Source organism: Daphnia magna, unplaced genomic scaffold (assembly GCF_020631705.1).
Source record: "Daphnia magna isolate NIES unplaced genomic scaffold, ASM2063170v1.1 Dm_contigs179, whole genome shotgun sequence".
Classification (NCBI taxonomy): Eukaryota; Metazoa; Arthropoda; class Branchiopoda; order Diplostraca; family Daphniidae; genus Daphnia; species Daphnia magna.
In genome coordinates this window covers 1,042-73,130 of record NW_025533156.1, presented here as the reverse complement: position 1 = coordinate 73,130, position 72,089 = coordinate 1,042, and the positions used below count along the sequence as shown (strand labels likewise).

Sequence of the window (72,089 nt, the reverse complement as noted above, 5' to 3'; positions counted from 1 at the left end):
TTGAACCCCATACTAAACACCCGCCTCCCCCCCCCCAGCGACAGGGATAGGACGATCGCGTACCTTTCCTATTATATCGTGGTGATGGTATCCGGCCTAAACCACCTGTAGAACCAATCGAGTCCATAATAGAAGTAAGATTCAATTAGTAACTTATTAAAACTACTTTTTATCTAATTTTTTTCCTTCTTCCAGAAATCTTCATTTGAAGCACCAACGCAGCCGGACTTTAAGATTCACAAGGAAGGTTCAAAGAAGGGAAAGTTTAAACGGATAAATGGATTAGGTAATATAATTTTTAAATACTTAACCCTTTTTCATTCAAAGAATAATGCTTTACGAAGAAAAAGGTCAGCGGTAAACTTTGATTTGGCGCTGTAGTTCACGCTCTGCTAAAGACCCTTGCAAAGCAATCATGACCCAAAAAATTTCCATTGCCGTTGATTTCTTTGATCACTATAACCAGCAAGACTTCCAGGAAAAGCCACACAACCCCACCGGAGTAAACCACAATCATCCACCAGACTATGGAAACCATAGAACAGTAAGCATAAATTTTAAAATAAAAATTCATACTCAATTTTCTAATTAAAAACCAATTGTATTAGGTTTCCATCTTCAAAATTGCAAAAAAACCTGTGTAACGGAAAAATTCAAAGTGCCTGGGCGAATCATTATTGAAGCGATAAAAAAAGCGAAAATTTCTGGGAGTAATATGCCGGACATCGACAATGCTACTCGACGCTTAATGTGTTTAAATATTTTTTAACGAAATAATTTGCCATAATACTTTTTTTCATTCGCCCAGATACCAACGTTCAAAATTTTTGCCGTCTAACCCTAGAAAGGATGAACCCGTTTTTTTTATGTAGAAGAGGCTTTCTTTCCTCCCGATTTCTATCGAGGAGCTGTTTATGCTAGTACTGGAAACCAGCAAACACGCCACCTCCTATTTTTTACCCCTGTCATGAAACGGTAGTTTGAGGATTGCAAGACGTGGTTTTTAGACGCTATACCTTCCACTTCATCCAAGATCCTATTAAACAAGTAAAATCTATATTAAGAGCTTTCTATTTCGCATTCGTACAAATATTTATTTTACCTAGCTTTTCTCCATAAACGGCTTCATAGACAACGATAAATGTGATCTAAAGCAAGTGCCACTGCAATTCTGCTGCATGACCAGACGACGGGTGGTTGATTACGTTGCTGTCTTTGAAAAGATTAAGGTATTACAAACAATTAGAAAATATGTTTAAGTTCTGTTTCTGACAATTTTCAAATTCTGCGAACCTTACTTTTAGGACATCACCCCTCTCCCCAGGATCCAAAGAATGGTCAGCGACTTCGAAAATGCAGTTTTTGTCGCGGTCTGGAAGCTTTATGGAAATTGCATTCATGAAAGATATGAAAGAGGCAATTTTCATTGGTGCCAAGTCAGATTCATATCGTTAAGAAGCTTCACTATATGGAGCTTTCGGCAGCGTATAACAAAAAGGAGCCATATCAGATGATAATGGGCGGATGATAATAGATCTCCGGTGGATGCCTCGTCATCCGCTGTGGGATCCGCCTTCGGTGACCGGGATAGCGCGTCCGGGATCGCGTGCTCCTTGCCCTTTCGCCATACGGTTTTGAAGACGTAGGGCGATAAACGTTCTTTTAACCTTTGAAATTTGGGGTTTTCGATGGCGCCCAACGTATAAACATCGAGGATGGACACGAGCGCCTGATGATCGATCATAAGGGTGAACGACGACAGGCCTAATAAATACAATTTGCATTTTCGGATGGCCCACTCCGCCGCCGCCAGCTCCAGCTCTACTATGGCTTAGCGCAAGTCTGTTGGGGTGCACCACCTGGAGTTGGCGTCTATCAACTTCCAATGGTCGTCGTGTTTATGTAGTAAGGCATATCCCATACCTTTTGATCGGGACGCATCGACTTGAATGACGGTCCCACGGCCGGGATCAAAATGGGCCAATATGGGAGGGCGACAAAAGCGCTGTTTTCACCGCCTCGAACGAACGTTCGTGATCTTCCGTCCATTCTTAAGCGTTTTGGGCGCTAAAAAGTGGGTGGAGGGGTCCTTTTGCAGCCGCAATTCCCGTTGAAAAACCCGCCAACTGCTCCACCAATCCTAAAAAGGCAAGGCCTAATTTGCTGGGGTCAACTGTCACGCCCCCATGTTGCATTTCATAGCCGGCCCATACCAGCTTCTTCTGAGCAAACTTGAACTTATCCACGTTGAGGGTGATTTTTGCTGCGCGACCGGCCTGTAAAATCGCGCACACGCCCTCGACATGCAACGGAATTAACGATCGAAACGCAGGATGTCGTCCACTACTCTGACCGTGTTTTGTATTGTACCAAAAGCGGCATCCGCCCACCGATTATATTCGTCACCCGACGAACATAGACCCATTGAAGCACGCAGGAACTTATAACGCCCCCAAGGTGTCATGAACGTGGTTAGATGCTGGCTCGCTGCGTTGAGGGGAATTTGGAAATATAGATTTGTGGCGTCAAAACTGCTATTTAAAACGACTTCGCCGTCGATCTCCGCCACTGCGTCCCTTGGCGTGCGGGTTGGGTGGGTGGGATGAGCAACATGTCTATTAAGCCTGGTGTGATCGACGCAAATACGGAGCTTAACGTTTGGTTTTCGGAGCACCACCAACGGCGCCGACCAATCTGTGACCTCCGTTACGGGTGCTATAATGCCAGCGGCCTCCATGCCATCGAGTGTTTGCTTCACTTCAGCCCGGTCTGCAAATGCTATCGGGCGGGTGCCATTCACATAATATGGAATGGCGTCGCCTTCAGCTGGATAATCATCTCCGGGGCCTCCATGCACCGTAACCCAGCCGATTGATCGAACACATCGATAAATGGTTAGTGATGGTCGATTTAATAGACGCGCATTGTTCCTCACTGAGGCCGTTCGGAATATAGACCCCACGTAGGAAGTCACACGCCGAGGACGTTACCGGTGGTTCGTGATCTGTAGTGAGCTGCGATACGTTCGGTCGGGAGTGGGAGTGAGGTTGCAGATATTGCTCGTGCAATATATCGAGGGCGATACAGTTGAGCCAGCTGACTAACATGCCCGTAATTTCAGGACATATGACCACCGTTACGGTGGCGACGCGGGTGCCGTATCGCAAGGCGACATCTGTTGGCCAATGGATAAGAAGGGTGTGGACTTGTTGACCATTACCAAGTCGAATGCCGAAGACGACAAATCCGACTCTGTCAGACCAAGGGCCAACAATACGTCAGAGCCGCCGACCATGACCTCCGCACCGGGATCGGGCGTAACATCGGCGTATGGTGGCGAGAACTTAGCGGTTGGCGTTCAAAATGTCCACTGAGATCGTAGGGGTTCGTCGGTCTCGGAAGAGCAACTGCACGCTGCCGATAGTGATGCGCACCATTTTCGTTTTGCCCCCGGATCCGGATGAGCCACTGCCACCAAAGCCACCGCCACTGGAGTTGCCGGGCTTAAATTTGTCCCGTTTCGGGCATCGCTGAGAAAAATGGTTTGGGCCCCCACACGCCCGGTTGAATGAGTGGTTCGGCCGCAAGCGCTACATGAAGGACCGCTGTCCGGGCGGAAAATTGATCGGTGTTTAATGAAAGAGATGCCGGATTGGCCGCTTAGAGAGTGTTCGTTTGATTTGGCCGATTCCTCACTGCGGCAGATATTTACGATGTCTTGGGCAGTAGGAAACGGGCTGATAGCCAAAAGTTTCTTCTTGGTATCCGCGTCGAGAATTCCTGCCATGATCCGTGTCGCCATGCGGGCGTCGGCACATGTGCCGCAAAGGTCTGCATCATCCGCCAAACGCTTGAGGGAGATATAAAACTCGTCGAATGTTTCCGCCTTCGTTCTTCGAAGGCCACACGATCCAATGCAATGTTCCGCTTTGCTCGGACATAACCGAGGATTTGGTCCAGTACCTGATCCGGGGTAGTGGGGTGTTTTGGAAGGACTCCCAGTGCTACCTCGACCACCTGCTGCATGGACGGGTCTAGGGCCATGCGGAAAGCTGCCATTTGCTCGGTAACCTGGTAGGTCGCCAATTCGTTGAGGTCAGCAAAATCGTTCCATCTGTTCCGCCAAGTATAAGGTAATGAGATGGAAACGTTACCATGTAGTTTCTCAACACCAGATGGATCCAAGCGGCGTCATTTAGGATTTAATGGCGCTGCAAGGGGTACAAAGCCACCTACACCACCACCTGTGCCACCGCCACCACCACCACCTAAGCCGCCACCACCCGCACCACCGCCTAAGCCGCCACCACCCGCACCAATGCCGGCCGCCACTAATGCTGCCAGTTGCTGGGTGTTGGTCGTTAATTGAGCCGTCTGATTGGTAAGGGATTGTTCCATAGCGTCGATTCTAGCAGCCTCCGCCGTAGTGGTAGCCGATGCGGCGTTGGCCGCGTCCAACGCATCAGCCACCGATGTCATCGTATGGGATGTTCCGGGTCGATCCGCGGGAAAATACTGACCGGTGCGTAATTTGGTGTGACACGTTGCCGATCGTAAAGAGTATTTAGGGTTCGGGGACATGAATCACACGACCAGAGAAAAACACAGATGGCACTGACGTGCAGAAAAGCCGAGACAATGGCCGCCACCATGCGATAGAAGAAACCAGAAGTGATAAGCACGTTGTCCACGCGACGAGAGAACAAAAGTAAAATGGCCGCCTGTGGCGTGTTCGTCACGATCATGTGCTCCAACGACCCTGGGTGTAAGCACAAATCACCTACACTGTCCCGATCAGATGTGGTCCGGAAAGTTAATGTTAGGGGATTGCAGATAATGACACGGTCATAAAAATCACAAGGAGAGCGTTAATGGCGTGGGCGAGAGAAAAAAAATGGCCGTCCTACCACGAGAAACGGCGGTCAAAACTTTCGGTGCCCGCAGGCCGAGATTAAGTTGCAATAATTGAAACGCGTCACACAGAATAAAATAGAAACAATTACATCACCGTAGGTTCAGTATGTAGAGACAACTGCGCCATGTTACGTATCTGTGTGTATTTCTCGGTTTAGCCACTCTCAGTTGTTGTACACGCCGTTACTCGACACTCACTGACTTCCTCAGCCCCCCACTCTACTAGCGTGGGCGGGCTCTAGCGGTCAACATAGGAGACCAAGATCTAACAGAATACATTGAGAAGAACTGCATTCGTGGTCGAATTTTGGCCTCCGAAGAACTGTTCGTGCTTTAATCTGCTCCTGCGAACCAACAATGATTGTGAAGGGTTACACAACGCGTGGAATAAGGTACTAAAAATATTACAAAATACGAATTACTAAGACATACTTTCCCACCGTTCTTTTTTTCTCAGTTAGCCGGTGGCCCTAACCTCCCCTTCTACAAGCAGTGTTCTGTCGAATACGGAAAAACTTGATTCGTTTTGTAAACGAATACGAATAAGCAGTACAAACGAATACGAATAATGAAACAAATAAAAAGGACGTTTTATTCGCGAATACGAATAATATTAGAATAACGAATAAATTTTCGATTAAAATATCCAAAATCATAGACCCCTGGATGCTCCACTATGGCTTTCAGAAAAAAGGTACCCTCTTGCGAGGAACACTATACGAAAAACCGAGGATTTTAGGGCGGATCGTAAGAGTAATTTTCCGCCTGGTGCGAGCGCCATCTGACTACAAATGAGTCTCTGCGTGGAGTGAACACCAACACATCCACAAGAGGCGTTCTCGTCGGGTGGAAAACGTTTAGTGTTCCCCCAGAAGGGTACCGTCGATTGAGGCTACTTTACACGCAACGCAAGAAAAAGTGTTTTGGCGCGCAACGTTTGCCCGAGAATCGCAACTGGCAGGAAAAGGGGTCATTTTTCTCAACAGAAGATCTAGTTTGTGACAGTGTGTGGGAAAATTACATAGACGCAGGTTGAAGTGTAAATTTCTCGTCAACAGTTTGAGCAGAAAAACTCGATCAAAATTTGTTAAAAGTAAGTTTGCGGTTTTTAGCTCTTAAGTTCACATATTTCCATTTTTTTTACATTCGTGTGAAAACATCTACTAAATAACAGTGTGTAAGAAAATATGGGGTGTAGTGTTTTTCTGTGGCTGGCAAACTACGTGTGTAAAGTAGCTCCTGGGTTTTCAACGTTTTCGGGGCTACTTTATACAAAATGAACAGGCGTGTAAAGTTACCCCACGCTTTTTTTGTTAGTCGATGTACACTTTGTTTCAAGGTCTTTGGTTTCCTTACACATTTTAGGAATGGTAAGGCTTTACCGGAGAAAAGAAGGAAGCAGAAAATATCAATACTTTACAAAAGAACAGCTAGAAGCCGCTTTAATTGAAATCAGAAAAGGAAATAGCTTACAAAAAGTTGCTGAAATTTATGGAATTCCGTTCAGCACTTTAGGAAAAAAATTTGATGGCTGCATCCCGGGAGTGTGGGCCATCCAACACTGATGACAACAGATGAGGAAAAGGGGATTGTTGAAGGGATCGTTACAATGGCTGAATGGGGGTTTCTTGTAGATGCAACAACACTGAGAGTCATCGTACGAAAATTCTTTATGGAAATTAAGACAGATGTCTTAAAAGGCAAGCTTCCAGGTCAAGATTTTATATATTCATTTTTGAATCACCATCGCGACATTCTCAGCCTGCATTTGTTCCTAACTACTCGAGAAAGAGAGCTTCTGTGTTCGCTGAGGTGTTAAATCAGTATTTCGACCATCTTGAAAATACTTTGATTGATGTCCCTGATGAAAATATGATTAATTTCGATGAAACTAATCTCAGCGATGACCCTGGGAAAAAGAAATGCGTTTTCAGAAGAGGGACTAAGTATCGATATCAAATAAAGGACTTCAGCAAGTCCAACATTTCCTTGATGATTGCGGGCACAGCAACCGGGGAGCTGTTGCCTCCTTTCATTTGTTATAAAGCAAAAGGAATATTTAATACATGACGGATTGGAGGAGCAAAAGGGGCACGCTTTACTTCGTCAAAGTCTGGTTCGTTCGATGCCACGACTTTCGAAGAATGGTTTTTTTCAATTGCTTTGCCTTATTTAAAGAACAAAATTGGAAAAAAAGCTCTTATCGGCGACAATCTATCAAGTCACTTTTTTTTGAAAGTTTTAAATGCATGCAAGGAAAACCACATTAAATTCGTGTGCCTTCCTCCCAATGCAACGGATTACTTACAACCTTTGGATGTTGCCTTTTTTGGGCCAATGAAACGGAAATGGATAGAGATCCTCGACAATTACAAGGCTGATTATCCTAACGTTTCCGCCGTGAAAAAAGATTTTTTCCCGCAACTACTGAAAAAACTTTGGCAAGAGATCGAGCAAACTGCTAGTACCAATTTAAAGAGTGGTTTCACGCGATGTCTATCTCGCCAGGCAATTCTATCTCAAAGACGATTTGAAACACTGCCAACTTCGGAAGTGCAAACCACAATCACTTCAGTGCTAGTCGATGTTTTGAAAAGTAAGAGATACAGTGAGAAACCAAAAATGATTCGGAGGCAACGAGTGGCCGTGGAAGCTGGTAAAAGTCTTACGAATGAAAGTTCTGAAGATGACATCGACGAAGAGGGTGACTCATTGCTCGATGAAGAAATGGAATATTCGTCTGCAGATGAAGATACTGGGTCGGCGGAAGAAGAAGAAGACAGTGGCCTTGCTAACGTCTCAGATGATGCACAAAGCTGTGAATCCGAAAGTGAAACGATTTCTCCTGATTTTGAAAACACCGTTTCGGGAAAATGGATCATAGCTTTCTTTTCCGTTGGGAGGGCTCGAAAACCTTATGTTGCAAATGTAATTAGATATCGTAACAGCAATTCCCTCGAAGTTATGTGTCTACGGAAGAGGGCAAAGGCCAGTGGTTGTGTTCGACTAACACAACAAAAAACACATTGAGAGGTTCCACGAAAGAAGAACATATTTCTCTCATAAGTGAGCCAGGATTGTGTACCAAGGTCACGTCCCTCCGAAAAGTGGAAAAGCTTCTGATATTGCCTTTGAACTCTACCGTTTCTTAAAACAAAGGAAGTCTGAACAGAACGAACATTCAGAACGACAACATTGTCGTTATCTGAGCCGATGGGACAAATGTCAACACTGGTAAAAATAACAGTGCTATCAGATTGCTAGAATTGAAACTCGGTAGACCACTGCAAGGGGCAATTTGTCAGCTTCATCTCAATGAACTTCCCTTTCGGCATCTGATTATGCACTTGGATGGAGGAACTAGTGGTCCAAACAGCTATAAAGGGCCCATTGGATTGGCAATTATTAATGATTTGAGACAACTGCCTATTGTCAAATTCAAAAGAATTAAAGGACGTATTCATAAACTCCCGAAAGAAATCGTTCAGAATTTTACTGGTGTCCAAAGATATTTTTAAGACACGTGTCTTGCCATAAGAAAAGGATTTCCTCTTTCTGAATCTATCTCAAATCGAAGCCCTGGTAAACTTTGTGAGTCAAGATGGTTGACGAAATTCAATAGAATTATGAGGCTATATGTCAGTACCCTGAATCCAACTGATAGTCTTCGAAGGTATTCCCGTTAATATTTTTTCTTACTCTTATGCATTTTAAAAATTATCTTTTTTCGTTCAGACTAGCGTTTATTGTAATGTATATATACTGTTGCGCACGTTCACGTGCAATGGGAACGTGACAACTGAGATGAGGGATGAAGGGTGAATAAATGACAATGAAAAAAAAGACTAAATAATTGGCTTGTAGCTCTTGATGTTGATTCTTCAGTTCCGTTAGAGCCTGGCGAAGTTCCTGTTCTCCAGCGACGAGATTGGTACCATTATCACTGTAAACTACTTTCGGCTTTCCACGTAGACCTGAAAATCGGGTAAAACAAGGAAGAAATTCCTCGAGACTGAGACCTTCGGATACTTCCAAGTGGACGGCTCTTGTTGTTAGGCACGTGAACAGACAGACCCAACGTTTTTCATATCTAAGTCCTCTTCCACCAACTCGCACCATAAGGGGGCCGTAGTAATCGACTCCCGTGTAGCTGAAAGGTGGAAGATAGGGAGTAAGCCGGTGAACTGGTAACGATGCCATGAGTGGCGGAATGGGTTTCGATGATCTCCGCTTGCAAGGCCAGCAGGTGTTGACAACCGATTTGATGACGTTACGTCCAGAGATTATCCAGTAACGTATACGTTAATCCGCCAGCAATCTTTCAGATTTGATGTGGAGAATCCGCGTATGATAATCCCATACAATCCGCTGCGTCATGAGTTGATCGACTGGAAGCAGGATGGGATGCTTTTGGAATAATCAGCTGGAGCCTGCAGTATACGTCCGCCTACACGTAGCTGTCCTGTTTCATCCAGGAAAGGGCTGGACGTTCGTAGTTTCGACTTCAGAGGCAACTCTAAGCTCTTTCTCAAAGCGTAGATTTCTTCCGCCAGTTCTTGAGTACGTTTAATGCAGAGTGTGAGGGCCGTTCAGTGTAGTTGTTGGCTTGCAAATTCTCATCTTTGCTCTGACGTTGGTCGCGAACCTCCTGCACCAAGCGGTAACTCTTTGGATCTTCAGTAAGCTGGAATATCTTTTTACACAGTCATCAATCGGGTGATTTTCGTCCTCCGTTTTGACGATGAAGACTCGAATTACGTTTACGTCACTTTCCTCCGGCTCTGCGATCTCTTCCCAAATATCCCACTCCAACTCGTCGATGTTCTTCGGGTCGACGCCATGACTACACAGGTCCGCGGACTTTTTAATTCCGGAAACGTGACGCCATTGTCTTCGATTTGTGTTCCAGAAGATCTTGCCAATCCGATTGTTCATGAAGGTTTCAAATCGGCAAGTGCGGTAATGGATCTAACGTAAAACGGTTTGAGAGTCGATGTGGAAAGTAACTTCACGTAAATCATATTCGAGCTCCCGACAGATTATTAGGGCGATATTTAAGCCTTCTACAGCAGCCTGCAACTCCAATCTTGGGATCGTGAGTCCTTTCACTGGTGTTACGTTAGTTTTAGCCATGACGAAGGACACTTTGATCGACTGGTCCTCGAAGATGAAACGAAGATACGAAGATACGCCACAGCTTCAAATCCTTTTGTGCTTGCATCCGTGAATACATACAGGTGTTGTTGCGTCCAACGTTCACGATGATGTCGAAAACATCTTGGCACCGTCAGCAACTCCAGGTTCTCCAGATGGTCGTACCAGTAATGGAAGCGTTGACCCCATTCTTCGGGGATAAGGTCATCCCAGCCGATTCTTTTCTCGTTCGTCCAGATGTCTTGCAGAATTGACTTCATTAGGAAAACAACAGGAGCGACGAGTCCCAACGGGTCGTAGACACTGGAGATAATACTAAGGAAGTTCTTTTTAGTGAGATCGTCATGGCTGGGCTGCTTCCGTATCTTTGTATTGTATATATATACTCACCACGTTCGCCACGCCGGAGGGTCTCCATCAGTATACGCGCCTTCCAATGGGAATATGCCACGCCGGCGATGACTACTGCCGCCGATTTTCCGACATTTTTGGACACAACCCCAACACCACCCGCTGCATGGAAGACCTGGTGATCTTTTCGCGCACCTATGAAGAACACGTCACCCTGCTACGCATCCTTTTTAAAACGGCTAGCGACAACAATGTGTCGTTCAACAAGAAAAAGACGGCCTACGCCAAACCAACAGCTATTTTTGCCGGCTATGAAGTCTCAGCGGACGGATTCCGGCCCAACCCGGAACTTACACGAGCCATCCGGGAATTCCCCCGGCCGTCCAACATCACTGACCTGCGTTCGTTCTACGGCTTCTGCCAACAAGTGGGGAATTACAGCGACAAAATCGCCGCAGCTTTGGCCACCTTATCCCCACTTTTAAAGAAAAATTTCGTCTTGGATTGGTCCGCAGATCATGAAGAGGCATTCCGCGCCGCTCGTAGTAAGCTATCCATCGTTCCAGACCTCGCCTTTTACGAACCGGGCCGTCCAACATCTTTAGCAGTCGACGCATTACTATTAAACGGCCTCGGATTTATCTTAAAGCAACAGAGCGAATCCGGCACGTGGCACGTCGTGCAAGCTGGCCCCAGATTCCTCCGACCAGCTGAAACAAGATATACCATGATAGAACTAGAAGTTTGGCCGCATCTTGGGGCAAGAAACAAAGCCGTCAATTCCTAGAAGGACTCCCCAATTTCGACTTGGTTTCAGATCACCGCCCATTGGTGCCTATCTTAAACGATTAAGCCTTAGACAAACTCGACATCCCGCGGCTCCTTCGTTTGCGTCTTCAGATGGCACGATACAATTTTTCCGCTCGGTGGGTACCGGGAAACCGCAATATCGAAGCCGACGCCCTCTCGCGTTCACCAATTTCTCCAGGCACACCCGCGGATGAGCTCGGGGAGGGACCTCCAACATTCATAGCCAGGATCGCTATGGTCGGGAAAATTGCCGAAGCTCCCGCCACAACCATGGACATTACGCTTGAAAAAGTGAAACTAGCAGCCGCAGCAGACCCAGTATTAGTGGCGCTGCGCACCACCATACGTTAAGGTTTCCCAGACGAAAAAAGCAATATGCCTGTTGCCCTTCGCCCGTACTGGGACGCCCGCCACCAACTCGCCATAGACGATACCGGCGACATGCTCGTTTTTGGCGCACGCATCGTCCTCCCAAGATCCATGGTTAAAGAAACGATCCAGACACTTCTTGGCATGCACCAGGGCGCCTCGAAAATGCGCCATCGAGCCCGACTATCGCTCTACTGGCCCCATATGGACGTAGATATTTCCAACGCCGCAGCTTCATGCGACGAGTGTGTCAGCCAACTTCCTTCTTTGCCGGCGGAACCTCTACAACCCCACGAACCAGCAACCAGGCCGTTCAAATTTCTCCATGCGAATCTCGGCGAGGTAGACGGCCGCCACTTTTTGGTCATAGTTGACCAGTTCAGTGGTTGGCCGGCAATCACTATGTTCTCATACAAAAATACAACCGCACGGCGCCTTATCAACTCTTACCGTAAATTCTTCGTGGACACCGGGGGTGCCCCAGTAAAGATTTACTCCATTAACACCCCATTTGGAGCAGCCGAACTCCAATTTTTCCTACGAGACTGGGGCGTGGCGTTCGGATCTTCCTCCCCCCACTATCATCAATCCAACGGCAGGGCGAAAGCGGCTATCAAATCCATGAAAAAGTTTGTCATCGGCTCCAGGACCGGTGGCCAACCGGACCCGGACAAACTAGCAAAGGCCATTCTACTTTTTCGAAACGCCCCACGTTATGGAGGGGCCTCCCCTGCCCAGCCAATGTTCAACAGGCCTATCCGAGACAGCTTGCCCGCCCACCAAAGATCTTTCGCCCCCGAGTGGCAAAGAGCGGTCGAAGTTTTGGAACAACGGATGCATCGCGCCAACAACCCGATATAACGCGTCCGCTCATCATTTAGCCGCATTCCCGCTGGGCGCTCACGTGCTCATGCAGCATCACACGACAGAGCGAAGGGACACCCCCACCGTCGTCGTAGAAACGGGTGGCAACAGAGACTACATCGTTAAAACGTTATTAGGACGCTTGTACCGCCGAAACCGCCGCCTACTCCGCCAACGGGTGGTGGTCATGCCGGGAACCGCTGTACCGGCGGATGTCGCAGCCCAAATCGCCCCACCCCCATCCCTGGACATCGAGCCGCGTCAGAGACGGCAGCGCCGGACAAGGAACTACGGTCCGGCGACTCGAGGTTCAGCCAGAATGCACAACGCCCCGTCTCGCTACCCGGCCTAGCGCCGGAACATGCAAGTCGAGGCACGGATTTCAATCTCCCCCGCTGTATCCCACCTCGTCTTAACAAACCAGAATTCTCATTTTTCTCTTTTTCGTCATTCATGCTCCACCGCCTCAAAACTTTTAAGGCTACCAAGTATCGTATGTACCCAAATGCTATTTGTCCCTCAAAAGCCATGCTCACCCTCTTCCCTTGTCAATTTAGCCCCGGAAACAAGACAAACACGGAAAGAAAGGGCATGTATTGACTCCGCAGACGGGGGGTCAAGAAGACGACGCACAGGAGGGCAGGGGAGTTAGTCTTGGCTAGCTAGCTTCTTCGCAACGTTGTGCTCTCGTCCCTCCCAGAACAATCTAAGGCAATACACTGTTTAACCCAAAAACCTCGGTCTAAACAATCTTGAACGTCAGCATATCCGTTTTCCCGTTCGACATTACTCCAAGTGTTTGCACGATGGGTAACTTTTCCAAATCAAGGTCCAGTGTTGGTGAGGCCAGACAGAACTCACGTAGAGCCGATATCACCTTCCTTGATGAGGACGTCCACTTTGTTAGGTTGAAACCGCCAAGTTGTAAGAATTTCTTCATTTGGCGGGTCCATTTTACTGCCCCGTCTTCGGAATCGAAGGAGTCGAGGTAGTTGTCAACGTAGAAGTTTCATCGGACGCTATCTGCTGCCTCTGGATACTGGTCACGATGATCGTCTTCGTAGAGAACAGGCTGTTCCATGTCAACGTCTTTCGCCTCCAGCTACCAGAATTTTTGACTAACTCGTTGAGGTCTTCGGAAGATTCCTCTGATACTATGTGGGCGATGAACGTACGTCCATCTTGTGGCGGGCCCGTTTGACCACCCAGGCACCATCCAAACGGTGTTTTGAAAGCGATAGGCCCAATTGTTCCAGCCGGTGGCTTGACGGAATCCATGTGGTCGTGGGCCTCTGCTACGTCGAGTCATCAATCAATACACCAACGTCTTCGGGTTGTACATTCGGAACATCAAGACCACGTAGGTGTGTCCAGGACTCCATTTGACGAGGGTTGATTGGGGGGTTCGGCGTCACCTTCAAATTGTCGACGGCTTAGGCGTGTTTAACTTCAAACCGGCTTGTTCCGTCGACGGACGAGAGGGAGAAATCCACAACGGCAGCTTGGACGTTCGATGTGGCTCCATCATAGGAGACAACGTTGGTGCGTTTAGGCTGGCCAACGACTCCCAACTTCTTTACTATATCGCTCCTGATCAGTGAAGTGTCGACCCATCTTGCACCAACGCTAATACGAACGGACACGGTCTTGAAACGTACACGTCGCTTTACCGTTTCCCTTTGGGTTAGTGTCCCAAGGAATGCTGTGCATGTAGACGCTGATGGAGGTGGTGGATCCGTTTGTCTCCTCAGTAAGATGAATTCGGATCCGTGTTGCAGGGGATGGTGTCTTGATCTAGCACATCTACCAATGGTACACTTGATGTCTCTGGAACACTCCCTGCGTTCGTGCTTGCCGGTGAGGCATAGTAGACACCTTCCGGACTTAAATACGTCTTCAGCCCGTTTCGTGGGCGTGAAAGGCTTGAACACGTTACAGCTGGCCAAGTTGTGAGCCCTGCCGTTACAAGTGAGGCACCTCTACTGGTCAGTCTTTTCGGCTGCTTTCTCCTCCGTCTTCGGTCGCCTCCCCGTGGGAGCAGCTAGCGGAGGTGATGATGCCGTTACTTTAGAGCCTTCCTCTGTCGAAACGTGTCCAATGGTTGACGTGTGAGAAGCGTTCGGTCTCTTGACTGGCTTCTTCTCATCAAACCGTACTGATTTGGATGTCGACGTCTTCAGAGACTCAAATACTTTTTTACCATGTTGTTTACTCATGGATTTTACTGTTACCCAGTCGTCCTGGTCTAGAACGTTCAATTCTGCACCTGCCTTTTTTCTCTTCTCGTTCCACTTCTCCTGCAGGTATGTCGTCAGCTTTGCTTCTATGGCCATCAGGGTAGTACGGCTGTGAAGTTCATGCACGTATCTCGATTGAGAAAGAGTCGCCACTGCTCCGTGCAACCGGTTGGCGAAGGTCTTGAGGCTCGCAGCATCTTGGCTCATCAAAGGTGGAATCTGCAGCAGGTCGTTGAGATAGGTCTGGTCCATGACCTCGGTGCGGCTGTAGACTGCGTCAAGACGATCCCACACCACGGAGTACATGGTTCCATCAGCAAGGCACTCGCCGATCTCGTTCCGTATTTCTTTCGACAGCAGCTCTTCCAACATGAACAATAGGGCAGGAGAACCGTTGAATTCGTTTTCGTATAAGGCTCGAAATTTGGCCTTAAGCCGAGTGTAATTCTTCGGATTTCCATCGAATGGCTGGATCGTGAAGTTCGGGGTACGTGGACGACTACAGCAGCCACCATGAGGATGGTTGGAGCTGCCATTAGCAGGCTGGTGCTCAGAGGACGTGTCCGAATACGTGTCGTCCCCAATGGAAGGGCCGCAGGCTGCATGCATGATAGGCAGTGGTGTTGAAGGCTGCTCTTGTGAAGAGGTGTCGGCGTCAAGCAGAGTTCTGCGATGCAGTACCGTGGCTTCGAGTGACTTCAAGGTAGACCGGGCGGAAACGTCTTTTCTAGCTGATGGAGTCTGTGGTCGGCTAGGTATGCGTGCTCCTTGGTCGATGACTTGCTCCTGAATCGTTCTCAGGTGCACCTTGCTGACGCCAATCTCCGTTCGAAGGCCCTCGATTTTTGCGTTTAAGTCTAACTTAACCGTTTCAATCTTCTGATCCATGTCGTGCAACGTCTTACGTGAGTCTTTAACCAACTGAGTGTTGGCGGCAATTTCAGTGGACGTGACATGGGAGCTGTCTATGAGTTTGCCTAGCTGCTCACCCATACCCTTTAAAGCCTTTCTCAACGTTTCCGTGACTGACGATGCGTTGGCTTCCATCTGGATCTTTGATTGTCCCAACTTTAATTCCAGCTCCAGCATTTGCTTCTGGATATACAGGTCTAGCTGACTAGTTTTTCTGGGAAGATCGGTTGGCACTGAGCGAGTAGACCTCTTCTGTGATTGCATGGTACTAATTGTGACGTCTGAAGTTGACGTACCAATAGAAATAGCTGACTGACGTGACGACGTGGTGTACCTAATGGTGAAGTTGAAGATTTCCACGTGGTCGGTGTCGAATTGAACCTCCCATTTTTCACATGCTTGACGTTGTGGATCCGTAATATCGGGCAGACTGTCCATATACTTGTGATGAAAATCTTTGACGTCTCCGTAGATACGAATTAATTCGTCTCGCCATGCTGCAATATGCAACTTCTTCAGTCTGATGGCTCCCATCTTGTGATCTGCCACTGCTTTTCTGAGCTGATTTGACGATACAGTCAGATACGCAACGCGTGGTAGACCGGGCTCCGCCTTCAGGATGGCGTGGACGTATGCCAAAGTCTTACAACAGGAAATACCCGACAATTTTAATGAATCTTAACACGTTTTTACTAGGGATGACAAGAGAAATGCACGTGTTTGTTAAATTCCGGGTTTCGGCACCATTTGCTGCGTACGTTCACGTGCAATTGGAACGTGACAACAGAGATTAGGGATGGAGGGTGAATAAATGAAGATGAAAAAATTACTAAGGGAAAAACGATCGGCTTTATTCTTGTTTGAAAAAAGAGGGGAAACAATGAGAGAGACCTGGGTACTGTCTACTTCGTTGCTTGATTACTACTTGATTACGGGGGAGGTAGACGAGATGTCCTCGTCTACGACTGTTACAATTTACACTCAACAAAAGGGGGCAAGGGCCACTTCACACGTAAACACAAATAAGAAGGCCCTTGCCACCTACAATCCTGCCCGTGAGGGCAGCACTGTAACTGACATATACGCTCCTTCGTGGTTCCATATTAAATGTCATCCGAAGCTTCAAGATGCGGCTAGAAACTTTCACAACCTCATCAAACTTTCTTCTATACTGAGATTGAAGGAGAAATGTATTGTCCATCGCATTTTATCAATTAATTCATTTTCTTGTCACCCAGAAAGTATTTTGCTATCGATGGTATCTGACTCCAATCGGTCAATTAGAAGCAGTGCATTAAAGCGTATTTTAGCAATAAGAAAACAGTCAAAAAATTCCAGTTCCCCTTTAAGGAAATTCGTCCGTCCAACATCGATTAATTTTAATGCCTCTGAGTATTATCAAATGGTCGATTTAAAGTCCATGGATGTTCCTAAACCTCCATTAACTTTTGCTTTCACAAATAATCAAATAAGAAGTGCAATTAAAACCGAATAAAGCCTAAACTTGGGCAATTTTCCAAACAACACTCTGGCAGTGGAACGAACGGTTAAACTCGTAACTGAAGCTTCGTCAAAGGTTATTGGGTACGAAAGACGTTACTATTACATTCTAAATGCGTTAAAGTCATGTGCTGAAGCAAATGCTAGCCTGTAACTAAAGATGTCCATGCTCAGAATCATTTCAATCAACCAAGTCAAAAATACACTAATTTAACATTCAAAACTCGCGCGCAGTCGATGCGGCTAAATGGCGTCTTCTTTGGGATAGTTTGGTTGTCATTTCCCTTGCAAAAAATTAAAACTTACACACATGAAAATGTAGTCTGTACAATAACAATTCTGAATATGTGAAGGTTAACTCATTTTTTGAAAAATTTTTTGTTTAAAACGAAATTTTCCCATGAGTCCGGCATCGCCACCGTGTAAATTTCGATAAGATAGACAGAAAGTAGGAAATTTTCATAAATTTTTTGTGTACAGACTACAGTTTTCATTATTTTGTCGTTATTCGAAAACAGCATGATAGACAAATATGATTTCTATAATTCCTCCATTTTTCAGAAATTTCAATGGAAATTTGAAAAAGTTACACTGCCTTAAACGGTTACTAGTAAGAAAAAAGATGGTTTTTGTGCTATAAAAATCACTCACGGGGGAAAATATTTCGACGGATTTTATTTAAAAATTAGCAATACATTATTTATAGCCTAATGCATTTTTGACCCGAAAGACTTTATCAGAGTTCAAAAAAAAAAAAACGGTCCGGTCTACTAAGATAACAAGCTTAGAAGGCTATGGACGAATTGACGCATTTTTTATTTTTTATTTAGGGGGAACACAAAGGGAAAATATATTCCAATGTTTCAATGTTCCAAATACTCTCCCCTATTTGTTCTCTGCTGCGCCCGGGTCGTCTGCTGTTGGGGATACGGGCGGGGGATACGGGCGTATCCCCAACAGGAAAAAAAACGCCCGTAACAGCAGACGACCCGGTCTGGGCGTCGAACGCGTATACCACAACGTTTTTCTTTGTATGATTGGGGTGGCCCTCGGTCAGGGTTCCCGATTGGTAAAAATCATGCAATTCAAATATTATTAAAAGAATTCAATGACCAGTTTTGACGATTTTCACAGACAAAAACGGCAGTCTATGTTATTTGAGATCTTAGTAACACATACGATATCGGAATATCTAGAAAGAAAACGAGACGAATGGCTAAATAACTTTGGACGACACTGAAACCCAGGGACTTAACATTTCAATCAATGTTAGAAAACATGGTTGGAGCATTATCTGACTATGATTTTGCAAGTTGGGTGTCTATTTCGCGAAGTCGCTCTGCAGAAACTAAGGCTACTGAATTATTGTCAGCTGTGAAACGTGCTAAATTTCGCTTGACAGCCTGAGCCTCCGCTTCTAACTTCCTTTTAAACGACCGTCGCTTTTTCTGTTCTTCTTGGTGACTTCTTTTCTTTGCTAAGGACAGTTTGTACCTATTACAAGCTAGACGTGCCTCTCTAAGCATCTGCCGATTAATAGTGACTTTATTTGAACTTCCTGCCTTCATGGCATAGTCATAGACTAACTTAAAATTAGAATTCAAGAAAATATTTTTAGTACAGAGGAAGTGGACAAAGTTTACTCCCTTAAACAAATCAATGGATTAGAAATTAAACATAAAGAAAAGATAAATGTTAAAATAATATACTTTCGATTCCCAATACTCTCTTTTACCATATTTTCTTCTAGCATGTTTTCATTTATTGAAAAACCCATTTCTACGGGAGCATTCGCTGGGCAAAAAATGAAAGAATAAAAAGCATTTAGCCTGAACTTCTTTTCCTCAGTATTGCGACCTGGATCTGGATAAAAAGCTTCAAAATCCAGTTTCAACTTGGAAGCAACTAATATAAGAAGTCTGTGAGTGAGTGAGACGATTTGCTGCAACAAAGAGTTTGCGCAAAAGCTCATTCCTCTTCAGTGTAATCTCGGGCTGTACCAGAAGAACCTCAGGGTCAAAACAAGATATTGCCCTAACGATTGAATAACGAAGCGGGGAACGTTCAATGAGCTTTGAGCACATTTTATTGAGAAATTTTCCTGCCAGAAAGTAAAAAAAAAATAAAAAATAGAAACAGATAAACAAAGTCATCACCAAAAGCTTCTAAAGAGCTTTTGAATTTGAATTTGGTAGGAATCTTACTACATTCTTTTCTGAAGACTTTAATGTCCAAATAAGACACACTAACTTTCTTTTTATTTTGCAACTCGACAAGTTTCGAAAGTTCAGTTGTAGCTCCACTTCCTATTTTAATTTTTTTTTCTAGGGAGAAAAAATTCTTCGTCTTTGAAATCGGCAGTGACAAGTTCATGGGGCCGTCCAGCAAATTGATAAAAAAATTTTGATTTAAAAAAAAGTCACAAATATTGAGTTAAAAATTGCAATAGATCTTCAAATAATAATGGAGCCATTGGGTTTAGCGATTGAAATTTGCGAAGGAATGGTTCCATTTCCTGCCCAACTGAAGTAAAAAACTGTAGCATGGCTTTGTAGAAAGGGTCGTTAAAGAAAGCCACTAGTGTTTTCCAGCTGTGCAAGCTTTCCTTCTTACTTTGCTTGGCTTCTTTAAAATACTCTTCCAAATGTGGAGCAATTGCAAGTATAGTTTTAGCTGGTGCAACGTTCTCCACCCAGCGAGTAGAACAAAATTTCCTCGGCAAACAAGTTGACTTAGTGATTTCTTTAAACTCTGCTTTCCTCAGAGTACTTTCTTTAAACAGCCAGAAGCTGCACGTGAGAGCCTGTTGATTTTTCCAATCAACTACAGTACCCACCAAACGATTCGGTATACCCTCGTTTTTTTAATGCATTCTTATGGTGATCTCAGGAAAACTTAAATATCTTTTTACTGGTAACAACTACATTTTTTTCCTTTTTTCCTCTATCAGAAGATAAAGTGCTCTAAAAGTTATCTTGACATGAAAAAATTGTAGGAGCTACATCCAGGGAACTAAAGTATCGTTCACATGATTAGGTGCACCACTTTTCCCCCCATAAACGCCATGTTAATACCGGCGTTTCCAAAAATATAAATAAAATTCTTCAAAACATTCTTAAATTAATTTTTTTATGCCCAACGACGCGTTTTTCTTTACTCTATTAGAATATAGTGCATGTTTTTGAATTATTTGAACTTAAAAAATGCTTCCCTATACCCCAAAGTTGTTACACTCAAATGTTTTACAGAGAAAATTATGATTTTTGCTTGCGCCACCAGGGGCGCTAGAATCAATTTCAAGTGCTCAGATTTTTTTCTTTAAACACAGCTAGATTTTTCGTATTTAAAAAAATTAATTAATAATTGTTTTTTTTATCATAAGAAGAATAAATTTAATCTGTTTTGATGGTTGCTGTAATGTATAACAACAATTAAAAGAACAGAATAACAGTGGTGTACCTAGTCATGTGAACGATACTTTAGCGCCCTGGGTGTAACTCCTACAATGTTTTCATGTAAAGATAACTTCTAGAGCACTTTGTCTTCTGATAGAGGAAAAAAGAAAAAAAATATTTCTTATCAGTAAAAAGATATTCAAGTTTTCCTAAGAACCGTAGCGCCATAAGAATGCACTAAAAAACGGGGGTGTACCTAATCGTTTGGTGGGTACTGATGTACATCTTGAGCACTCCTGAATGCACCGTGAACTACGTGCAGGCCACATGATCCCAGTTCAAAACGACCTGGAGGCTCGGTATTGTCTTCACTAAGTGGAATGACGAGTTCCTCCTCAAGCTTTTTTAAAAAACTCCAATTCACATTCGTGCCATCCATTGAAACTTGAATCATATTGTTTAATGACATTCCAGAAAAACCATGTTTAAAATGTTCTAATAAATCTTGTGCTTTGCTTTGCTCGAAGAAGACTGAATTGAAGTAAGACGTGGTTATAAGCCTCGTTTTGGAGTCGAAAAAACGGACATGGAGATTAAGGCGTTCCATTCCCGGCAATTTTTTATTTTGATGACAGCGTTTATGGATCGGGTTTCTCCTACATGCGAAAACCCTAGATATTTTCTTATTTGAGGGGGGGGGGGAATATATAGGGGTTGCGTCGCGGGAAAAAGCGTGAAAAACACAACTTTTGCTTACTTTTTTACCCTTTGCAAGCCTATCTTACTCACGAAAATTACGGCGCTTTGGGAAATGAAAACTAGTATAATAAACAACCTTTCCTGAAAAAATCGCCTGCCTAAAATGAAGTTTAGGGATCGCGCGTCACACAAATGTATGAATATTTAAGAAAAATTGTGATTTTTTCGTTTAGCTCCTGATTTCTACCAAACTATAACTGCTATCACAGAATTATTTTTACTCGTGGTAGATATCAATAATAATAACATCTACCCAAAATTTCAAAGAAATCGGAATAAATTTAGGGGTCCCGCGGTCCTTATTTCACGCAAAATGCAACTTCTAATTAAATTTGTTATGGTCAAGTTTTATTAATCTTAGTTATTGAAATAAAAAACACAGTAAAAAAACAAAGAAAACAAACAAATTAAGTAAAAATCATAAATTTAAAAGAGACTTTTGGGTTAAAGATGAAAATTGTTGCCTATGATCTTCGACATATTGTAGTAAAAATTGAAATTTGTCTTCGTCTTGGGTTATGTGGGAGAAATCTTCGACTACTTTTATTCTCTCTTAAACTAAAGTCTCTATTAAATTTATGATTTTTACTTAATTTTGTTTGTACCCTATGGATCAGTCCTTCAAAGTAGTTCTCGTCGAGCAGTTGTTCTGAAAAATTGTTAAGCCGATTCTCGTACCGTTAGACCTGAGTATGTCATACTTTCTTTTATCGAATCTTCAATTGGCCGAGAGATCTCATCAACTGCAAAATTCATTTTGGTAAACACCTTAACTGTTGTGCCTCAACATCATACACAACTATCCAACACATTCACTAATAGTAAATAAAGGTATTAATAAACTTTTCTGTAAAAAAAAAAAAAAAGAAGGATGAAGTGAAGTAAGCTGTATCTAATGACCGTCTTGACCTTTACTTAGATGCAATGCGAACGTTGCGAACTGGGAAAAGATACTGTATCCTGCCAAACTTGAAAAAAGCGGGGAAGTTCGACATTCGAGTGAGTATCTTTCGAGAGAACAAGTGAATACACTTGGTGTACGGTTTGTTTCGCAATAACTCCGTAGATGTGATACGAATTTATCAATCTAAGTTGTGCGTTTCATAGTGACTTGCCTTGTGTTAAAGTGAATTAATTGCGATTAACTTCTTATAAGTGATCACCGAATACTTCCCTTCGGGGCCCGTGAATGGGTATAGTGAGCCGGCTGGTGAGCGTTCATCCATGGTGTCTTGAACTTAGTGGTCGACTTGTATTCAAATTCAATCAACTTACCGTCCTATACCGTAGGTGTTCAGTCGTCGGAAGAAGGAGCTCAATTCCTCAGCTTTTGGTTACAGTAATTATAACCCGTTATAACCTTCCCTTTCTATCTGGCTCTTTGGCCGTCTTGTACTAGAGAAAGTAAGTTACACATTTTTACAGCTTCCTTATAATGAACATTTGCCTCTTTACACCAGGATGCATGATACGTAGATGGTCCTTGGAACATGCAAGAGGTACGAAAATTTCTGACCTAATGGTCATTCATTGTCGCCGTTTAATGTGTCTGTTCAACGGAATGAGTGGCTTAATTTGTTGAATGGTCGCTTTTTTTACGCCTATCAGTCGTAAGCTGCCATTTCCTACGCGTTAGTTCCACAATTTATCGTTTCCATAATGTCATATTGAGCATTTTGTAGTAGGCCTACTATGTCCTCCGTTTGTCTTGACTCTCTACTTGCATCTTGGCGCTTCAGCTGGAGACACAAGCGGACAATTGGAAAAAGATGGAAACCAAAAACGAACACCTGACGTAACCATAACGTAATGAAACACAAACAAATTCCAAAAAATTGCAAGGCAGATTCGATGTTCAAATAGTGGTTTCAAAGGCTCGTTGGCTCATTCGTTTACATATTACTCTGAATTCCATATTTTACCAACAAGAAGTGTTTCGGAAATACGTTTATCATTTAAATAATCAGCCGGCCTAATCTTTAGTCAATCAAGCTTGCATGTGTTTGGTACGAAAGAGGAGACATTAATTCTTAAAATCAAAAACTATGGTATTTCGTGTTTTTCGAAACCTTTTCAAAGGGTTTCCAGCAACATCGTAGTGGTGGTTTATGTTGAATGTTACAATCACGTCATTGAAACTGAATGCGTAGGTAACCAATGTAATATGGTTTATTGTACATTTAGACTCAATAGTTTACAACAAAGCTAAATCGTCTTGTCATTATCATGTTTGTTTTGTTTGTTTTTTTTTGAAATTATCAGAGTTGTACACAAAAAAATCCCTTTCTGTCACATAGTGGAGTGCCATCACACTTTTTTTTTCCATACCAAGGGAAACATAGGCCTACTTACAGCCTGCACAATTGTGTGTGGGACGACGCGCATTCATCTGATGTTGTGTCTTTGTCTATATATGTGGATAAATTTACACCTTCACAGACAGGCGTATCAACACCCCAGATTATCGCAGAAAAACCACTCAGAAACTCGTCGCCATCTTCTCGATACATACTTAGGGTACAGGATAGCACAATCAGAACACCATGCACTCTTCCTCACAAACCGGTATCGTTTTCACATTTTGAACAGTGCAGAAGATGGGACAGAGATTTGAAAGAAAACGATAAATTCGCAGCTTCCGCGCGGACACTGCATCCCGTAGTTAACATTGCCAGCCTCTTCTTGGTCACTTAGATGGCTGAAATTCGACAGTTAACTTGAATTACACTTCACGGTTCTACACGACCAGAGACAAGGCGAAGTGGGCAAATATAACATCACCGTAAAATGACATAACGTGGATCACCTCGAGCAAAGCAGGTTCTTAAGCAGAACAACCCGATGATCAACAGAAACGGCAGATATATGTATGTAAGACCGAATTGCACGCATGTGGTAACAACAACAATTTACAACAAGAAAAAGAAACGCGATTAACATAAATCATGGCAAATGATATCCTTAAAGCACGTGGAAGGGGGCAAGGGAGGTGATAACGACTGGACAAATCTAATAAAAATATATATGCATGGAGTATCGAAGCGCAAAAACATGAATCATGATACAGTCTATGAAAATACAAGCGAAATTATAAACGAATAACGGTTAGAAATTATGTTTTATCCAGGATCCCAAAGCGGGTGGTTTTCCAGGCAAAATAAAATTTCTTTTTTGTTTGTGTAGTCCCTCATTTCCACCTTTTTTTTTTTTTTTTTTTTTTTTTTTTTTTTTTTTTCGTTTTTTTTTTTTTCTTCTTTTTTTTTTTTTTCACGGTGCTGCCGTGAAAAGAGAACAATTTGAGCAATTCACAAAAAACGCAATGGCTTCCGCAGCTGTGCCGTCGAAGCAATGCTAAGTCGAAATACTCGATACATGTGCAGTTTATTCCTTTAGCTAATAACGTGTGTGTATAAGTGTGAAAATTAAATTTTTGTAACAAATACATCGATTTAAAAATGAAAGTTAGAACAACTAGACGAGTAGGTCAAAACGGTTCAATCAAGGGGTAACAAGATCATATGCAATGCGAAAATTTGTATGTATATAGACATGCAGGGAAGTTTATAGAACGAACCTTTACATTGTACGTTCTTATTTGTTTACGCTCTTGTGTTTTTACATCGTTATTTTTCTTTTTCTTTTTGACAATTTTTTAAACTGTTGATTTTATTAGTTTTCATGAGGAAGGGAGGGGTGGATGAAAGTAGTCCAGTTTGGCAGAATCAGGCAGAAAACTCAATCGATCACGTATTCATTAGAGTACAAGAAGCTTTTCTGGAACCAAATTTTTCTCTTTTTGACCGATGAGTCAAACACGAAAGCACGGTAAGAGTCGTAAATTATAATGCGCAAGAGGGCAACTCAACCTGGTGGTACGTGGATGAAACCGCGATTGTGTACCTGGTGGATCATGTTTAAAACTATATACTTTCATGAGTACATAAAAAAACCGGAAATAATCAACAGCATGGATATGAATGTATGATGCGTGAAGAGAGAAATCCTCGAATAGGAAGTCGCTTCTATGTCAACCGGCTTTTTTTTCTAGCTTTTTTTTTTTTTCTTTTTTATGAATTGAAAGGGTTTTTACTGCAAAATAACGACTAGGTCGGCATATTTGTTTTCTTGTTTTGTTTTTTTTTCCTTTCGTGTTTTCTAAGTTTCTCTTTTATGTTTGTTTGTACATTATTGATAAAATGTGATTGGTGGCTCAATGAAGCCGAAAGTTGGTACTGCTGCTTTTACAGTTCCGAATGGTCGACGCCGATCCAGCTGCCGAGGTGCCGCCACCACCGAGCATCATCGTTTTGAGAGACTCCAATTCGGAGGCCAATCGAGCAATATGGGAACGAAGTTCGTCGTTATTCTCATCCGAAGACTCGTTGCCACCGACCAATACCAATCTTTCATGAACGATGCCAGAAGCCGGGTCATTCTCCTCCTCGTCTACCTCTTGATTGTTCATCACTTGTTGCTGTTGTTGTTGGCTAGCTCGGGCAGCGGTGAAGCGCCTCTGCACCGCCTGCTGATGTTGCATGTGCGGGTGCTCATTTTGATGTTGGTGGTCCACAACAGGAGAATTGGGGCTCATCCTCATTCTCTTCGACGCTGGCTGATGTTGATGATGTGCGTGGTACAAATGGCCAACAATGTTGCCGTTGTTGCTGCCGATTGCGCTGACACTGGCATTGCTGCCACTGCTGCTGCTACTAAACCGTGACGAACTGCGCGACAACGACCAATCTCCACCTGATGAGATTCCCGAATCGCGATCATCGCTCGACTCGGTCGAACGCCGTCCGCTACTGTTTAGGTGATGCTGGTGATGTGGATGCTGCAGTTGTTGATGTTGTTGGGCGTTCTGGTGCGATTGCTGTTGTGGCTGTTGTTGATGATGGTGGTGGCTGAGGTGGTTGGCATGGTGATGCAGGCCATGGTGATGAACTTGGCTGTGATGGTCACTCATACTGTTGTTGTTCATTTCAGCAGAAACGCTGTCAACTGCCGAGTCGACTGCCGAAGGACTGTCTTCGATCCCTTCCGGCTCGTGTTTGATCTCGTTGAGTGTCAGCAGAACAGCGGCAGCCGAAGCGGTGGCGGCCGCTACGTCCCTTTCACCCAGGTGGGTTTTGTGGCGTAGTTTGAGCGGCAGTACACGGCCGGCTGCCACGGCCGGATCAATCGGAGAATGGCTTCCGTCGTCACCGCTACTTGAGCCCGGGTGGCTGCTAGAACTGCTCGAACTGCTGCTGCTTGACGATGAACACAGGTCGAAGAAAGCCGCAACTGGTGCTACGTTGCCATTCGAACCAACCCTATCCGCTCCTGGAAGAGGGTGCTGGTGAGCTCCTTCCACTGATGACCCTCCCATCTCCAGCTGGTGATTGGGAGAAATGACGGGCACAGGAGTCAGTGCTGGAAGAGGCGGCAGAGACCTCTCTAGTACTCTTTGTTGAGTTTTAATTGGCTGAGAATGCTGTGCATGTTGATGCTGCTGCTGATGCTGATACGCGTGATTGCCGCCCGTTCCAGCCAACTCTCCGGCAGGTTGATAGCGAAAGCCGTGCTGGTGATGCTGCTGATGGTGATGGCCGCTGGCGTACGAATGCTGCTGCTGCATAGATGCCGAACCCGAACCCTGTCCTGGTCCTACCGCTACCGGACTAGGAGACCTGTGTGCCCGGTTCATCGACATCAGAACGGACTGCCTCTGTTGCTGATGTTGATTCGGCTGGTGATGTGGCTGGTGCGAATGCATTTGTGACTGCTGTGACATGGGCGGTGAGAGGCTGCGATTGCTGGGCGACGGCGAGACCGATCCGCCACCGCGACCGGAACCCAAAGACGGACTCATGCCGGACAGGAGGCGAGAACGAGGGCGTGGTAGACTAAGGACCTGATCAGGAGACGGCAAAGTGGCCAGAACTTGGTCAATCGAAACGAGAGCATCTGGGTTGATTCCGTATTTGTCGCGAACGGCCGATAGCTGGGCGCGAAGGATGTGATTATCCTTGGTCAATTCCAGGACGCGACTCTCCAGTACCATGTCGTTGAGACGACGCTTCTCGCGTGAACGTTTAGCCGCCTCGTTGTTGCGCCTCCGCCGATCCCAGTAGCTGTCGTCTTTTTTATTATCCGGAATGAACTCGCGCTGTTTCCTCTGCTGGTTGCTGTTGCTGTTGTTGTTGTTGTTGTTGTTTGGCGAGTTATGTTGCTGCTGCTCATTGTTGTGCTGCAAGTGATTCATGAGACCTACTGGGACGAGACCGGACAAGTCCATACCGACCGACAAATTGGCGGAATTAAATCCGGTGACGGCGGCGGCAACGGCGGCCGCGGCTTGAAGAGCCACCGCTCTTTCCTCCATGGCGGCGTTGAGATGCGAAACGCTATTGGCGTGCTGCTGGGAGTTTGCAGACGAACCGTTGCGTGGCGGCTCGCCAGACATCGGAATGGAAGCCGGGTGCTGTTGAATTACCATAGCGCGTTCCTCGTGAGCGTCTTGATGGTGTGATGGCGTCTGCTGCAAATAGCGCCCGTTGCGCTGTGCGTGCTGGTGCTGGATCTGCTGAGAATGCTGATGTGAATGACTCTCAGTCACCATATTGCGGCTCTGTTGATTAAAAAAATAAATAAATAAATAATGATAATAAATTTAAACTGTCAGTAAAAAAAAGGGGGAACAATCGTAGTCGGACGTAAAATCCCATCAAAACTAAAAGTGTAAGCATCAACTTCTGTTGCCTTTCGTGTGGTTTCATTTCATGACTGTAAGGGTGTTCGCGCGGCGGAATCATTTGTCACTGAAACACGAAGCAAAAAGTAGGCCAGTCGCACACGTTAGAAATACTGTGCTGTTAAACGGTTCTGTCGCATCCCGAAGTAAGACGGAAAATAGACCACGAACTAATTTTAACCCAGATCGACCTAACCGAAAAACTTTCCTTCGCTAAGGAAGAATTTGTTGTACGTGTGTAATTGCGCAACAACAGGACGCGTTTACATAATATGAGAAACCGGATTTGGTGTACTATGACCTATTCGCTTTGGTATTTCCGAATGGCAGTAGTATGGAACGTATGTGTGACGTCTGCAACTCGTAGCCGGAAGCGCCCCCCCCACCTTCTTTTGCTTGGAATGAAAATTCTTCAAACTCCCTTGCCTCAACCCTCTTCTTCCTAAAAGAAGAAAAAAAAGTGGATATTGGTTGCAATTCTGTTGCACATTTATACCTTGGGTGAAAATGAATGATGAGAGCGTTTGACGTCATCGACTCTTACAGTTTTGAAACTCGTTATTAAACCCGTTGTTACGACAGGGCATTTTATCACCAACGACGTTACGCAAGGCAGCGGTCGATGCAAATGAAACAAAAATCCGGACACGACAAAGAAGCGAACTGTTTACGTGGACAGCCTAACATATCCAGAGTCCAACAAATGCCTAATGTCGAATGTTTGGATCCCTTAGTTGTTGCTTAAGAGAGTCGCGATGCTTGACATAGTGGCCAGTGGTTACATGCGTGAACTGCAACTAGACTGTTGCCGGTCATGCCACCAACTCTTAAGGACAATGCAAAAAAAAAGAGGCCAAAATAGGAAAGTGGCAATGTGTGTAACTAAATGAACTGAAAAGTATGGAACTCAGTGGGAACAAGCAAATGACTGAAATACCTACCTAATGCAGGTGTTGCAAAAAGGTGGAAATAAAAACTGGTAATGGGTACGGGGAGGGTGGGGGGAGAGAAAATGAAGGAAAGAAGGGAATGATCGTGCATGAGCTGAAAATAGCTAAGCGCCAAACGACTAGCATAAAGGAGATTGCGTCATCGGATAGTGACGGGAGCGTGACCGTGAGGCAGGCGAAATGCTGCACAGGATTTAAATTGCCTTCATATTGCTAGCAATGATAGGAGGCCAAAATGAGAAAGAGCAAAGAGAAAGAGAAAGAGAAGAGAGGAATAACTACTAACAAGGAACAGATAAGGGTACAGAGACACACAGAAGATTGGGGGGGAAGCGTTCACTCTTACGAAATCATCCAAAGGCTAATTGAATTATAAGAACACGTTTAAATCTTTCTTTAGGCAGGAGGGGAACGCCATCTATGATTTAATGGCGTACAAAAACAGGATTGAATCGTCGACTTCGGTACGAGAGGGAGACGGCGAGGCCACGAAGTTAGGCAACGGTGACGTCATCTTCTGCTACTGCAACTCGGTCTCGGTCGTCGGTCCTGCCTTCCTTTCTTTGATATCGCCGAGAGGAAAGCCATCTATTGGGCAAATTTGTTTCCTTATTTTTGGTCCTTGTCCTTCTATTTTTCTTCCCGCATGCACGTCACGGCCGTGTAGAAGAATAGACAAACAGCGGACACAGACAGCATTTGGTTTCCGAAGACGATTACCCTCTATCTTATCGATCTGCTTATGCCTAATTGTAAATCTATAGATGTCACCAACTGCATCACGTCATAACAACGGACTTAACCTAATCAGCTTGAGTAATGGCACTCTCCTTTATCCTTTTACTTCTCACGAGCAATATCTCAATCCCAATTGATCCGAAATTAGTACTCTCAAATGCTTTTACGTAATCGACCAATCCTTGTGATCACTACTTTTCTCGTGCATACTATCTGTCTCGATCCAACAGACATATCTGTCTTTTCCTTCGGTAACAAATGCTTCCCATTCCATAATTTCGTTCCCCCCGTTGTATCGTATTCCGTAACCTGCGTAGACCGTCCGTAGAGACCTATTGCCTATCAATCCGGAAACAAGTTCTGTGCGACCAGTTAACATGGTGCACGTGTATTACAGTAGGTGCGCATGAATTGGTAGGGTCCACCAGCGTTCGGAAGCCACCGGCAGAGATTTCTTTCCCCGTACCGTAGTCCGATTTTCTGTCTAATCCGTGCAGTCGTTCAACTTCTCAAACCAGTTCACCTATCGCTAGGTACTACTCTACTATGCTCATCTCCCGCAGTCACTTCCTTTTGATCGACTGATCGAGAAATAGGTTGAATTGAAATAGACGGGAAGATAAAAATAAAAATGGCGTGCGTGATGCGCGGACGTGAGTACCAAATGGTCGGTCTACTAAAAGTATACGTGTATATTTGTAGCCTGCTTGCATAAATGCATAGCTTATAAAGAGAGTGACAAGAGCGACGGGAAGACAAGAATGAGAATCAATAATGCACCGAACGGAAGATGGGATGCACACACGTGCCGCCGCGTGTGCGTATTTTCTTTGTCTGTTTGGACGTGTGCCACTGTGTCATCCCCCATAAAATAGATGAACTAGAAGATGCCAACAGGCTAGAAAAGCATCGGCCACAACACTGGGGCGGACGATCGGGAAAGAGAAGTAACGAAAGGAGAGCAAGAGTCAGAGAAGAGAGAGAGAGAGAGAGAGAGAGAGAGAAGAGAGAGAGAGAGAGAGAGAGAGAGGGGGAGGGCGGAGGGAGGGAGTTAGGGAGGAAGAGCAATGGAAAGCAAGAGGCCATTAATAACCGAAACCCGGCCAGACGAGTCCTCCACGTGTAGATATCCGAACGGGCGATCGTGCAAGCCTGCAAGGTCTTGCTTGGTACTTGGTAGTAGCCTTGAGTTTTATTTTCTATCCTTTCTCCTTCTCCGCCCCCTTCTTCTTCCCTTCGCCTTCTTCACCTCTTCCTCCTTTGCCTCCGCCTTCTCACGAGGGCATTGGTACAGCATACTAGTTTAACATTTGTGCAATCCGCTCTTCACTACAGCTCTTTCTTCCCTGTACCGTGCATTCCGCGCACAAGGTACACACTCCCCATTTAGCTATACCCCATAGTTACTATACGTCGGACAGATTGGCAGGTTCGTTTCGTTTTGCTACCCCCTCAGCTACCCTATTCGCTTGCTATAGACCAAAGTCACAAAGCCACTTGCATAATTCCATACACGTAATACATTCCGTACGAGTACACGGCGACAATGTAGACAATACACAACATTGCTTTGGCTGTATCTTACTTTTTCTTTTCTCGGGTACGCATGTCGCACAACCACAAAAAAATCGAAACACCTAAAAACTTTACGTCTGAAACGGAGTTTCCGCTAATCCAGAAGTCATAATTATCGATGCTTGCATTCATAAATATACAGGCGAAGGCTTACAAATTGGCCGAATGAAAAAGAGATCGACAAGTTTCAATAAGCCGAGAATGCAAAATTCGCCATAAATTTGCTAGATCCATTTGTGGTGAAGCATGTGTTGCAGGAATTGGTAGCACACAGAGCGAAACATCAGAAAAAGGCATAGGATACGACCATCGCCTACAGTCATGAGAATCATGCGCGTCGGATACAATAGAAGCCAACGGTAATTTTCAATATCTTTTCCCATTAGAACATTGAACAAAAACTCTCAATACAGCGACCGTACGCGTAACGGTGACGAATTATTGCCGAATGGTTGACTTGATTCGGTTTTCTTTTTCTCTTTTCTCTCTTTCAAAAATCAAGGAAAAAAACGTTGAAAAAAAAGAAGAAAAAAAAATAGCGTGTACTGTCAGCTTAAAAATCTTTTAAACAAATAGCTTCAAGTACACAAGTGAATGGGAAAAAAAAACATTTGTAGAGCCGTCGCAGCTATATATACATACTTAGTCCTTCATATAGAAAACACAGACGTAACACCGATAATTACAGCGTACGGCCCGTAATGATAACGCGTAATCTATGCGCGCAGGCCTATATTTGACTGGGAATACGTAACACATCGGAAGGAAGGCTCATTTCGGCGGATAAGGGAAACGCCTAGTCAGACAGATAACGCCAGCATCAGGTGACGTGTTTCTAGATGTTCTGATTACGTAATTCTCGGTCAGTATAGCTTATCGGGGAAAACCTCCTTCCATTCTTCTTAGGTTCACCTGCAGCGGGAGGCCACATAGCCTTTCTTTCCTCATCTTCTTTTTTGTCAACTATGTTATCCCTACATGGTTCGCCCGCCCAACCATCTGTCACTCCCTGAACTATCATCGACTTACCTGTCTCTCCCCCCCCCCTTCCTCAACGCGTATTGCCTTTTTGCGTTCTATAAAAGGAATGGCACAATTGACTAGAAAAAGAGAGCGATGATGAAACAATGAAAAAAAAAAAAGAAAGAAAGAAAATAGGAATACCACATGATGCCGCATTATTTGTGGTTAGTATGTAAAGCCAAAGCTGAGAAACGGGTTCATCCAGTTCGTCGTTAAATCAAGCATCGCCACCGCACTCACCGAATGGTCGTTGAACGCACCTAGTAGCCTCTTACTCTATTCGTGGAAATGTGTACAACGACGCTATAGTCAATTCGCTCATTTGGCTCTTTTAAGTAAATGACACTGGACAAAATAGGATCGCCGGCATTGCTGCTAAAGAACAAACGGAACGGTAGGCCAGTGTCTTGCATGCAGATTCACATGATAGTAGGCTACTATCAAAAGGGAAAGAATACAAAAAGGAAACCTTCACTTCCGTAGCAGTGCCAACAACAATAAGAAACCGTCATAAAACAGCCAGTATACATATACGTCCAAACGGTTAGACGAATGTTTAGACTACTGGCATCAGTCAAATATATACGCTTCAACGGCCAATTACTGCTGACCGTGTCGACGCATGTCCTTGCCCGGGACTATAGGCTGTACGTTGGTATACTAAACGACGCACATGCCCTTTCGCGTACATCATCAAGCACCGAAATAAATAACAAAACAAAGTTGAAATAGTAGTTGTAACTTTTGTTTGTCATTGTATGTGAGGTAATTGATTCGCTCTGATTTATCCGACCGAGCAGTTCGTCGAAATACAAATTTCAGAAGAAAAAAAAAAGGAAAAATTCAAGAAACCAACAAGAAAACCGGATAGGCTACAAAACAAGAAAGATTATAACGGACTTGGGGAAATTCGCTGTTCCACTTCGTTTTTAACTTAATTCTGCATTTTGCGGCGTTTACAGTTTGCTTACAATTATTTTGTCTGTCCCTGTTCTCTTGATTTTGTTCTTCTCTTGTTGTGTAACACGAAATAAATCAAAGGCTAGCCCATTGGCTTGTCGCTGACGTCATGGGCGCAGTTTTGTTTTACTGTTTTTTTTTTGTTACATGCTTTCATTTGTATTACGCAAAACATTCTGACACTGATACATTTCGAACTCCATGTTGGTTTTTCCAAAAAGATTTGGAAAACCTCATAAGGAATGAAACATGGATATTTTGCTTTCATGAACGAACGCACTCTGATCTTTTCTTTTTTTTTTTTTTTCAAATCACTGTGTAAAATGCTCTGTGGGAGTCTCTCCGTAGATAAATTTAGTTTCAATACCCAATCAACTATGCAGTTTTCATCAAACGTAGTACAAAATGCTGAAGTGTGCTCAGTTCCCAGTAATATTTATTGGCTCTAGGCCGATGAAAGTATCTTTACATACAGTGTTTTTTTTTCTACGGCCTGCTGTTCATCATTTAATCGCGTGAGGGGGGGGGGGATTTAAAGTTATGACGTGTACGGACCTAAATCGTACAGTTCATCTGAAACAAGGTTTTGTTAGAAAATTGCGATTTATATATATTAACAGGGAGCTTCCTGCTGAATATATGTAATAAACAGGTTGCTCGATGCGCCCGTGCGTCGCCGTGGCCGTATTAGACGCCACCACCGTCAGCAGCTACTCTCTCTCTCTCTCTCTCTCTCTCTCTCTCTCTTTCTCCCTCTCTTTGGCAGAGTTTTGTGTCTCGCCTCCCTCCCTCTCCCTATCTCTTATTCCCAGCCTCCCTTTTATTTACATGGTAGACGTGATCCAGTGCAAACGGACGAGACCGGGAAAATGGAATGAGAGAGAGGAGAGAGAGGGAGGATAGAGACAGTATAGAGAAAGGGAGACGAAAACGAACGAAAGAAAAAGAAAGAATGAAAGAAGGGCCGTCCGTTCCCGGAGCTGGTCTCCCACCACCCTCAAAGCGAGCGGTCCCACCCCGCGCCCACTCCACGTGTAACCTACTATCACGCAATATACGACGCAAACACACACACACAAACTCCGTTCCCGAGAAGGAAGGGAAAGGAGGGCTACGACCTGCTCCAACCGTATAGACAAACACACACGATTCCACACGCGCGCTCCGTTCTCGGCTCCCGGCTTTCGGCTCACGGGCTCTAGCTTTGGCTCTCATCGTCAGTGAAGGCCACGCCAACTCAACAACCACTATAACCGATAGCAGCGCCAAGGTCCAAACTCGTGCCGTCATTGCCGCCCGATGACTCTTGCCGTCCCGCACTCGATTCTTGCATCATTCTCTCTGTCTCCCATCTCGTCTTCCTTCGGTCGTTCATTCCGTTTTTGTTTTTTGTTTGTTTGTTTTTGTTTGCTTCTTTTTTTCTGACATTTTTTTTCCGGTTTCGTATCATTACGTATTTTTAAGCTTTGAATCTTCGCGATTATTTCCTATACGCTATTCGCTGCGTAAGCGGATTCGCCTTTTTTTGCTATTTTTTCCCAATCCGTTTGTTGTTTTGGACCATTACCCGGCTATTATCGTTTCGCCTTCAGCGAATCGGAGGGAACAAAAACAAAAAAAAAAAAAATGAAGACGACCTCAGTTCTAAAATGAAATCAGGATTACTAGAGGACTAGAGTTCCGCCTCAACAGCGTATTCGTTAAGAGTTGGTTTTGCTTTAATTCTTGAATAATTCTCTTTTACCCTCTATAATAATTTTGTTATTTGGCGTGGCGTTCCATAAACGCGAGGGAAATAGAAAAAGAAAGAGGGCGAGAGAGAGACAGACGGGCGTTTTTTTTTTGTTTAAGTTTTGAAGGACGATGTAAGAATAAGTTGCCTGGTGTTGCAGTTCTCGTATTCAGCACACGAGGCAAAGTCACATTGCAAGCCAAAACCCCCTCCCATTGGGTATACGTTGTGATTACCTCATTGGCGGACGACAGTATAAAGAGGAGACAATCATTCCGAATCGCACTTTGTCATCGTTGTTTTGTTTTGTTTTTAAAAATTAATGTATACATTTATATTTTCTGATAGTATTCACTTGTTACTTATCCTGATGGTTTCGATGTTTTATTCCAATCCCATTTCTTGTCAGTAAAATTCTAAGCGTTGTTGTCACACGTTGCTTAACACGTACAGCTCACAGATCGTGTATAAAGTACTCCTTTTGTTTCTACGTCTAACTCCACTGTTCCTGATTTGCCATGGAAGCCAGTTTCCTTCAGTAGTTAGGAAAATGCATGTAACATATTTGGACTGTATTACACGCAAAGGATATGATGGCTACATACATATTACGTAAGCGCACGACGTGTACAGTGGCCTTTACTTGGGTTATGCTGTTTCCCTGCCTAACCCTGGCTGTATTGAATTTGAGCAGTATTTCGTGGTCGGTATACTATCGCTCTCTCTCTCTTTCTTTATCTCCCTTTTTTTCTTGTACCATTCTGGCATTCTCCTTCTGTCCCTCTCTGAGAAAAGCCAGAACAGAGCACAACAACCCTTTTAGGGAAAGGACTAAACGAGGGTGTATTGTATTAGTTGGCTTGGAATTTTGGAAACTTGTTACCAGTACCTTGTGAACTATAACTTGACGAGGCTAGTTTTTTTGTTTTTTTGTTTTTTTTTGGTTTGGTTTATTTATTTATTTTTTTTATATATATTTTTTTTGTTGTTGCTCTCTTTTAATATTGTTTAGTTTGTTAGTTTCTCTCTTTCCTAATTCCAATTTCTCGGTCGTATCACGTAGCAATCCACCCTTCAAACTAAGACTCCATAATGAAAGCCAAACCAGTGAAACTAGATAATCGAAATTGCAAGCAAGTTTTAACTACAAGAAATTGATATCATAACCTGCTGGCTGCATAGCGTACACTTGTGCTATTTTCGAAGCAACCATGCAATTCTACAGTTGTACCCTTTGATTGTCTTTACTTTTATTCCCGCTTGCAACCTTTTATTTCTAGTCTATCTTTGATTTTTAATTTGTTTAAAACTTTTAATTGTCATCATCAAATCAATTTTGACGCCAAAATGTATCTCTCTATCGGAATTGGATACGATTTAGTCTACAATGTTTGGAAACAAGATCAATAACGAAATTTGATGTCTTTCTATAGTGGACATCACAATTGTATGTGTTTATGGTGAAGTCAAGAAGCCGAAGATTAAAAGCTTAAATACCATCGAAAATCAAATCAAAGATGATGAAGATGCTGAAAGGAAAAAAAAAAGAAAACCAAAAAAAGAAGAAGAAAAAACAAAAAAAAAATACATAGAAGTTGGAAGAAAAAAGGCAGGCAGGCAGGCAAGCAAGCAGTCACCCTTCATTCGACCTCTGCACGTGTCGCCCGCTCTCTCGTCTTTTTTACTCATCGACCGGCGGGGGCACTCGGCACCGTGGAATTCTTTTTTTTTTTTCTACTTGTTTTTTTTTTTTTTTTTTTTTTCCTGTTTTCTTTTTCTTCTTCTTCTTCTCGTCCTTTTCGCCTCTTTTCTCTCCCTCTCGCATTATTCGCTCTCCGCCTACCCTCTTATTCCTTGTCAGTCGGTTCCCGCTCATTCCCGCTCGCATACACACAAGCACGCACAACACATACACACGTACACACACACACACACAGCAAAGGCAAGCGTGACGCAATATCTGTGATAATAACTGGCGACGTGACGCCACGAGTTGCTCAATTTCAAAATCCAGCACAAGAGCTACGGGTACTCTGGCGGGGCATTGTGGGGCGGATAGAAAGCAAAAAAAAAAAATGGGCTCGATCTGACCGTTGTCTTCCTCTCATTTCGCCTCTTTGATTGCTGATTTCTTCATTCGCCTTCACGGTTCACCTTCGCACATACTCTCTGAAACGCTCACTCTTGCCAAGATTGACATTGCCTATTATGCTGCAACATGATGACGAAACATATTCTAATCAAACGAGTGGCTATAGATAACTATGAGTTACTATTCGCGTCTTACCGCCAGCATTCACGTAACACTGAACCCACAAGCGTAAATTGCACTTCGCTTCTGCTAATATAGCAGTGAAGGCGGATTTCTACGGGGAAAAGGATAACACGGGAAAATATAGGCTGACAAATGAGGACAATCATCATATAGAGATCGGTAAAAAAAAAAAGACAGGCTGGATGGAGCTGAACCAAATGCCATATGTAGCAACTTAGTTAGGCCGACAGTCATGTCCTATATTTAGTTGCAAGCAAAGTTGTCCGCTTTAAACAGGCCTATCGCTGGCAGCTGATAGAACAAGCTCTATGTTGTCCTTATTGCCTCAGTTTTTACCCGCCTAGACCGCAACATCCCTCTGTGCATACTGTCATCAGCACAGGCGTTAAAACAAAACCAAACAAAAAAAACTAAAGAAAACAAATCGAGGTGAAGTGCCGCCTTTTATATTTAAGTACAGCTATCCTATAGCATCGTACGGCAGTCACATTTTTCATTCATTAGCCTAGAAGGGTATCAAAGCGTACGACAGTGATGTCGAGTGATATGTCCCCACATATTGTAGCAGATGCTATATTCCATCCAAAATAGACTGAGTTCAATCTTACATCTACATTGTTTGTCAAGGTGCGTTATATTTTGAACCTACCTTATTCCCTTCGTAAGTGTTACGTTGTGGCCAAACTGCGAAAACACCAGCTTGAAGCCACAACGGTGGGGGCGAATTTAAAAAAAGAAAAGCCCTTGTCTTCTTTAGGCTGGCTCGAAGCACATTGAATGTAAAACAGTCAGCCTTGTGTGACGAGATAAATGTTTACAAGTTAAGTCCGAGGTAGAATGACATGCCGATTAAGACGGTCAGGGCGTGATGCGATGCACGAGCGTCGATGTAAAGACGCAAAAAGGACAAAATAATGATAAATGCAGACTTGAAAACCCAAGGCCTGGGACACCTTCGTTCTGTCAAAGTTTCGGTAGTACTGTGATGGTCTGCAAAAGAGTTGCATATACGGCAAGCTCTGCAGCAGCTCTGTAGCTACAGTATATGTATAATGTTCCGGTACGCGCGGGTGGCCGACTCGCTAGACCTCTGACGTAACACTGAGGGAACTGAATAACCGATGCGTCAACCGTTCCGTCCGAGAGAGGCGGTCCTTCCTTGCGCACCCTTGCTCCGTTCTTCCCCACAGTATACACCCTCTTATTCTCGTTCTATAAGAAAAATGATTCGCCTTGCCTACCGTCACCATTCGAATCCAACTCACTAATTAACGAAAATGTACCTAGCACAACAACCATCCCCTATCGTAGTGGTCATTCATTTTCTGACTGTAGTAAATGATGATTTATATGTGTATTTATTATTTTTGTTTTGTTTTGTCAATGTCTATTTTCTGCTGTTCTTTATTTCATCTCACAAAACCATTGTACACAGCACGTCGGTAGATCTTACGTAACGTTTTCTTTGTTTCTAAAGGCCATGGTGGGTGGGGTGGGTGAGGGGTGGTTGTATTGGAGAGTTAGAAGATCTAGCTTTACTGTGTACAAAATAAAAAGGAGAACAAGCAAAATATACATGGCTTGAGAAAGGAGAGACGAGATGAAAAAGGAGGAGGAAAGGGGGATGAAAAGCGGGTGGATATTGGAGGAGGAGGGACAGAGGCGGGTGTTGGAAGGAGGAGGAGTCACTCGGGTTCGTGGACTCCTAGACATTGTACAAATGCACACAATTTTGCCTAAGATGTATATGCCATGCAGTCAAGAAATCAGCAAACTCTTTGTGAAAATGAAAAACACACAGTCACACACACCAAATAGGGAAAAGGCAAAAAAGTAACAATAACAATTTTACGTAAAAATGCCTTCGAGTTATAATTGTACTCTAAAGTTTTCCCATAACACATTCCCTTCGATGAGGTTTGCGAGGCCTGACATTTTTACTCGAATGCTTTTCACTCTTCTGATGGCGATTCACCTACACTGAAATTTGCATTTATATAATGTTTTGCAGCATTCCGCATCTTTTTTTTTGGTCAAATGCTTTATGTGCATTTATACTAAAAATAGTTTTGAACTTGTCCTATCAGGGATTTACCTCCTTCGTTTCACTTACAATAATATACAGCGCTTTCGCAACCCCTCTTCCCTCGTTAATCTTTCTCCCTCCCTGCAATTCTATAGTTTTCCATACACGGGGCAAATAATCGAACATGTAAGACTTACCGTGATGAGCGGATGAAATGCGTCCAGCGTGGAGCCGTGCTTTTCTGCGATGAGCAGACGTCAAGTGCAGCTTTCCCCGCAAAAATTTGACACGAAATGGCCCGTTCACAAATCAGTTTGATGGACGGCAGTTCCGGCAATAGTAGGTAACAATTAACGTGAAATAAGACACCATCGTCAGTCAAATAAATCAACACTATTTGTTCGCTTTCGTTTCTCTATACTTTTTGTTTTGTTTTGTTTTGTTTTTCCGTTCTTCTTCTTAAGTCGAGTGAGCCGCTGAAGGTGCGTTAAAAGGCTAGCAAATGGCCAACTGGGACGATAAAGAAAAAGTACCCTATAAAACAAAGATGGTTCAAGCTTCGACTTGAAATAACTTGAACTGGCACATGCAAGCAACATAAGTTTTTGATTGGCGAAAGGAACAACTGGCGGCGTCGAAGAAAACAAGGTACGCTCGTCTCAGAGGTCGACGGCGCAATAAGACCATTCGAACAGCGACAGTCCCGTGCCTATATCAGACACACACGCACGCGTACACATACAGTATACACACGCTTACTCTGCTTAGACCCAAACACTCACGCTGCACACACACACACACACACACACACACACACACATGATATTTGTATAAGCGTGAGTTCCCCGCTCTCTTTGCCTCTCTCCCAACACTCCCCGTATGATTCCACGTCCATTTACACACCACCCCGCGCCGAACACCCTTTCAGTTTGTCCTCCAACTTGTACTGTAGTATTCTTATTTCGCTTACGCCTATTTTGTCCGCTTCTCTATATTCTGTACTCCAGCATACGGGACGTATAGGAAAACTTTTCCTCCCGCCTATCCACGTTTCACGCTTCTACTTCCCGTTGTCGCCAGCAGCAAACCGCGTCGATGGCGATTGATATTGTACATTAGCTATTAGGTGGAATTAATGTCAGAACGAAACGTTTACTCCATGCGATATGTTAAAGCTCATTCCCTCTCAAGCATCTATCCAACTGGTATCTGCATTGATGTGCGCAGCTTCCATTTACGTTCATATGCCTCTTTTGTAATACAATGCATTTAGTTTAATGTTATAACGCAATAGCAGATTTGCATGTATCGTGATTATTATTTTTTTTTTTCACAAAAAGGGAAAAAGAATATGGTGACCATGAATTCGTACTTCCATCATCTGTATTAGGTTCGATCATCCTTTCAGGTTACGTAAGCCAGGTTTGCATTGGTCTTCTCCCTGGCGCATTACATTTAAAACTCGGATAGTTTGCTGTAGAGACAGGTGACAGCTCCCCACATACTTTTATTGAAAATGTAGCCTTGCAAATAGAAAGAGCAAATAACCATGAAGCCTACACGTGTCATTTGAGAAAACCATATAACCTTGTACCTAGGCCTACCATGTTTTTTTTTTTTGTTTATTTTTTGTTTATTTTTTGTTTTTTGTATTTGCTTAAATTGTAGTTAACGATAATTTGCAGCTAGGCCTAAGGAGGAATAGAATCTTTCTCTGAGAAAATTGAGCAGATAAAGTTTAATGCCTATACATTGTGAATTAGTGGAATATAAGCCAACCAGTTGATAACCGAATGTTTGCGAGATTCATTTTTCTTTTGGCTACAAACGAAAATATGGATTTTAAACGGATCGTGAGAAGGAAAGTGTTGTTTTAAAGAGGAAAGATGTCAAGCAACTCGGCCAGTTATTTTTGCTGCTGAGCCGAATCATAAAGAAACGTTCTCGCAAAATGAAACACAATACAGAAAATGTCGATATTTATAAACACTCTGCAATATTTCTGCAGAAGCGGAAATAAAACTCCTTATTAGAATGATGTGCACGCTTTATACAAAGATCGTAGCTACACATGCATTGCTTCAACAAACAATACATTCAGGGTTAATAAACTTGTTATAGGGAAGGCCACTCACAGTTGTAGGCCTATGTATTAAAATGGCTTTTAAATAATAATATTGCCATAAACAAATGTTCGATGCAGATTCGATAGGAATTATCTGGATATTAACACCAGGATTGACCTGTTCTGCAACTGTAACTCAACTTGGTCTCCGCGAGACGGTCTCGAAGGGTCGAGACCGTCACCCGTACATCCCAGTGGGACTATCCCGGCCCTCTGATTGGCTCTCTCCCTCTCCTCACCCTATAGCCCCTCAACCCCTTCTGCTTGTGGTGTGTGGCCTGTGGGGCTGTGGCGTGTGTGGAGTAGTCGGGCTGCCGCCTTCATTTGTTTGTTTTTCATGTTTATTTATTTATGATTATTTATGTTTATATTTATTGTTTCTAACTTACTATTTTGTTAATAAACTATTTGTATCTTCATTATATCGTTTTAAATTTTATAGCACAGGAATAAATTAAATATTGGTGTGTTTTCATTATAACTATTGTTAATTGTCATCCATGGGCAATTGGGTTGGTGCGGGTCTGAGAAAAAAGGTTCAAAACCCGATTTTGGGAGAATCGGGAAAACTATATGTCCAAAAGTTTTAATACTTATAGGAATGGATAAATCTTGATAAGGTCTATCCAATTCTGCAAAAATTTTGCTTAAGGTGTACTAATTAGGAAAGTAAACCGCTTCGCCATTTTACGGGTAGGTCGGTGCGGTTTAGCGGGGCTAAGGAACCCCCCTCATAAAAATACGTCATATTTCAATAATTTATTGCGGGAAAACTATAAGGAAAAAATTAATAAATTTTGCAGAAATGGATAGCTCTTAGTAAGCGCTATCCATTTCTGTAAAATAATTAACATAATTTTCATAAACAAACAAATTTTGGACAAGACGTTGTTTGTAGTTTTTGCGCTCTAGATATATATACTAGATCCAATAGACTTAAGTAACAATATAAATTTTTTTTAAACTTTTTTGTGTATGAATATTTTTTCGTTATCGTTGGATTTTTGTTTTTAATTTATTAATTTATGCTATTACACTACTTATACCTTTATTAAATCGCTTTTCAATTTATAAAACAGGAATGAATTAAACATCGGTGTGTTTCCATCAGAATTATTGTGAATGAACTCTCATGGGCAACTGGGTTGGTGCGGGCTGGAGAAAAACGGTTTCAACACCCGATTTTGGGACAATCGGGAAAACTATAAGTCCAAAAGTTTTAACAATTATAGGAATGGATATATCTTGATAAGATCTATCCATTTCTGTAAAAATATTGCTCAAAATTTCCTTATTGGAGAAGTAAACCGCTTCGGCATTTTTCAGGTAGGTCGGTGCAGTTTAGCGGGTCTAAGTTAACCCTCATCTCCCAGTAATACGGGAAATTTAAATAATTTTTTCGGGGAAACTATAGGACCAAAATTAATAAATTTTATATAAATGGATAGCTCTTGATAAGGGCTATCTATTTCTCTATAATTTATGAAAAAATATTCATACACTAAAAAGTTTCAAAAACAATGAAAATTATTACTTAAGTCTATAGGATCGAGTATATCTCTAGAGCGCAAAAACTACAAAAAAGTTCTTGCCCAAAATTTTTTTGTTTATGAAAATTGTCTTAACTTTTTTACAGAAATGGATAGCTCTTGATAAGAGCTATCCATTTCTGTAAAATTTATTAATTTTGGTCTTATAGTTTTCCCGCAAAAAATTATTTAAATATTAAGTATTATTCGGGGGTGGGGATTACCGGATACCCGCTAAACCGCACCGACCTACCGGAAAAATGGCAAATCGGGTTACTCTTCCAATAAGTAGTTTTTAAGCAATATTTTTGCAGAAATGGACAGATCTTATCCAGATATATCCATTCCTATAAGTTTTTTAAGTTTTGGACTTATAGTTTCCCCGATCATTACAAGATCGGGTTTTGGAACCGCCAACCCAAGGCCCATTGGATGACAATTTACACTTATTTAAGAAAACACACCGGTAATTAATTCAATCTATTATATAAAATGAAAAAAACAATTAATGTAAGTAAAAATATTGTATTTGTAAAACTTAATAAAGAACAAACAATAAATGTAAATAATAAAAATACACGAAAGAAACAAACAAATCAAAGCGGCAGCCCCACGGAAAACCACACTGTGTACATCAGGAAAATGTGGGAGCGGAAAGCAGAAAGACATAGAAGGATGTAAGGGTGAAGAGAGCCAATCAGAGGGCCGGGATAGTCCCACTGGGATGTACGGGTGACGGTCTCGACCCTTCGAGACCGTCTCGCGGAGACCAAGTTGCTGTAACTGGCGGTTGTCTATTGTATAAAGACTAAATTTGTTTCATGCTTCCAGTCACCTGAAAAAAAAAAAAATTGCCTGTTACACCACTGGAGTTGGCGTTTAAGCATTCCAAGCGTTCTTGTACAGCAATAAACACATTAAAGTGATGTTGGAAGAGACTACCATCACTACCACCGAGGGGTGTAAAAATCAAAAGAATCTCGTACACTTGCCCAAGAATCACATTTTTAAAGAATCACAAAATCACAGTTTGCAGTAACAATTACATGGTTTGGCCAGAAAATCATGATTCTTTAGTTCAAGAATCACAAAAGAATCACTTTTTGATTCGAGAATCTCTTACACCTCGCCAAAGAGTTTGTACACCTCCCCGACTACCACTGTCAGTGCTATTGCTATTGCCGGCAATTGCTACAGCGTTCAAAACGTATGGAAGGTTCCACCCGATGGTGCCCTGAATCCTTCGTAGGTTGGCAAATTTTCCAAGATGTTGTAAAAACCAACGAAACATTTTCGAATTTCGTATACGCTTAACTTTAAATCACCGTAGACGACACAGCAAAGTTTTAGATTCTCATGCATTGCCATCTTGGAGTTGCCACCCTCACGAATGAAGCTGTGCATTAGCACCATCATAGAATCTTTGCGAATGATTTAATTAGCGTAGTATGTTCTAAGCAAGTAAGTATTGACTTTCTTGAAAAACTATATATATTTATTGTTTAATCTTTAACAAAAGAGTGGCTTACTTCATCGTTCAAGTTAAATTTCACAAAAACATCCACTACCCACATTTGTTCTTATTATAAATAACACTTTAAAAACCAAATCCTATTTATAACGCTTTTTAGAGCTTTATTTTAAGTGTTAAAAGAATATTTTTTTGTTTTGTTACGTTTCTTGGGTTTTCTTTCTTTTGCAATTTTTTTGTCACTTTTATCCCCCGCTTTTACCGATCGCAATTTAATACTTCTTGCAATCTGCGTTGACTAAATCATGAAAGCGCTCTGGATTTAACTATACCTTGCCATTTGAAGGGCATTACAGGGTAGAAGAGATCAAGTAGCAAAAGGGTTTCGTAATTAAACCAGTTTCGACTTCCTCCGAACGCCCTGCGGACACGCCACTGCCCATAACAGAACCGTACACATCGTGCTTTCCAACTGAAGCTTTCGCTATAAAAATAAATTACATTCAGAGGATAGTACTCGAAGCTACTTGACTATCCACCACGTCCCATCCCTTGCACGTGGATCTATGGCATCGCGTTCCGCAACTCGGAAACTTGGATCACATTGGGCCAAGCGATAACACGTTGCACGCTAGAATCTTTAGACTTCATCCAATAGCAAGAAGAAAGTTAAGCCATATAGCATATCCACAGCCATACATTAAATTAAAATATTCAGGTGGATGTTTGGTTTATTGCCTTTGTACCGTGCCTTCAAATGAAACAAGTAGCCTAATTTCTTTTTTCCTTTAGGCTTTAGCTTGCCACTATCAATGACTTGTTGTTTGAATGACTGTTGTTAACTACCCAGGTATCGTCACAGTCAACCCTTTCCATCTGTACTTTCTGTAGACAAAAATTTGACAGTTTGTAGCGTTTGCTTCAAATTGTTTCTTAACGCACACGGATAAAAAAAAACTTTGGTATAGATTTGTTATAACACTTAATCGAGGGTGCAAAAAAAAAAATAATAATAATTTGTTGCACCGTTCGCCCCCAGAATAACATTGCGGAAAGAAGCCAAGAGCTCATTGTTTGACGCAATTCCACGTGGCACGTGCAACGCGCGCGTGATCAGCTAGTAAGCCAGAAACTGCTTCAGTTTCCGGACAAAAAAAAGTGTTAGAAGGGCAGGAAGCTTTACAAAAGGTAAATGGATAGCGAAGGAGGATGAGCGCAAAGTTGTCTTATAACGGCAACAGGTGCTTACAGCACAGTGTATAATTTCAGTTTACTGATCACTGGATTGGCGCCGAGTTTAAACTGATCAAGAGCAAACCATAAGGAAAAGAACGTCATGGTGAAATCAGGAAATGCGAAATGAATTTGATATTGTTACACTGCAATAATTGACCAATGAGCGATGATTACAGACAATGTAGCGCGGTCTGCTATATTATCTACGTGAAGCAGTTACGTAACGCCGATGAAAACCAGTAAGATGTAACAAAGGGTGGTGCTTATCAAAAGGCACTGACGTGTTACAGTGGTACACTTGCCTTACCAAGGCAGTATAAGCCGCAACGGCAACACTATTACAAAGCTCCCAATTTCGATGCAACGCGGTTCATACCTTTTATCACGGGACTAACGAGAGTGTCATTCTGTGTTATTAATTTGAACCACCAAGATAGACTGAGCGTTAAAGAAACCAAAAGATTAACGATTTCTGTAACCAGCAAGATTTCCATCTCTCAAATAAATGCGTCTTAATAATCGTTATGAGCCATATGACCTCACAGCGAGAGACATTTACATTCCCGTGCACTGCAATCGAGAGTGGCCAGCCCAATGTAAAGCTTGTGTTGTAACGTCTCGGAAAAACCACGTGCAGGTGAGCTTATCGCCACTGGTATATAGTATATATATGGCTTCCATAACCCCGTGTAGTATATGTAACATATCGCCGGTGTAGGTCTCTTATTGTTATGTAGCACTAACAATTCGATGTGTCATGATGCAAGAAAAACTCGAAGACAGCGAAACCTATAGATGTGACGTGGCCAACCATGGAAGGCACGTGGCATGGTCGCCATGCCACGTTGTTGGTGTAGTGTGTAGAGAATACCTATAAATGAGTCTATAACCTACACCCAATTTCTGCATGCCGTTTCGTTCCTATTCTGTATTCGCCTACAAAAAACATCGTCTCACCCAGATATCGGTGTAAGCTGACTCACGTCCTTATTTTTTTAACTCGATGGAACTGCAACAAAACACAATGTCTATAATCTATAAGTAATTATAGCGCCGATATGCCAAATAGTTACCGCATGATTCTGCTGTCATAATTCAACGTTCAGGATGACGTACGGCCGGTGTTATCAATGCTGTTTTCAAAAAGATCCTAAACGTGACTGATTAATTCTCACATATACTTTGATCTGAATGGAGGGTTTCTATGGCACGGTTTCATTAAATTATGCAATAAACTTCGATATCCTGATATGCAATCAAATAATAATTTTGATAATAATAAAAATAATAAAAATAATTCAATAAATAAAATCCAAAAGGACTCGTGCGTTATTCCGCAAACATATGAATTTCAAAAGAAGCCAGTAGGCTATCGGTAAACCTTAGAAGCTTGGCTACAACAAACCAGCTATAAATTGGATCTATTTGGCCCATAAAATAATTTTCTTGTGAGGACCTGCGAGGAAACCAAAGATGCCAGTTCAAAATCGCGCATACAAATTCGACCAGAATTAGAGGTATTTGAATCACCTGCATTGGGATAACTAAGTTTTCTTAACTGAGATAATTTTAGCCCTAAATACAAAAAAAATTAAAAAAAAATAAAATGAAATAAAATAAAACAAAATAAATAATAATTGCGCCTTACTTAGAAAGTTTTTGTGGACGATTGGCGGGGGGTTGTCGACTCTTCATTTGGGTGTACGAATTTAAAAATGAAGATATATTTTTAAATATATGTTTTATTTTTTCATATTTTTTCTATATTTTCATACTTTTTGTATTTTTTCATGTTTTTTATATTTTTTCATATTTTTTCGTAATTTTTCATATTTTTTCATATTTTTTCATATTTTCCAGATTTGCTAAATTTTGTGAAACTTTTTTAGATCTTTTTTAAAACATGTTTTTCATGCTTTCTTACAAAAAAAAACTCTATTAACCCTAAATAATTAAAAATGTACATTTTCTTCAGCAAATGAAGCCAAAAATTTAATTCACTGTAAAATAAAAGCAAATAAGTGCCGGGACTTGAACTTCAGAAACCTAGATTCTCTATCATATGTCCTAATTGCCTTAGCAGTATAGCTACCACTTTCGATAAAATGTAATAGCGGGATAACAGAAAATGTTAGTCGTTTCACAAAAAAAAATAAAAAAAAAGAACAAAAAAAAAAAAAAGAATAACGAATCAAAATTTCGAATATAAAAATTTTTTTACTCCTAAACCGTCATTGACGGTTCGCCAATAAAAATGATTGCGGGGCGCCCTGGTTTACCCCAAAACCCGACCCACCCGACCCCAAAAATGTTTCGAAATTCAATTCTTGAATGCGAGATAAACTTTGATGTAATGTTATTGTTGATCTGCGCCAACTATACCTGTTACAGTTGGAAGGCATATGTTGGGTCCACATCAAAATTTTGTCAAAAAAACAAATTTTCATATATTTATATATATTTATATATAACATTATAAAATATAATGTATATTTTCAATATATTAAGTATAACTATTCCGGATTTATAATTTTTATACATACTTTTTTTTTTTTTTTATATTTTTGTATTTTTTGCCTAAAAATATTGGGGTGTACGAATATTTTTTCGAGTTGACAACCCCTCGACGATTGGCTATTGGTTAACTAAACGAAGACCAGTGATTCACGGTGATAGCTAATTACGACAGTCTGAATGGACTAAACATATTGTATTGATTGAGTCCCATTAAAAGCTGGCAAATGCATCCACAAGGTTACTGATCCTTTAGATTATTTCTTTTCTCTGGAGATGGCTTTGCTAGCAATACTCGTGAAAATTCAAGTGAAAATCGGTGGTTGTTGCAGGCCACATTTTCTAGTGATGAAGCCTGAATTGATATTTTAATATTTTCCAACGTTATTCTTCCGGATACGCAATCGCCTGGTGTATATAAAAAAAAATAATAAAACGTCACTTCCGCTTCTCATCAATAAAAGTGAATTTCAGTTGATGTATATAAGGATAAAGGCTCGTATTGTAATTTTTGATGTACTAAATTGATATGTCTTAACGCAATTGGCTACAACGTAGGGACGATCTAGGTATCTATGAACGTAAAGATATGGACATTCTTTCATAAGAGATCTAATATTTTAGATCTGTTATTATAAACAGTTCCTGATATTAGAATAAACGTTTTATTTATTTAACGGATCCATAAAGCTACATATTTTTAAATAGCTTCAACAATTTCAAATTAATTCCGAACCGATCAGACGAGCGCATTTGGATCTTTCCCCCCTAAAACTACGTTGATGATTTAAGCCCATTGATGAGATAACTATATGTGCATAAAAAAGATATTATGTACAATAAATTAGGCGATTTCTGTCAGTAAAATCTCGGTAGCTTCGATTTGTTGCCGTGAAGTGGGCCTATTCTTTATTTGATCCTGGTTATTCAACATGTTTTAAACATGACCAACGCCTTTTATTTCGGAATCCCGACCGTGCTTAATGGAACGGCTACTAACTCTTTCCCTATTTTTGGCAAGAATAAAATACGCACAGGTGTAAGAAACGCTTCAGTTGGGGCCAGCGTTTGTTCGGTCTACACAAGAATATGAGTTGACGTAGGTATACGAACGAACAGGCGTAAATACATGAGCGAATCGAAGGATATTGCTCCGTAGCTATGTCCTTGGACAAAAAAAAAAAAATGAAATAAGAGAGCAGCACGTGGAGGGGAGGTGACATAAAAAGGGAGCCGATATGTGGGTGGAGTCGGGAGGACCAAGGCAATTCTAATGTAGGCTACTGACAAACTAACAGGCCAAATTCACCATTTTCACAGAAAAGAATAAGTTTCTTTGTCAAGTTTCTATTGTGCATATATTTTGTGTCACATAATGGTGTTTATCGTGCAAATGTGATCGTTAACTCGAGAAGAGACTAGCTATTCGATTAGGACTCAGCACTGTGTAGATAGGCGATATTTTTTGTCGAGTCGGGTAAGCATCTTTTTCGGTGCTTGGTGCGTACCAGATTAAGATTGGGGCAAAACCCGATTTCAATACGTGGCAATTAGCGATCGGCCCCGAACCTAATCGGGGTGCAGTTTGCCAATCAGGTTTCGAAATTCGGGGCCCAGGGCGGGGCTTTCGGGGCTCAGGGTGAAAATTTTTGAACCCCGATCTCAATCGGGGTTGTATCGCGGTGCCTAATCGGGGTTGCAACCCCGATTGCAATCAATCGATCGACGTAAAAACATAATCGATCGAGTCAAAATCAATTATTATGATGCAAATCGGGGAGTTCGCCCCGGTGGCCCCGATAAAAACCCGACCCAAATTCGTAGTTTAAATTCAGGTGCCATTTTTGCAAATGGCGTCGGGGCAAGTGGGTTAGCCTAGATTTTTGCCCCGCCCCGCCCTGGCTGACGAAATGGAACCCCGATTCAGCCCCGATTGCCTTTTCCCGGGGTGGGGCGGGGCGGTTTACCCGATTATGGCTAATCGGGGCCGATCCCTAGTGGCAATCCCTTATAACGTACGCCGAAAACACTGTTTTCTTGCTCGCATAGGCGCGCCATTTTGCCCATTATAATTAATTAATTAATTATTATAACGAAGGTCACAGTTTTTCGATAACAACGGCTTCCACTACCCACATTTGTTCTGGAATAAAAAATGTGCAATCTATTTCACATTTAACTAGTTTTTCTACATACTGTCGTTTGTCTTTTTCATCAAGTCCCTGTGCATAGTCACTTAATTCGCAGATTGTTATTATGGACTCCCTTATCAGCCCGCCAGTTTCCTCTACAACATCCATTTGTCTGCTACAGAAAGTAAACACGTCTACAAAAAAATAAATAATAAATAAAGTACAGTCTATATCGAGGTCAAATAAAAATTACAAGATTACCTGATAACGAAGGAATTTCGTAATCCAATTAGGAATGGAACGGAAGATAATTTCAATGGAAAAAATTAAAACTAAAACTACAACGGGCGAAACTCCGTAAGCCGCCATGCAAGAACTGTTACTAGTTCGTGTCCAATTTTTTTTTCACAATTTCATCGAACTGGCAACTTCGGACGTTAGCCAACTCTATTCCTACTGTGTGGCGTCATTTTTCCATATGGCGTTAGACGTAGGGATACTGCCATCTAGCGGCCAATAATTTGTGGAAATCTTGTAATGTTTTTTACTGTGTGTTAGGTTATTGTTTATGTTTATTGTTTACTTCCCGTTCTTTTAAATTTATCAAATACAATGCATTTTACCGTTATAGTTTTGGTTTCGTTTTTTAAAATAATAATAAGCAATGGTATGTTTTTATTTAAATTAGCGTTAATTGTGACCTATGGGAGTCGGTCAGTCGGGTAGTGTAACCGGTTCCAAAATCCAGTTATATTACGCATCCCTTTTTTCCCGTTTCATGTAATACATTGTATTTTTATTTATTAACCATTCACTTATCCATACTATTGCTTGAAAAAAGTCTACTCGAAACGTAAGTCGATTGAGTATTTGTTGTGTAGGTCGGTGTGGGTTGACGGGTACCAGGGAATTAAATTAATTAAAATCCTTAAAATTTTATTTCTAAATTAAAATAAATTGTCGAAGTGGATAGCTCTTGATAAGAACTGCCTTTTTTTTACAAACTAATCGCTTGAAACCATTTATTATAGTAGTGAACCGATTCAGGATTTTTCAGGAGGGTCGGTTCGGTTTCACAGGTCTCGGGTAATCCTCATCCCCCCATAATACGTAAAAATTAAATAATTTTTTCCGGACGAACTATAAGTCCGAATCAAAAAAACTTTACAGGAATGGATAGCCCTTGTCAAAAGTTATCTATTTCTGTAAAATTTATTAAAAAATATTCATAAACAAAATATTTTGAAAAATATTGATATTTTTCCCTTGAGTCTACTGGCTCGAGTATATACAGTCATGCGTGGAAGTTTCTTTAGCAGGCAAATGGGTCTATATCCTTCTATTTTTTTTAATGGAGGGGATAGTTTGGTGCCTACCGTACCCCTTTATGCTATTCCTATTTCTCTTTCTTTGCAACCCGCGAAAAAGGTGCAACATTAAAAGTAGGAAAATTAACTGAAACGTAGAGGAAGAGAAGAATGGAAAGAAAACGAGGGTATGGTAGGCACCATAGTATCCCTTCCGTCCAAACAAAATGAAAGGATATAGACCCATTTGCCTGCTAAAGAAACTTGCACGCATGACTGTATATGGAGCGCAAAAACAAAAACAAAAAAATTTCACTCACATTTTTCTGTTTATGAATTTTATTTTTATGAATTTTATTTTTATGGATAGCTCTTGACAAGGGCTTTCCATTCCTGTAAAGTTTTTTTGAATTCTACCAGGCAAAGTACACAGAAAGTTCTGGTAGTGTTCAGGCCCCTCTACCACAAGCTAGGCGTTGCCGTCATTGGTGCAACATGGTCCCTCCCTATCTACCAGCATTGCCGCTGCCGAACGGTCGGGGCAGGTCGGGGCCTTTATTTGTTTTGTTTACTTAAGTTAATTGTTTTTTGGTTGTGTTTTTATTCGTGCAATACAACGCCTTTTACCCTTATAATGTTGTTTTCATTTTTTGGATGGCTTAACGGTATGCTTTCATTTAAATTAATGGTTATCGTCAATTGATACCGACGGGGTGTAACCGGTTCCACAAACCCATTAAATTATTTTGTACTTTGTTTGCACCCGTTTCGTGTATTACATTGTATTTTACTACTTTATTGATTTCCCTACACTTGCTCACACTTTTTCGAGTTTGGACAAGGCCTTATCGTTTACATTAGATATTCTAAACTGAAGTGAACGGCTTGATAAGTACCTACCCGAGTTATAACCGATCGATCCTTTTTTAGGTAGGTAGGTCGGTGCGGTTTAATATGTATCGGGTATTCCCCTTGTCCCAGTACACGAAACTCAAATAGCTTCTATCAGTAAAAACATTAGTCCGAAATAAATAATTTTTTCAGAAATATCCCTTTTTTATTTTGTCTAGGACATTTTAGGTAGAATTAGAAAAAATATGTAGTTTCTTTCCCTATATTAAGGAAAAGTCTATCTTCCTAATCAAATGTTTTAAAAAATACCTTCATATTTTTAAATTTAATTTTTTTTATACTGGTAAAATTTTGTTTTCAGGAAGCCTGCTGGAATTGAAGTTATAGTAGGTAGTCTTAAGTTTCGTTTTAACCCCACCAGAAGCGCAGGTTGCTTCCACTATCATAATGCGGTTCATGCGCCTCTGGTGGGGGAAAACGAAACTTAAGACTACCTACCATAACTTCAATTCAAGGCTTCCTAAAAACCAAATTTTATGCGTTTTTATTTAAAAACAAATACAATAAACTTCTAGAGAAATGAACACAAATTCTTTTAGTACTATTTAAAATATTTGTTTTTAATCTTTAGTGGGTTAAATTTGAAAAATAAAAAGACAAAAATAATTGAACGGGAGCCAAAATTTTATTTTATTAAGATAACTAAAAAACGCTCAGAGCTACTAATTTGAAATTTTTTCCAAAAATCAACAGTCCCTATTTTTATTACCCATAACTTTTTTCAAATCTCTACCTCTCATACGTCGAGAGCTAGATTTCTTGTTTCAATTGCCCTACGTTTCAATTGGCCCCACTCTCCCCTACACAAAAAAGTCAAATATGGTACACAGTAATGATATCGGGTTTTGAAACCAGTTCCACTACCCGAATGCCCATCAGTGGAAATACACAATTATACCACGAATTTTAGTGAAATTATACCGTTGCTTAATCAAGTAATATTCTAAAAATGAAAAAAAAATTATAAAGTTAAAAAGCATTGTATTTCTGAAAAGAAACAGATAGAAAAATTAACAATAAACATAAAAAACAAACAAATAGAAAAAAAAATAGCGGCTTTGGGGTTTTGTTTAGAGGAGGGAAGATGCGCAGCTTCACGATGTAAATAATTCCTTTAGTGTCGTCGGAGCGAACCCTACCACCTTTCTGTGTGCTCATGAAAGACGGTAGGGTTCACCCCGACGACCGAGATCAAGTTGCGATGGACAATACCCTTCTCACTTTTGCCAAATCTGCAAAATACGAAATCTATTAAAATTCAATAAAAAATGATACTATATTGTCACACGAGTTGTATTGGAACAAGAACAAACTAATACAACAAGTGATGACTTAAATTCTAAACAATGGTTTAACTCAAACAAAAGGGATAACCATTACCAAAAGTTGGAGAAGCGTCTGAAGACCTCTTGGGAAACCAGGGAACTCCTCCTACGGAGCCCAGCTCCGGGAGCCCACCCGATGGAGACTCATCACACGCAGATTCGGGGCAGCGTTTTATACCGTCGCGCGAATTACTCCCCTTCCGGACTGCGTATCTGCGTGTCTTTCTTAGAGCGAACTTCTCCCGATAATTTCTTCACCACGATCGCAGCGTTGTCCAAGGAGCGGATGACTCATCTCTGCGAAGAGATAACCAACCTCCTTTTCACCCGCGACAATATCACAAAAGTTTAACGCTGATTTCGAGAGCACTAATTGGTTTTTGTAAAATTTCCCGATAGGGATTCAATAAACGTCATTTCCGTATCATTACCAACCAACTCCACTTTTTTCTGAGATTTCTTCCGATAGATGACGCTCCTTTGGCGGGAAGGAGAGATACCTGCTTTAATCATTTATACGTTTTTCAACCTTGAAAGCTAGGACGTGGACATTGGTGTCCTGTTGTAGAGCAGATAACGATGCAGTGCAAGCTGCACTGCATCGTCTAGTAATTTTGGGCTGCACGGTAAGGATTGCGAACAAATTTAGACGGCCGACACGAATTCTGGCTAATGTTATGTAAGTATAGCCAGGCTGCGAACCTTTGCTTGCGAACCTATAGCCAGGCTGCGAACCTACTTTTAAAGGCATTGCTTTATGCGTCGCTTGCAACGAACATCTTTTATAAGGGCCATCTAAAAATTCCTGGTCAAATACGCTATATATAGTTGTTTGTCGTTTCGAATTGAATTGAATTTCACTCTTGTCAATTTTTCCTGCAGAGCATACGGTTTTCATTCATTTCATTCAGTATCCTAATATCCCTAACTATATAGAGCCACCTTGAACTTCAAAATATTGTCACACTGGTTGTATTTAAACAAGCACAAACGAATACAACAAGTGATGACTTAATTCTAAACAATGGTTTAACTCAAACAAAAAGGGATAACCATTACCAAAAGTTGGAGAAGCGTCTGAAGACCTCTAGGGAAACCAGGGAAATCCTCTAACGGAGCCCAGCTCCGGGAGCTCACCCGATGGAGACTCATCTAACGCAGATTCGGGGCAGTGTTTTATACCGTCGCGCGAATTACTCCCCTTCCGGACTGCGTATCTGCGTATCTTTCTTAGAGCGGACTTCTCCCGATAATTTCTTCACCACGATCGCAACGTTGTCCAAGGAGCGGATGACTCATCTCTGCGAAGAGATAACCAATCTCCCTTTTCACCCGCGACAATATTTCCTACCCGGCATTTACAACTACTGCGAAAAGAACAAGGTGGTTTTAAAGTAAACCTTGCTATTTGTGACACGGTTAGGTCTGTGTTCGAGTCCCTTCAGAAGCTTATTCAATTGATAGGGGAAAATATTTTTTAACATCTCTCTCCAACATGTCCCTCCCTAGCTAAGTGCCAAACCTCTACCTTGTCTAATTAAGACAAATCTTGATATGTTTATTAAAAGTTTCTAGCAAAAATTTAGAGATATTAGAACACTGCCCATATTTGTTCCCTTATCCGCATGCTATCAGTTACTGTATTCTGCAAACCCAGCTGTATAATAAATCCCCTAGCTATGGATATTTTCTATTTTCCAAAGCTTTTTTAAAAAGTCAAAGCTATTTGCTAAAGCAAACGGCTATTTTCTTGTGCTTTTTTTGTTTCATTAAATTTCTGTTATTGGGGTTTAAGCACTAGCGGGAGCTTGGGAAACGAAATGAGGGTTTCTATTTCCAAGATTGGATGTAGGGTTTACCATTTTAAATCCTATACCCCTATAGCAATAATCCTTTTCTTATAAATCATTCTTTATCCTTTCCTCTCCTTCTCTAAATTATTTATTGTTTTTCTGGGAAAAATACAAAAGCTATAGTGATTTGAATTTTTTTTGTCCGATCCGTGGTAAACTTGGACATGCGCATGTACCAGGTTAGACAGGGTATTTAAGTGAGGATAGGAAAGACCAAAAATTTATTAATAAATTTATGAACACAAGGAATAAGGTAAAAATAACAAAAACCAAATTTGGTAAATATACCTTAAAAAATGAGCAAGCTTTCTTATATCTTATACGGAAAACAAGTCTAAAAATTAAATTGCGACTTAATCTTACATCCAAAATTACAGTGTTCTGTCGAATAAGAAAAAACTTGATTCGTTTTGTAAACCAATGCGAATAAGCAGTACAAACGAATACAAATAACGAATAACGAATAAAAATGACGTTTTATTCCCGAATACGAACAATATTCGAATAACAAATAACGAATAAATTTTCAATTAAAACATCCAGAGTCATAGACCCCTGGTTGCTCCATTATGGCTATTTTCCCTCTCAGAAAAGGGGTACCCTCTTGCAGGAACACTATACGAAAAAAAGAGGATTTTAGGGCAGAATGATCGGCAAAAAATTGATCGGAATAGCAAGTCTGGTCAAGAGCTATCCAGGAACTTATAGTTCGTCCGCAAAAAATTATTTTAATTTTACGTATTACTGAAAGATGGGGATGACCCAGGCCCGTGAAACCGAACCGACCTACCTGAAAAATTATGAATCGGTTTACTACTTGAGTTACTGTTTTTAAGCGATGATTTTGCAAAAGTAGACCGTTCTTATCAAGAGCTATATATTTATACTATTTATTAAAATTTAGAAGTCGTAGTTTAGCGATTACAATTAATTTAATTCCCTGAGACCCGTCAATCCACACCGACCTACACAACAAATATTCAATCGGTTTACTATTCGAGTAGATATATTTCAAGCAATGGTGTGGGCAAGTGAAGGGTTAATAAATAAAAATATAATGTATTATGTGAAACGGGGAAAACAGGATATAAAGTAATGTAATCGGGTTATGGAACCGGTTACATTGCCCGTTGGTGACAGTTCACGATAAACAATAAATTCGATGGTAGTTTATCGTTACTTAGTTAAGTAATATTTTTAAAAAATGAAACCAAAATGATAATGGGAAAAGGCATTGCATTGCTTAAATTAAAAAGAACGAACAATAAATAATAAACGTAAATGTAAATTTGTTTTTCAACAAGATGGCCCTGAATACCATGAGATGGCGTTGACAGCAGGCACCTCTCATACGGAAATCGACGCTACAAATTAGGAATACGGATTTCATGTGGTGGGGGTTCAACTTGAGCCATGTTCGGGAAAATAGCCATAGTGGATCAACCAGGGGTTCATGACTCGGAAACATGGAAGAAAATGGAATTTAGTCCTTTAAAAATAGAAAATTTGTGTACTAAACAGCAATCAAAATGAGATTTTTTGCCAAAAAATAAATAAAATTATTCATTCAAAATTATATTCGAAATTATAGAACTTTACAACGAGTTACAACGAATAAGAATAACGAATACGAATAAGTGAAATTTTTATTCGACGAATAATGAATAAATATTCGGTTTTTAGCGTTATTCTATTCGAAATTTTATTCGACATTTTATTCTACAGAACACTGCAAAATTAGGTTTCTTGGGATATTGTAGGCTATGTAATTACCTACATACTGGAGTTATTACAATGTTTTACTTGTATTTCGTGGCACTACCCTAAGTTCAACGGGGAAAAATATAGCGATTATATATCCCGATTATTTTTTTAATAACCAAAATAATAGCGGTAGGATATAAATGAAACTATTCATAATTTAAGTTTCGACTAATTGTAATAAAATATAAACAATATAGATTTAAAAAAAATCTACTTTTTTTTAAAGCCACTGTCTAATTTAGTAGTGTACAAGATGAGTCCGGTCTCCCCTGTTTGTTAATAGTATTTAGGAGATTATTGGGCATATTATGTTACATAGAATAGATAATAAAAATATCAAAACAAGTCTAGTTCTTAGGGCTATTTAACTTTGGTGGTAGGTTGGTTGTTCGAATATTAAAACACAAAAGAAATAACACTTGTAGGTCTGCAAAAGAATTACAAAGAAATGGAAAAATTTGGTGGTCGGATATTTGTGCAGTGATATGCCACTGGCTGCCGTAAGTCCAAAAAAATTTGAAAAAATTGTTTCAGGTGCCTTATTCATTTCCTAGATGTAAAAATAAATTTCATGGTCTTACCACGATTTAATAGTAAGGCAAACAATCGCCTATCCCCAAAACCAGCATTTGTTTAGCTGGGAAATTTAGTACCCCATGTATGCCCAACCTCACTAGGTTTACTAGTCTAGAAAGCCGATCGTCTACAGAGGTGATAGTAAAGAACCATTATTTTCATTTTTCTCATTTTGATTTGCCACCCAATGTGCTAAAAAAGTGAATGCATTCAAGCTTCTTTTCATTCTATAGGAAATATTATTTTCTTTCACGTTTAATTTCCTCCACGTCACAACGCTGTTTTCTTAACCCCTTCTTTCCGCGAGCCCTCTCCCTCTCTTTGTCTGGGGAGAATGTGAATTTTATGCTCCTCGAATGGTCGCATCTCTCGGCCCCCCTCTTTTTCTTTTACAACACAACGTATTGCAAACTGATCTTGTTTTTTTCTATAAAAAATTATTGAAACTGGAAGTCAGAGTCGTATTTCTCGACATTTGGTGCCGTAACCAGGATCTTCTGGTTAATTTCCATTCTTACAACTGCTCGCGTACCACAACGGGTTTCTTTGGGTCTTTTACGATTGCTCGCGTACCACAGCAATTGATTGAGACTTTGTAATCTATCTCGTCATTTGGTGGCTTATTATTTTGAGTCTTTTGGTCGTTAAACTTTATTGATTATTCGTCCAGAGTTCCTTGAATTAATCTTAACTCACTCTCTCATCATCAGAATCCGTGACTGCGCACGTCGCTACCTCGTTCTTTGCACTCGGCACGTCCCTCGTGGCCCACTCTGGTTTCAGCGTTTTTCTACTCGTCGCGTTTCGTTTCTTCTCATCACATCTCTTCTTTACGATGGTTAACCCGTTGTCCTAGTTTCCTGGTCGATTGTCCAACAGGGCTATTTGGGCGGAAATTTATTGGGCAGGAGTTATTTCCAGCTTCCATCCATGCCAAGGAAACCCAGCAGCAAATTGAGTTGCGTAATCAAAGTGGCCACTTTTAAAAAGAAAATGAAAAATTTACGTAAAGTTGCTGGATTCAAACGACAAATCGCCGAGCGTGCAAACAACATCCAACCTGCTAATCGTACAGCATTGATTCAGGCTGTCGAAAATATTCTACAGGGTACTCAGGCTCCTCGACTACCACCCACTCTTGCTGCCGACCGAGCGGCGTTGATAAAGCGTATAAGAGAAATCGCACGAACGATTTTAAACAAGAAGAGACTCCCGATTCCTCCCGATCTTTCCAAAAAAGATGACGAAGAACAATACGACGACGTTTTACAGATCGCCGTAGAAGCAGAAGAAGCTTAAGCATCGATGGTCCATAATTCTCTGGTCGTTAGCCATTCATGCCATTCCGTCAGAGTGTTATTGGTCCTCTATGTGCTAGCGTTATAAACCGATGTTTTCTCACGAAAGCTTCTTTCTTATCGCTGTTTATAAAAAAAAAAAGAAAAGGGAAATAAGTATTTCTTCTTACAACATGGCCGAGCGTGCTCGTCTCGCAGCCTCACGTGGTGGTAATCGTGCTGCTGCAACTCGTTAAGTGAACAAGCTCACCAATATGGTTAATGATGCTACTACAACCAGTGCTCAAAAGATTCATGAACTTCGTAGAAAGATAGATAAACTTCAAGGAATAATTACGACCATCAAAGGACTCGACACTGCAATTTTTGATGAAACAGATGCTGCTGACTTAGTTACTGAGATAGATGCAGCTGATAACAACAATCGGACTCTTCATGACGCTAAGGAAGGCTTTGATTTTCAGCTAAGAACACTCCAAGATGCCGAAGATGCAGTAAACGCCGCAAACGCTCCTGCACCTCCAGCAAACGCTGCTGCGCCTGTTCCATCAGACAGCGCGCTCCCAAAGCTTGATTTGCCGATCTTTAAAGGAGACATTCTTCTCTGGTAAAGCTTTTGGTATGATTTCGAAGCGGAAGTAGATGCTAAGAATTATGGTGGAGCTACCAAATTCAATTTTCTCATCTCCAAACTGGAAGGAGAAGCTAAAGTCGCTCTTCTTGGTCTTACATCTTCTAACGACAACTATTTCAAAGCTAAGGATCTTCTTCGAGAGCGTATAGTCAACCCAAAAAGGTTGTTACCGCTCACTACAAAGTACTCATCAATTTACCCACTGCTAACTCAAGTCGTTTCAGTCTAAGAGCATTTGCCGATCAACTCAAATCTCATACTCGAGGTCTTGAAGCTCTTGGCACAGCGCCTACTTCTTATGGTGAACTTCTGGTTTGTCTGCTAGTCAACAAACTCGCGATCAACGTACGCAGAAATCTTACACGCCATCGAGGAAACACAGATTGGTACCTCGACGAGTTAAGAGCAGCCATCAAGCGTGAGATTGAAATCATGGGAGATACACCCAACTTACTTCCTTCATCAAGTTTAGCATTCAAGCAGGTCTTCTTCACATCGTTCAAGCATCCTAAAAAAAACAAAACATTCAATCGGTCATGCCCTTTCTGCTCTGGTGAACATTTGCCGAACCATTGTACCATATATAAAGGACCGAAAGATGGAGCAAAAGTCGCGGAGACGGCAATTGCAGACAAAAAGACTATGTCTCACTTCCATTGCCAACGCTGCCATCAACCACACCACACCAGTCTTTATAACGAGAAGGGAACCAGCACTCAATCCAAACCTACCTCGTCTCATACTGGTTGTGTTTTATCCATAGCATCTTCCAAAGGTCTACCAGCCGAGGAAAACTTTTTATTTGTGGATACCAAATACTTACCATTCGTCTTTCTCAAAACAGCAGTCGCTACCGTGTCTTCACATTTAGCTTTTTCACACACTAGTCTACTGATCGATCCGAGCAGTCGTTCTTGACGCAATTGTTGAACCCTTAGAAAACCCCCACCGAGCAGTTCTTTCCTCACTGCCTCACCTACAAGATCTTCAGTTGGCTCATCCTACGTCAACTGATATTAAATTCTCAACCGACATCTTTATTGGAGCTGACTCTTGTTGTCCATCGTTGTCCATCGTTGGCGACAAGAACATTCACGGCAAAGAACCGACAGCTGTCGATAGTTTCATCGGATACCTAGGTTCTGGTCCACTTCCAGACACCGTAACCTCATCACAGAGATCCTCATACTGTTACAGAGTCAAGGGCAGCGTTGGAAGAGATCGTAGTGACCCGGACGGGGTTGAATATTGGAGAGCCATCAACGGAAGGCGTGCATCGTATACAGTATGCTGACGAGGCGATATTGATGGCGATGCAGAGGAAGCGAAGCTGATATATAGCGAGGCCCGATATGTACAAGGGTATGTCTGTCAGTGTATTGTGGAAAACACGCAGTTCAATTTAAGTCTTCTATTATTCGCCGCCTTGTTACATGGTGGAGATGCTAAGATTCTGGTAAGTCCTAGCAACCAATTCCTTCATTCTTGTTATAGTTAAGGATACCTGGTGTGGGTTAAGAGTTTGTGAAATCGGGTCGGACGAAGGGGGGTGAGCGTTTGGAGATTCTTGGGAAGTGTGACCGAGCGGGTCCGTGAACCTTAAATTGTTCGGATAAGAGTCACGCAGACGACCGGACGTCGGCATGATAGAGCAAACTCGGCCCGTGGAACTTTGACAGAGGGGATAAGAAACTGGGATAAAGGCCACCAAAGTGAAAGAAGGAAAATTGAAGAGGAAGGCGGGGAAGAGATAGATGATTAGACAGCCAGAGAGAGTTAGTAAACGATTGAGAGGTTTAGACGCATCCCCAGTACTACCGTTGGGTAGGAAGAGAATAACGGTGGAAGCATTGGAGGATAACGGTCACGACGAGGCAGGAGTCAAGGAATTCGGAAAAACGGGGACTGAGAGTAAAATCTCGGGGAAATATGACGGAGAAAAAGAGTGCTGTGGTTATAGGCTAAGCAAAACCAGGGACAGTGGATTCGGAGAACGGAGTGCAAGCGGAAACCGAAGAGAAATCGCAAGAAGGTAGCGAAGGGGAACAGAAAGAGGTAGCTGAAAGAAGAGGATCGGACGCGTCACTAGTGTGGGATCGCGGAAACGGTACCGGAAAGTTAGGGTATTTTGAAGAAGCACAAGGTAGTACGTCTAGCGAAGTCGAATTGCAACGGGAAGCAAGGGGTAGACCGAGGAGTATGTCAGATAGCCAACAATTGTGATTCTCGGGTTACTCGAGAAAAAGGAGATACGTACCGGGGAAAAAAACGCGACGACTCCGCCGTCGCAGTGAGCAGGCTAACATAAGCGTTTGAGAGCTTTGAACCAGACACAACAAGCGAAGGCGAGGAAGAAGAGTTGGAAGACGACTCGGAAGAGCTCCTCGGGTGTTCTCAGGAAAAGAAGGGAAGGATGCAGCGGACTGGTTAGATAGGTACGAATCAGTGGGGGATTACAATAGATGGAACAATGAAGATAAGCGGGCCAATTTTGGGATGTATCTGAAGGACCGGCAAGGCAATGGTTCCTGTGTGTTACGGTACCGAACTCTTGGGAAGACGTGGCGAAAGGAGCAGGGCCACAAGGGGTACATGGCGGGGTTGAATATGAAATCGGGAACCGGGGGTAAGTCAGACACCAAAGATTTTAGTAAGCCAAAGGGAGAGAGAAATCAGAGATCGTCCGACGGTAGACCAATCTGCCATTTGTGTGGGGAAGTTGGCCATATTCGAAGATTTTGCGGAAAGAAGAAGTAGAAGGAAGATTGAGGAGGAGCTGGGAAGGCCATAGGAATGTTAAGAGCAGATTCGGGGGAGAAGGCCGTGAGCGAGGGAATTCCATTGCTGTTAATAGACCTAGGTCAGTTGGTGACAAAGGAAGTGGTAGTACAAGGAGAGAAGGTGGAGACTGTTATAACAAAGGAGTGGCAGTTTCAGTTATGGCTCTCTTAACGGTAGTGCAGTCTGGCTCAGCAATTCACGCGGGAGGCTGCCCATCGATAGTGATGGTGAACGGGAAAAAAGCGCCGCCACTTGGGATTGTAGAATTTGTGGTCAAAATCGCAGGGACGATAGTGGTAACAAAGGCCATAGTACTCGATATGAAGGCTATTAGACTGCTGTTGGGGAATGATACGCTAAAGAAATTCAAGTGGTTAGAGATACAATACGGAGAGGGATGACCTAAACTTTGGTTGGGCGAATTACCAGTAGGTCTACTGGGAGAAGAGAAGCATGGGGTGTGGGAAGGACCATTAGAGAAAATCATAATACGAGTAGGGTGGAATCTACCACCACGATTCTTGGTGATGGTGGAGATCGAACCTCTTTCGTCAGTGTTAGCTTGCTCGGTACTTATTGAACCATCGGCTAGCTTGGAAAGGGCCAATGAAATCTCGGTGGGTCGGGTTTTGGTTAACAGAGACGAGGTGTTTGCGAGGGTGTTAATGTTGAAACCGGGGAATAGATTGCAGTATGTCAGACCAGGAACTGTTATTGGGAACTCCGTTGAAAAAGAGGGAGAGGTAGTGGAAATAGTGTAAAAGGTGGAAACGGAAGGATTTCAGGCGTTAGCCGACCAAAAAGAGGAAGAGGAGGAGAGGGTGGATATAACAAGCCGGATCAACAAGAATTTAACACCAGGCTTAACAAAGGGGTTTATGAGCGTCCTTAACGACTTTTAGGGGCCATAGATTTTTTCAATCATTGATTTGGAGAGTGGCTACTGGTAGGTGCCAATAAGTAAAGAAGATAAGGTAAAAACGGCATTTATTACGGCCGATGGCTTATATCAGTTCCTGGTGATGCCGATGGGGCTGTGTTTGTCCCCTGGGACGTTTCAACGAATGATAGACTTGGTATTGGCGGGACTGAGGTGGCCTTCTTGTTTAGTATACTTTGACAAAATAATCGTCTACCTTAATAACCTTGAGCAGTATTTGGAACGACTACGGATGGTGTTGGCGGCGGTACAGAAGGCAAATTTGAAAATCAAGACGTCAACATGCAAATTTGGAGGAACGGAGCTGGTGGCGCTGGGACATTTGATTGGAGCTATCGTTCAGATAATGAGAAGATCCGAGCGGTGCAAGATTTTCCAAAGCCAGAAGAAGGTGTTTCCTAAGCGAAAAAAGTAAGATTCGTAAGAAGTTTTGTCGGGCTATGTTCATATTATCGTCGATTTATTAGCGGATTCACGCAGATCGCAAAGCCTTTAACATACTTAACGCGAAAGAAATCAATTTTTCATTGGGGACGCTTGCAACAAAGTAGTTTCCAAAACCTCCAGGAAGCAATGACGAAATCGGTGATATTGGCCTACCCCAATTATCGGCTACCATTCGAAAAAATTACCGATGCTTGTGGGTACGGTATTGGAGCCGTACTACTGCAGCGGCCAGAGGGAGCACAATGTCCGTTGGCTTACGCCAGCCGGCTGGTGACGGCAGCCGAGAGAGACTACTCGATCCCGGAGAAAGAGTGCCTAGCATTGGTATGGGCCGCAAAGAAATTCAGAAGTTTTGTATAGGATTACCCGATTAAGATCGTGACGAATCATCATGCCTTATGCTGGTTAACGTCGAAAAATGAGTTGGCAGGAAGGTTAGTTGGGTGGTCCCTATTCTTACCATAATACGAAATCATGATTGTGCACACGAGTGGCAAGCTGCATGCTGATGCGGACGCATTATCACGGTTTCCCGTTGGGAATGGGATAGGTAAATCCGCGGCGGTCAACCTTGGGACGTGAGGTGGGGACCGGGAAGTACTAATCGAGAAGCAAAGAAATGAGTGGGGATACGTGTTCGAGAAATTGGACCAGGGAGAATCGGTGGAGAATTATACAGTGAAGGATGGGTCACTGTTTCGAGTAGTAAGCAATCTAAAAGGTGGAGGTTGGGGTTTTACATTTTGCTTGAATTGTGCCGAAGTATTTTAGGAAATCAATTCTTCTAGCATGTCACGACGATATGATGGCCGTACATTTGGGTGAGGCAAGAACGTGGGAAAGGGTAAAACAAAGATACTATTGGTTAGGTCTCTACAACGACGTATTGCGTTACTTTAAATCGGGTCTGGCATGCCAGGCGAAAAAAAGGAGCGTATAGGCGAGCCCCGGGGTTTATGGAAATTTCTCAGGTAGAGAGCTTATTCGACAGGGTAGGAATGGATTTATTGGGGCCTTTTCCAAGAACGACCATCGGAAATCACTACATAATCGTGGTGGTGGATTATGTCACTAAATGGCCGGAAGTAGTAGCCTTGGGTACTGCTGGGGCTAAAGAAGTGGCTCAGTTCTTCGTATAGGAAATAGTCCTTCGTCATGGAGCCCCGAGGAGGTTAACCACGGATGAGGGAATGTGTTTCATGGCAGAACTGATGAAGAGGGTGATGGACGCGCTAGAGACTAACCTTCGACCGACCACCGCGTATCATCCACAAGCTAAATGGTCAAGTGAGAAAATTAAACCATACCTTAGCGGTATGTTATCGATGTATGTGAGTGGGGATCACTTAGACTGGGATATAGCTTTGGAGTACGTTGAGTTCGCGTATAATACCAGCCGTCATGAAACCACAGGAAGGAGGCCATTTTTTCTCATGCATGGAAGAGAGGCAGTTATGCCAATTGACTTGACGTTGGGGGCGTTCCCAAACGAGGAGGGAGAAGGAGCGGAGGATAACAGCTACGAAGTTAGGAGGCAACGAGGTATAAGTAAGGCGTTCGCAGAGGTGGAGGGACACACTCAGGGGGCCCAGGAACATTACAAGGCCTACTACGACAGTCGTCGAAGAGAAGCAGCCCGGTATGCAGTGGCGAAAATAGTGTTAATTTACAAACCGATGAGAAAAATTGGAAGGGAAGAGAAACTGTTACATCGATGGTATGGCCGTATGTAGTGGTGCGACGAACGACGCTCTTGAACTATGAGGTCAAATTCTCAGACGATCTTGCCTGGAAAACGGAGATAGTTAAAGTCAAACGCATAAAGAAATTTGTTGACCTTTTAACCCCAGCTGAAAAGAAAGTGGAAACGGAGAGTGAGCGCATTAAGCGAAAGGAGACAGCAAACACCAGAAGAAGCAGCAAATCGAGAGGCGGGAAAAGAAACCCGAGCATTTGGGGAAGAGCAATTGAAAGAAGGTGCAGAGGAAAGGGTGGCCAGTGAAACAGAGGAGGAGTATAACTATCCAAACAGGGAGGAAGAATCCGGAACGAGGCGATACCGGAAGAGGAACAGGAGGCCCCCGCAACGATGATTTTTTCATTATCTTTGTTGTTAATGAATATTGTGTTGACATCCAAGTTGGCCATAGCAGCAGAGATCGGGTTGTCAAACAGTGTTATCTTCAGGGCGGAAGGTTATAGAGTTTTTACCGACTCAGAGTGGGTGCTGGTCAGGGATATTACTTTCGCACAAACGGGCGCGGTGGCAGCCAAACTTCAAAAGTGGTTAAAGCAGAAACATAACATGGCGAACGATAGCAAACCAAGTGAAATTGGGAAATTTCACTCCACGTTAATAGAACATGTTCATGCCAGAGCCTTGGATGGACTCATACGATTGCAGATCATAACTCGTAGCTACGAGGGACTTAAGGCGACCGTGTGTGCACCGAGACGACCCAGAAGACCGCACGGTGTGATAGATGGAGGTGGAACAGTGCTAAACGGGCTATTTGCAGTGGCTACCACGGATGACTTGGTGAAAGTGAACAAAAACATTGAACAGTTGTCGATGGAGTCCACGGCTATAGTGCACGCTCTTGAAGTTTATACGTTGCTGATTAACGAAAGCGTTTGAGAGAATCAAGCCAGCGCACAGGTTATTTCCAAACTTCAGGGGTCCTGTGACGCGTTGGATCGAGGAATGAGAAAAGCGGAGTTCCGACTCGGAAATGTGTTCAAGGAAACGGAAAACAAATCGATGGCGATGGTGAAGGTAGAGGAAACGTTTCGTTCGTTTGATCGAACATTGGATTGGTTGGCCCAATTTGTGGAAAACTTAAGGGTGGGGCTAACAGGAGTGGCTATAAAACGGTTGCGCTTGGCTTTATTTCCACCCGCTTAATTAGGGCTGGTACTGGCAGAAGTAAATGGAAATTTACCACCCGGATGGTCAATCGCTCCCCAGTTGCAAATGGGGGATATGTGAAGGCCTTATCAGAGTGCGAGGGTGGTGGAAGCAGCAGTAGAGGGCGGTATTCGGCTGTTTATACATTTGCCGGTATTTGAGTTCCGCCTATCGTTTTCCGTCTATCGTGTCATAAGTCTGCCCCGAGTGATGGGAAATGTAACACGAGCCGTTCGCTTTTCCTCATTGCCCGAATATCTGGTTGGATATTCGGAAAGACCGGGATTATAATTGGCTTACAGGTGAAAAGTCGGAACTTCTGGTGCTTCCGGTAATGGATCTAGGAATTAGGCCAGTGCAGGGAACCAATATGAGGACCATAGAAATAAGGAATGGCAGGGAGCAGGGAAAGGACGGAGACGAATCTGACGTTATGGAAATTGTAAGGCGAAATGGGAAAGCTCGAGGAGAAGTAGATAGTTTGGGGAAACGCATTCAACAATTACTGGAGGATGATAATCGTAGGATGGAAACCATTGGTGAATGGCTTTATCCCTAGAATGTGTACGGAGGGGTTGCGCTGGCGTTGGACAGCCTGATAAGGGGGGTTCGCGTACTACGAAACCAGGAAAGGGAGGCCCGATTGGGCCTACAACGACGACTGGTAGAGTTGGAGGCAAAATTATCGGCCCACGTACACGTACCATCGATGAAGAAATACAGGAACAGAATTTAACCGCCTAACTAGGGGTGGACGGTGCTGTTGTAGTCGGGGGGTAGTAATTTGTTCAATTTTAGGAATGGATCGGGACGATCCAAGTCCAGAAAAGGGATGTCACAGAGCCAAGGGCAGCAGAGGAAGAGATCATAGTGTAACAGAATTCCCATTCTGCAAGCATGGCTCCTTCACTTTATCTCCCTCACATCCCTCGTCACACAGCCTCCACTTGAACCTCTCATCAGACTGCAAGCAGCAACAGAATAGACCTTTTTCCCATCGACTCCCCAAAAGACACCTGCTCCGCCCGAAGACATATTATTACATCAGCCGACTAACACGGGAGCACCCTCGTCTAGCCGGAAACTCCCCGAACATCTTCTTACCTGTTCCAACGCCTAGAATATTCATGCACCTGCACCGCACGCGCCAGAACATTCAACCAATTTTTTAGATTAAGATCACAATGCATAAATAACCGTAGATATAGAAATATTTTTACTAATTATTCACTTAAACCCTAGTTAAGTGACCTGTCTAAACTGTCACCACAGTTCGGGGGTTGCTTTAACACAGGACTATTAAATACTAATTTATGCCTCAAACTCACGCTTTATCCCGTAAATCTCTCGACTTTAAACTATAATTCTTCCCACCTCTCCGTGACTCATCCTAGCGGACACTTTAACCTCCCTAAAATTCGACTTAAGTGAGTTGACAAAACTGTCAACTCGAGTCGGGGGTGGCTTTTGCACGGAGCCTTCTTTCCTTATTGTTGTTGTCCTTATTTGATTCACGGCCGCATCTTTTCCATATAAAAGGCCGTGACTTTCCTCTCACAGTTAGTTCTGTTTAGCTCGTTAATTCCTTTAGTTGCTCTTGAGCACCTTGCAGCTCCTGTCGAGATCCGAGACTCAGTTTAAGGTACCAGTCAGTTTAGTTCAGTTAATTCTGTGAATTGGACCCTTCCCTCACGCATTGTTCAACTGTTACAATTTGTATGCCTCTATTTATTTATGTCTGTAGATTAGACTTAGTAGCCAATACACTTGCATTGTGGATCAGCCGTCTCCTTTTTATTTATTTAAACCGCTTTCAATTTAATTATTCCGTAATGGGAAGAATGAGTAAATCCATGATCCCTTTACACTAGTGACTCGTACGGGGTTGGATATCGGAGAGCCATCAACGGAAGGCGTGAATCGGATACAGTATGCTGACAAGGCGAATTGATGGCGATGCAGAGGAAGCGAAGCTGATATGTAGCGAGGCCCAATATGTACAAGGGTCTGTCTGTTAGTGTATTGTGGAGAACACGCAGTTGAATACAAGTCTTCTATTATTCGCCGCCTTGTTACAATACCACATCTCTGCTGTGCAATGCGATTACATCACTCGTATGTGGATGCTCGAAGCTTTCTGGATTCTTCCGGATGATGAGAAGGCTGATCCAACAGCAACTTATCAATCTCAATCCATTGTATTTCAAGACAATCACAACACTGCTCGGTTGCCATGGAGTTTTTTAAAGAAGTCTCAGGTGTTACAGCTCTACAGTAAGATCATCCGCGATCAGCTCACTGCCGATTTTATTGAAAAAGTCCCTTGAACTCAAAAGACACCACAAGATTGCTACTACATTCCGCATTTTTCTGTTCAAAAGGATTCCACGTCCACTCCAATTCACATCGTCGACGATTGCTCTTGCAAGACTCGAAACGGAGCAAGCCTCAACGACTGCCTTCTGATTGGTATCTTCTACAAAATGATATGCTCCACACCCTTCTCCGTTTTCACGTACACCATATTGGTCTTTTATCAGTTATCGAAAAGGCTTTTCATAAAGTACAACTCCATGAGTCAGACCACGATTTCGTTGGTTTTCCTTGGCTCAGTTTCGATGACAATCCTCATTCGGATTTTGAGATTTGTCGTTTGGAAGTCATTCCCTTCGGCGTGAGCAGCAGTACGTTGATTCTAAACTCGGTCATCAACTAGCATCTACAACACCACTCCACTCCCGTCAGTGTCGATATTGAATCAAATATTTGTTAGAAATAAAGATGAGAGCTCTTAGTTTTGGCCGTGTAATTCGTGATTACATCTGTGGCTCATAGGATACTCAAAGAGACCAAATAACAATACTGATGTTTACCTGATATTCTAGTCACAGATTTCACCTCAGTTCACTTCTTAATTAATGACTCTACTATAAGTAACTCGAGTTAACTCTATTTAAACTAGCTTCAGTTCACACACGTTTAATTGCACACTACGATAATTTTAGCAGACGGCAATATCACATCACCTGAACAGTTCGAGAGAGAGGAGAAGAGAAGAGTGGCCAAAGATACAAAATGTACGGTTGAAATTACACGAATTCCAACACCCCCCCTCAAACGAGCATGGAGCATTCTTGGGCAGCTCACATGAGGGCCGGCACAATACCCAGGGCCTCACGGATGGTAGCAAAACGTGGCCCTGGCAGAGCCTTCGTCAGGATATCGGCTAGCTGGCCATTTGTGTTGACGTACTGCATGTCGATCTCTCCTGTGGCCTGCTGCAGGCGAATGAAATGGTATCGGACGTCAATATGTTTCATCTTCGGCCGCTGATCAGGATGATGCACAAGCTGAATGGCGCTCTGGTTGCCGCAATAAATTGTGATCGGTCCACCCTGGCCCTCGTATATATTTGGCAGGGCCCGACGGGTCCACATGGTCTCCTTCACTGTCTCGCTTGCAGCTACATACTCAGCTTCCGTTGTAGATTGTGCTACGCACGTTTGGTGACGGCTCGTTCACGCAATTGGTCCTCCGTGGCTGAGAAAAATACTGCCCGTTGTTGACTGCCTTGAGTCATGGCAAACAGCGTAATCCACATCGGCGTAACCAGTAGGTAAATCCGCAGCAAAACCAACGAAACGGATGCCAAAATTGGACGTTCCCTTTAGGTAGGCGATGATCCGACGAACCGCGTTGACATGAGAAGTATCGTGTCTCTCGATGAATCGTGCCACCAGTCCTACTGCAGAAGAGATGCCCGGTCGGGTGACCACGGCCAGGTAGAGTAAAGCTCCAACAGCTTGTCTGTACGGGAACGTCTCGTCGAGCTGAGCGCCCTGAACAGGTTTGACGAGATGGACGTTTGGGTCAGCTGAGACGGTCACTGGGTTGCACAATTCCAAAAGTTCCTCACGACGTGATCAATGTAGTCGGGCTGTGATAGATGGATCTGCCCTTCTCCCTGTCACGGATGATAGTGACTCCGACAAAACGCTTAAGAGGATAACAGCTTCTCTGGAACTCATGGCCGAACTCAATCAGAAAATGATCGATAGCTTCAAGTCGATTGCTGGCCAGAATTCCGTCGTCCACCCAGAGAGCCAAGTACAGGATTTCTTGTCCCCTGACTCTGGTGAAAAGACAAGGATCAGCCTCACTTTGGCTGAAACCTTGTTGCTTAAGGTAACCGGTGAAAAGTTTCTCCCAGACGTGAGGCGCCTGTCTTAGTCCGTAGATGCACTTGTGAAGTCGTAGCACCTTGTCTTCTTACCCCGGAATGGCAAAACCTTCGGGTTGCTGTAGATAGATCTCCTCCTCAAGACGGCCATTCAGAAGAGCCGTCTTGATATCAACTTGTTTCGCCTCGAGGTCCTTTGCCACGATGGTCGACATCAGAATACGGAAGGCGTCATTGGTGACGATGGAGGTATGAGTCTCTCCAAAGTCCTCTCCTGGCCGCTGTGACTGTATCCCTTGGCCACGAGATGGGCCTTGTAACGTATGGGTTCGTCCTTCATTCCAGGCTTGATGTCGTAGACCAACTTGGAGCCAATTGCCTTTGCTCCTTCAGGGCATGTCACGACCGACCAGGTCCCGTTGTTAATTAGAGACTGGAACTCCTCCTGGGTGGCAACATTCCATTTGTCCTTGTCCGGACTACACATGGCCTCTCGATAGCTGGCTGGAATAGGGATCTCATCAGCATTCGACCGGATTCTGGCCACATTGACGGGCCATTCTATGACCGGTACACGTCCACGTAAGGACCGGCGTAGTTTTAGTTCCGTCTCCTTTTCATCTTTATCAGCTGATAATTGAACTTCCGGCACAACAGAGGGCTGTGCAATTGGATCGCCTGGAAATGAAGCAGTGGCCTGGACTTGCTCTGATGGGCTTGTTTCACCACGAAGGTTGCTTACTGCAGTCTGCAAAATCTCCTCCTGGACCAGATGATCACTGATAGAAGAGACAGCAGGCTCCTCCTAGACTCGGTTGACTAGCGGCGAGCAAAACTCTTGACCAGTGATGGTGGAAATCTCTTCCGGTGTGCCTGC

General features: G+C 42.6%; 1 protein-coding gene, 1 long non-coding RNA gene and 1 pseudogene across 4 annotated transcripts; all 3 read right to left on the bottom strand.

Moving 5' to 3' along the window:
• Positions 1-19,145: 19,145 nt before the first annotated feature.
• LOC116936203 lies at positions 19,146-23,279 on the bottom strand (annotated as a pseudogene).
• A 137-nt stretch (positions 23,280-23,416) lies between these two features.
• LOC123467371 (box A-binding factor-like) lies at positions 23,417-39,977 on the bottom strand. 3 transcript variants are annotated; one of them, XM_045167319.1, is made up of 3 exons: positions 39,478-39,977; positions 37,904-39,234; positions 23,417-27,878 (listed from the first exon to the last, which is right to left on the bottom strand). In XM_045167319.1, exon 3 carries the CDS (start codon positions 27,867-27,869, stop codon positions 25,476-25,478), a length of 2,394 nt encoding a protein of 797 aa, XP_045023254.1. In that variant the 5' UTR covers positions 27,870-27,878; positions 37,904-39,234; positions 39,478-39,977; the 3' UTR covers positions 23,417-25,475. The 3 variants fall into 3 exon arrangements, with proteins under 3 accessions (XP_045023254.1, XP_045023253.1, XP_045023252.1); XM_045167318.1 differs by lacking the exon at positions 37,904-39,234; XM_045167317.1 differs by lacking the exons at positions 37,904-39,234; positions 39,478-39,977 and adding an exon at positions 32,429-32,726.
• Positions 39,978-43,477: 3,500 nt separating this feature from the next.
• Positions 43,478-50,600, bottom strand: LOC123467365. Its single transcript, XR_006641739.1, has 3 exons — positions 50,549-50,600; positions 50,352-50,481; positions 43,478-43,769 (listed from the first exon to the last, which is right to left on the bottom strand). It is a non-coding gene; the product is annotated as an uncharacterized LOC123467365 (long non-coding RNA).
• Between the last annotated feature and the right edge of the window lie 21,489 nt (positions 50,601-72,089).